At 42.5% G+C, this 72089-nt stretch overlaps 1 protein-coding gene across 2 annotated transcripts; it reads left to right on the top strand.

The window, feature by feature from the left end:
- Positions 1 to 33303: 33303 nt before the first annotated feature.
- Positions 33304 to 53861, top strand: TRIM35 (tripartite motif containing 35). Of its 2 annotated transcripts, XM_019715447.2 has the most exons (6): positions 33308 to 33848; positions 43475 to 43570; positions 46041 to 46271; positions 48432 to 48454; positions 49267 to 49385; positions 50771 to 53861. In XM_019715447.2, exons 1-6 carry the CDS (start codon positions 33396 to 33398, stop codon positions 51346 to 51348), a joined length of 1500 nt encoding a protein of 499 aa, XP_019571006.1. In that variant the 5' UTR covers positions 33308 to 33395; the 3' UTR covers positions 51349 to 53861. The 2 variants fall into 2 exon arrangements, with proteins under 2 accessions (XP_074193876.1, XP_019571006.1); XM_074337775.1 differs by lacking the exons at positions 48432 to 48454; positions 50771 to 53861 and having other exon boundaries at positions 33304 to 33848; positions 49267 to 50498.
- Positions 53862 to 72089: the final 18228 nt, after the last annotated feature.

Genomic DNA, 72089 nt, shown 5'->3' with positions numbered 1-72089 from the left:
GGAGGACTCTGACACATACAGATTACTTTTTGCTTTAATGAACTCAAAGGATACATTTTTTTCAATAAACCACCTTTGGGGACATTAGGCTGTGGAATGTTCAGTACTCTTCTAAATTTCTTCATTGGAGATGTCCCTGGTTGGTGTCAAGGATTGTCACTATCTGTCTGTAATAAGGGACTACCAGAACTTGTGACATACCAAGTAGGGGTTTACCAAGTTCAGATTCCCCAACCACAACAATCTTATATCCAGCAGAAGTAACTCTTATGGTTGCAAAAACCACCATTCACAAACTCTGGATATAGCATCTGCCTTCCAAGTATAATTCCTGAAAAAGCCACCAGCATATCCTGATAAATGGCCCACCAATCATATAATAATGATCAGGCATCACACAAGTGTGATCAGACCACAACCCCAAAGTAATGACCTATCTGTGCATCTGTGCAATAACTCATCTCCTGCTTTACCAGGCATGGGATGGTCTGAGCAGGACAGATTTGATGAAAGCCCACCACAAACCAGTCTGGGAGCTGGTGAAATGAGGGGGATCTCAACTCAGGAGGTCATAGTAAGAATAAAATTGGAGAAAGCTGACAGATTCAAGAGACACATGCGAAATAGAACTTAGCTAACGACTGGATATAGGTGGAGACAAATTTCTAGCAAGTATTTTGTTATTAACATATAACATTCTATAATCTTTACCTAAAGCTTACAACATAACGATTCAATATACTCGTATGTATGTATTGCAAAATGATCACAAGTCTGGTTAACATCCATCACCACACATAGTTTTAAATTTCTTTTTTCTTGTGATGAGAACTTTAAAGATCTTTTTAAAGAAATTTTATGAAGCACATTTTTAATCTAGCATCAATATAGCAGGAACCTCAGTGTCTTTTTGCATTTGTGAGAGACTTTTGTGCATTTCAATCTATCAACATCACCACCAGCACAATGTTTTCCCAGCAAAAATAATAAGCCCAACATGGCAGATAAGGAACAAAATAACGAAGGAAGAAATGTTTGTTTTCCTTCTCTTCTACGAGGTCTGCCAATTAAGTTTGTGAACTCATCCTAGAAAAAGTGCTACATACCTCACTGCTGAGTATCACTACAGTCACCTGGGAAGCACTCCCCTTGGGAAGTTATACACCGACGCCAGCACCTAGTCCACCCTTCGAAGCAATTTTGGAACTCTTTTTCTGGAACGGCCATCAGAGCTGTCATTGTATTACCCTTGATGTTCTGAATGTCATCAAAATGTCTTCCTTTCAGTATTTCCTTTATCTTTGGGTAAAGAAAGAAGTCATTGGGGGCCAGATCAGGTGAGTAGGGAGGGTGTTCCAATACAGTTATTTGCTTACTGGCTAAAAACTCCCTCACAGACAGTGCTGTGTGAGCTGGTGCATTGTCGTGATGCAAGAGCCATGAATTGTTGGCAAAAAGTTCAGGTCGTTTTCGTCTAACTTTTTCATGCAGCCTTTTCAGCACTTCCAAGTAGTAAACTTGGTTAACCGTTTGTCCTGTTCATACAAATGCATAATGAATAATCCCTCTGATATCGCAAAAGGTTAGGAACATCATTGCAACAAGATCGCGAACTTAATTGTCTGACCTCATATGTCTTTCAGCTCTTCCTTTGCCTTCTGGGACCTTCTACTCTCTAAGCTCTTAGGACCTGACACTGATCCTGGTGTCCACAAGCTGCTGTCCAGCCTACTGGACTTGGAAAATCCCAGACTCTTCTGTTCTGCTCACACTTATTCAAAGTTAACTCTCCCCTCAGCCAGCTGCCAGGTGGGAAGGAAAACTGGTATCAGTTCCATAGGTGATAATGCTTAATATAGTTACACCACATTTTAAGTCCATCACTCGCTAAGGGCAGTCCCTTTTATCTAAACCTCCATTTGCTTATCTGTAAAATTAAGTAATTGGAGGAGATTAGAGATCATAAATGCAAGTACTGACAGAGGCTGAGGGTGTAACATGATGCGTGAAGCAAACTAAAGTGAAAGGCATCAGGAGCAAGGATTTCCTTGGGGACTTAGGGAGCTCCTGCCCCATGTAAAAGGAGCAACCTCCATTCAGCTTCCATAAACTGTTGTCCTACAAGCTCAAGGTTGCCAGATCTTCCAACTTTTTTCAAGAGAATTTGGAAATGCAGCGTTTTACTATAATTATCCAATTTCAAAAATTCAATCATGTAACTAATTTGAATATTTAAAATGTATGAGCCAGTATTGTGTGGACCAAACAAAACTCATCTGCTGGCCTGCATACTCCCAGTTGGCACTCTCTGGATTAGACGATCTCTGAGGCTTTTTCTGGCTCTTTAACTGTGGAGAAAATCGAAGATGCCTTCACCTTTAGGACTTAATCTCTAAAGTTGTGAAATTCTAGACTCCAGGCCAGGCCAGAGGTAAATGTACTCGTAAGCTGGTACCAAGAGGTATTTAGAGTGTCCTTCAAATTTCAGCAAGTAAATACTTCTCTATAGTTGTTCCTTAGTATCTGTGGGAGAATCAGTTCCAGGATCCCTGAAGGTACCAAAATCCATGGATACACAAGTCCCTTGTATAAAATGGCATAGTATGTGCCTATAACCTAAGCACATCCTCCCATATACTTTAAATCATTTCTAGATTACTTATAGTACCTAATGTAATGTAAATGCTATGTAAATAGTTATATTGTTTAGGGAATAATGAGGAAAAAAGTCTGACCGTGTTCAGTATAGACATAAGCATCGTAGGCCTAACTACATTGTACACATCAGCCACAACATGACTCTTTTTTTTCAAATATTTTCTGTCTGTGGTTAGTTAGATATGGAGGCTGACTGTACATATGACTAACCTCATATGTGTTGATCTTATAACACAGTAAGGATCGAAGCTGTCCAATGTGGTGAAAGATGAAAGTAGTGATTTCTCAGAATAATGAACCATTGACCCAAATTTAAATGGAGCTGAGCCATATTAAAATTAATGTCATTAGGGTAATATTATATTAAAATGATATGCAAATATATTTTTTTCCAGTTATGAAACTTGAGAATAATAGTGAAGGGTTTTTTTTGTTTTGTTTTTAATTCCAATAATTTATTATTTCTGACCATTCTCTGGGTTAGCTGGGCAGCTTTTCTAGTCTAAGTTAGCGTGGCTAATCTCTGTGGTCAGCTGATAGCTTGGCTGAGGCTGGATGGTCCAAGATGGCCTCCCTCTCATGCCTTGTGTGGGCAGGCTGTTTGGTCAACAGAGCCTTAGTGGGAGGACTTGCCCCTGCTCCATATGCTCTCTCATCCTCCAGTAGTCTCAGCCAAGCTTTATCACATAGTAGTCTCAGGGTTCTAGAGGGAGAAAGAGAGGGAAAACCAATTGGCTCATCCATGTTATATATTCAGCCCTTATAAGTATTTGAGTTGATAACTTCTGATATCTTCCAACTTCTTTCTAAGTCTCTGATGATGTCATGTTAGATAATGTCCCATGGCCTATACCTTAGCCCTAGTCCTTCTCTACACCACACATCTGCCCCCCCACCCCCTTTCCCAATAGCAAGAATGGCCTCCCTGCACTGTCATATGGAGTGTGCAAGTCTGTGAGAGCGTCATTGCTTAAGAACAGCACTTTATACTTTTTTCTTCTCATGCTGCCAATGTGGTATGAGGCACTTGGGAAGGGTGTCTTTTCTCTGGACTTCAGGTGGGTGCAGAGCTCTACTTTGCCTGGATACCCCCACAGCTTATCTGAGGTTTCAACCATCTCAGGGATGGTCTGGTTTGAGACCCAAAGATCTATGGCCCTGGATCCCTTTTGAGATCATCAGGCCCCACCTAGTTCCACCTCTGCTGATCTTCCTCCTTTGACCTTCTCATGGTCCTTCCATTCATCAGTAGGAAATTTTTCTTAAACCATATTCTCTCTCTTCTTTTGCTCTAGGATTTAAGCTCTGTAATCAGTCCTCCAAGCATTGGCTCAATATTTTTCAATTCAAGTCCTGAAGGTCTAATTTGCCTTAGATCAGTATGAGGTCTAAAGGTCAAGCTCAGAGTTTCCATCTTTATGGCGATTCCTGAGGTCAGACAGGAAATCTTCACGAAGGCTCTTTCCTCAATAGAGATTATCCAATAATGGGAGAAAATAAAGAGGTAATTTTCAAAATAAGCCAATTGTTGCTTCCATCTTGGCATGCATTCAAATGGACTTTAAACACATTAAAAATTAAAGTCATCTGAGCACAACCATGTATAAATAGATTTTGTCCACTTACGAAATTTGGGAATGATAAGGTAATGCAAGGTGTTTTAATGCTTATAAAGTGACCTAATAACTTTTAATTGACATTTTATGCAACCGTAGTTCAGACTGTTTGCATATAATACTCTGAGTCCCTTAGAAAGAAAAAAGAAACATTAACTCAATTACCATTTTGCCTGCCATGCTGTTTAATTCTGTTTCCCGTCCTGTTCAAAACACTCTCTTGGGATAGCTGAGTAGTTTTTTAAATTGTACTCGTTAATTATTCCTAAGAAGACAATGGCTTTAGCATGTTATTTTTATAATCTATACATCTAAACTTATTTAAATATGAGTTTTTATAAAAGCATAGAGATAACTGGCCAGGAATTTAGTGCTGAATTCCTAAACTGTGAATGAACATAGCAACAACTTTATCACTTTAATCCATCCTAATGTGTTCACCATAATTTGCAAAGCACCGTTAGCACATGATGCAATAAGAAAAGTCAATTAACGTTGTTTTGGAAGTTGAATCCTGCCATTGTCTACCACTGAGCCTAATGTTTACTAAAACATGTTTGCTTTTGTTTACTAAAACATGCCATCACTAAGTTATTTTTCATCATGTCCTTGGGTGTTTTTTATCTGGTTATAAGGACCCAGCAAAAAAACATCATTTCTGGGAAGTGAAGAGAAAACACAAGAAGCAGGAGAAACAACAGCAATGAGTTTCTTAGGAAACAGGCATCATTAGAAACATAGTCTCTTCAAAACAGAGATGCCAGACCTGCTGCTGGCTGGCGTCCTTCCACTCTGGGCACCACCTGTGAAGAAGACCATGGACAAATGCCATTCATTCAGATGGAGGAAGAATTGAAAATGATACCACGTTTTAAAAATAAAATAAAGACCTCTGAGAGATGTTAATGCATTGAACATAGGGAAGATTGGAGTGTGATGGATAATTTTATGTGTCAGTTTGACTGGGGTAAGGGATGCCCACATTATTTCTGGGTGTGTCTGTGAAAGTGTTTCCAGGAGAGACGAACATTTGAATCAGTACATTGAGAAAAGATCACCCTCACCAATGCAAGTGCACATCATCTAATCTACTGAGGACCTGAATAGACCAAACAGGTAGAGGAAGGGCAAATCCCTCTCTCTGAGACATCCATCTTCTCCTGCCCTCAGACATCAGCCTTCAGACTCCAGGACTTACACCGTCAGCCCCTGATTCGTTAGCCTTTGGACTCAGGCTGAATTACACCACCAGTTTTCCTGGTTCTACACTTTGCAGATGGCAGCTCATAGAACTTCTCAGCCTCCTTAATCACACGAGCCAGTTCTTATAATAAATCTCCATGTATATGTATATATCTCATTGGTTCTGCTTCTGTGGAGAACCCCGAGTAATACATGGGAAATTCAGAATAACTCCCTTGAAATGCATGAAGTACTGTCATGGGAAGAGAAATCAATCTTCTTTTATTGACCCTCTGGGAGATGAGGGTTGTTTGTGTGTTCCCAACTGACTGTAAAGCAGAACCTTCTCACAGTCAGAGATGTCCAAAGACAAATGGACTTGAGTCACGGGTTCCCCCATCACAGTCATGTATAACCACAGCAAGGAAACCAGCTGGCAGTGCCACAGAAAACGTTTTAATGTTCTATTGCCTCCTCTGGCCTGAGATTTACAGTCAAACGGCCTGAGTGTTAAGAATATGGATCAGGCAAGCCTGGCCTCTGTTTTAACTCTCTGTGAAGATCTCTGTTCAGCCACGCGTAACACGGTGTCTACATGACAGGGCCCCTTGGAGGGTGATCAGACATACATATGTTCAGTGAGAGCTCAGGGCAGAGCATGACCCAGTACTTTCTCAATAATGTTGGCTGCTACCTTTATTACTAATCCATCCTGTTGAGGATCCTTTCAGAGAATGATTCAGGAATGCAAAGACAAAACATCAATGGGGACACACCTTTTCTTATAGCAGACATTGAAGAGAAAGGGAAGTATTGAGGAGCTGTAAGAAGAACGGAAGACTCATTATTAAAAGAGAGAAATAAAAAAGAAAGAAACCCAGGGATCTGAACTCTGTTTTAATGTTTTTAAAACGCATTGTACAAAAACCTCTGAAAGATAACGAACGGGTCAGGAACAGTTTTTAATGTTCCGTACTTGAACACCTCAGAGGAAGCCTGCCTGGAGGATGGGCTTTCTGCTCTGGGTCTCTGAAGTTAGATCAATAGCAGTTGAACCCAGCAGCGCGTTTCCTTCCCTTAGGTATCTGCTACTCTCACCTCTTCCAGCCCCACCTATCTCCATTCTTCTTCTTCGCGCCCCTCTAGGGAGAAGAGCTCCAGAATTGGCGCTGTGGTTCCCTCCCCCCCGCCTTTACCCAGCGAAAAACATCCTTTCTGAGAAGTAAATTGCTGCTTTTCGGTTTTGAGTTAGGATTATGAGAGTTCTGCGTGTGTCTCCGTAGGGCATCCTGATATCTCGTGTGGGAGCGTTTTGAGTTCTGCTCTTCAGCACCGAGGACGCGCTAGCCTCCTATTTGTTCTCTGGTTATTGGGTGACCCCTGCTGGTCACGAGGAGATGTTACAGCCTTTTCTAATTTTGTCCTGGCCTTCCGCATTTAATTGCAGTCATCAGACTGTAACTGCCTCTTTCCAAGATTCAATTCACCTTCACTTAGTTGTGATAGTGTCTATTAATACCTGTTGTGCATTAAATGTCATTTTTATTGCATTTAAACTCAGAAGTTTTGAAAATTGCTCCCCATAAAATGATTAAATCCATAGCAAAGGAAAACATCTTTGGCTGGCAGTCTGTGCTAGTGAGTCTTAATGATTCAGTGATCTCATGCTGACAGAGAAGATGACAATTTTTATATTTTCTTGAAAAATACTAGTCGGCAACAAACAGAGGGACTGCCATATTTCAAAGCCCAGCTGGCGCACAAAACAACATTTGCTTAACTCCTTGGCCCAGTGCTCTCATTGATTGAACAGACATAGCTGCCCAACCATAGCACAAGGTAATCTATGGCTCACACAGCCAGAAAAGACTTTAAATAAGGTTAAAAACTTCCCATCATTGTAGACATCGACCACCTATCCTCCCTGGACCACCCTATCAGCATTTATCTATTGAATAAATTTTTGTTTAGTGTACCTACTACGTCAAAGCCTTGACATTGGGTAGGGAAGAGAATGACTGGGTAATACACAGAAAATAGGAGAATACAGTCAATTAAGTTCACGAACTCATCCTAGAAAAAGTGCTACACATCATTGCTGAATATCACTACGGTCACCTTCGAAGTACTCCCCTTGGGAAGCTGTGCACTGATACCAGAGTCTAGTCCATCTTTCAAAGCAATTTTGGAACTCTTTTTCTGGAATGGCCATCAGAGCTGCCATTGTATTACCCTTGATGTCCTGAATGTCATCAAAATGTGTTCCTTTCAATATTCCCTTTATCTTCAGGTAAAGAAAGAAGTCATTGGGGGCCAGATCAGGTGAGTAGGGAGGGTGTTCCTATACAGTTATTTGTTTACTGGCTGAAAACTCCCTCACAGACAGTGCTGTGTGAGCTGGTGCATTGTCATGATGCAACAGCCATGAATTGTTGGCGAAAAGTTCAGTTCATCTAACTTTTTCACACAGCCTTTTCAGCACTTGCAAATAGTAAACTTGGTTAACTGTTCAGTTGGTACAAATTCATAATGAATAATCCCTCTGATATCAAAAAAGGTTAGCAACATCATAGTAACAAGTTTGTGAACTTAATTACAGATGCAACAATGTGTTATCTATATACTTGAGCCTCTTACCCATTCATATTAAATAATTGACTTAAGTGGATCCCAGCGTCTTCTACTGAGGATTGCGTCTCTTACAGTGAGAGTAAAATGATAGCATGTCCCTAATGCCTTTAGTGTTGTAAAGACCAGCAATCCCCACTCCCATCACTAATTCACTGTAAACAAAACTGAGCCTTTAAAAAGACAGTGGTGTGTACTCCAATGATAATAACAGTAGCTCCCTTTAGTCCGAACCAAGATGGGAAGTCTTCACTTCAGCCAGTCATGTGTGGCTTCTCAAATATCTTTAGAGACAATACAGGAATCGTCATTTCCAGGAGACTCAGAGGTTATTGACTCAAGAAGAAAGCACAGGAAAAAGGAAAAGAAGTTTGGGCACGTACTGGCTACATGAATTGTGTGTGTGCGTGTGTGTGTGTGTATGTGTGTACATACGTCTACAAAGGTTTCATACACACAACAAACGCTGATAAATAAATGACTATATTCTAACATGAATGTTAGACTCACATTAATAACTAAGTTCATAGGATTTAAATGAGCATTCCCTGTTACTTGTGATTTTGCTTTGTGGAATTGTAGGCACATACCGCAAATCACCTCCGTCTCTTTGAACTTTGCAAACTAAGCTATTATGTATTCTATTTATTCGTACTTTCTCTTGAAAAGTTAATCCTCCATAGACCCTGAAATACTTTTGTTATTTTTTTTTTCCTCTGAATTCCCATCTCTGTTTGCCTTTATCTTCCTGGCAGTGAAATGCCTCAAACTGAATACAATATCCCAGGCTTTTTAAAAGGTCTTCATGACTTCCTAACAGTAAAGACCTTGTCTAGGTTTTAAAAATCAGCCTGTTTAGAAAACAGTAAACTCACAGCATTATCTCTTGAAAGTCTTATCACAACTCTCCTTTTTATTTATGAGCATGCCTCTTCCTCTCTCAAAGGTCTTTCTACTTTATGTGGTTCTTATAACATCTTGACTCTTTCAGTAGACATTAATTTAAGTAAATATTTCTGCTTCTCCGTGTATTTTCTCCTTGAAGTTTTCATTTTTTGTTGATGCTCTTTTAACTGTTCCTTTTTCCCGTTTTCCAATACTTCAGTGACCCGCAGACTTTGAGAAAATATTTGAAAAGCTACACTGACTCCTTATTTATTCGTGGCTTTCTCAGCAATGTTCTTTTCTTTGCAAAGTGCTCAACGCCACTAACAAGCACTAAGGTCATAGTCAAAACACATCTCTGATTACAACTGAAAAATAAAGGTAGAGTGAAAAAACTTTTAAACTGTTTTAAGAATCCTAAACATACTCAGAGTTGATTTAAGTTAAACATTGTAAAGTAACTCATTCTTTTTTCAATGACTTGGTATGGTCTTTTCTCTATATCTCTTTCCACCCAAATTGAGAATTTAAACTTTCTCTAATTTCACAAGAAGTAAATTTTCCAAATATTGTGAAATACATCTTAACTAAAACTTTTTTTTTAAATCCTGCTCAGTGGATTTCACAGTTTCTATCCTGAAGGCGACAATGAAAGTTTACTTGACAACCCGCATCTCACCTACACACCAGACTCAGCCTGGATGGTGACTAAAGCATCCCTGCTCTTTTTAAATCCTTGGCTTTTTCTTCCTTCTGATAAAGGTAGAGATATTTCTTAATCTTGGCTCTAGCCAGGCTTTACACAGTCGGGATCATAAAGTTTTCATTTTTAATGGAAAAGTATCTTATGGCTCTTGAGAACTTGTCTGTTCCTTTTTATCTGGCAGGTGCCTGAATAGATAAGCTCGTGAATCCAAGACTATCCGCATGTCATCCACCCCATGCTTTCAAATACAGGGAAAATGGAAAGACATTTGGATCATCCGGATAATTCATCATAGACTCCGATTATGATTTCCATAGGATTCTTCTTATCTTTACTACCAATTCCAAACACAGTGACATAGAATCCTAGACTTGTACAAGTAGCTGAAGTTGAGTCCACTCTGTTTGCAGTATACATGAAGTACAGCTACAGAAGTTAAGGTACATGGCCAAGGTCACAAAAGTCGGTTAATGGCACAGTTAGAATAACGTCAAGTCTTTGTATATTTACACGTATGTGTGTGACAAATACTTATGCACAACTTACTACAGACCACAGACCCTCTGAGCCCATGACAGTGTTGACTCCTTCAAACCTTATAACAACCTTATGAAGTATATATGATTTCAAAGATGAGGAGATTGAAGCACAAAGAGCTGAAATAACTTGCCCAAGGTCACCTGCCTGGTTGGCAGCAGAGCAGGGATGGAAACCCAGGCGGTCTGGCTCCCAAGTCTGTGCTCTTAATGACTATGCACTCTCTTTCTCAAATGTCAAACAATCAGTTCCGTGTCATCAAACAGTAATCCTGTTCTAGCATGTGCATAAATTGCCTTAGTACTTGCTGAGCATAGCTCTCCATCATCAATCAACACATCTTGGTTTCCAAAATTATCCTCCCACTGGAAACAGAAACAATCTTTTCAAATTTTCACACATAGAGCCAAGGTATGCTTTATCCAGATGTGACCCTCTACATAAAGAAAAACATATACTCCGTTGCCCTCAGGGAAATAAAAGCTGAGCCAAAAGGTTACCGCAGATTTTTGAAAATTGCTATGGCCTGGCTGCTCCGCTCACATTCTGTGTCTATAAGCTCCCTTCCGTCCCTCTAGTGGGATTTGAGCCTCTCTAAGACTGGGATGCAGAGCTAATATCTTTGCATTTAACAGATTTGTTCTGCTGCTCCTGTTTGCCTATGCCTGCCTTTTGCTTTTCAAGAGCCTTAGGATTGAGATATCACGCCAGGCACCTGAGGCACGACATGCAGCAAATGTCAGTCGTGGCCTCCATCATTCAGGGCCTGCCCTCATCTGGATCTTCTTGGGCCTCACACAGTGGCTTCCCACACACAGCGCTCAGTGGCCCCTGGGACCACGAGCAAGATCGACCCCATCACCAGCCAGTAAGAACACAAGAAAGCTCAATGAGTCCACGGTACCAGGAGCGGTGCCACTAAGAAGCCCTTAGCACCCAGGATATAAACACCATCATCTACTTAGATTTTTATTACACCAGCAACTACACTGCCCGAGGTAGTTACTTCCGGGAACACAACAACAAAAGCACACTGGAGAAATATGTTTCTATGACTCACCTGTTGCCTTCATAAATTTTTGTTTGTAAGTTATGAGAAAAAAGACATTAGTATTGTCTTCCCCTAAGACACAGTCCAACAATTTGAAAGAAACCATTATTTCTGCTGGGGGAACATCTATTGACCCTCAAACGTCTGAAGGGGTTTGGTATGATTTTGAAGGAGTTTTGAGAGATAGTAGGCAAAGACCCTGTAGGGTGTTAAAGGAAGCAGCTGTCAGGTGTGGAATTGTACCTCCCTGCACACCCATCCATGAAGTGAGAAAAGGTTGCGGATGTTTTATCTCTAAGAGCTACCGAATACCCCATTTGTTTTTCAGAAAAAAGGGCATGTTTGAAAGCTGAAAAATCATCCAGCACATATGGTGTAGTGTTGAGAGTACTGTGGGAAATCTGAAGTTAAAGATGGATTTTATAACATAGTGCAGGGGTCGCAAAGAGAAGTAATAGGAGTAAAATTTCTTTTTCAGAAACATATCAAATGCCTCCCTTGTTATTATCAAATTATAGATTTGGATCTTTGTGTCAAATGTGGTGTGTTGTCTGTAAATGTGATTCAGGAATTTATTTTCTTTCCCTTTCAATTTATCATTTATATTTAAATTGGACATTCTAACCATGATGCCATTTCCATCCACCACGGTTCCTTGCTCACTCAAGGAAGCTGGCCCAGGCTTTTCTTTGCACAGGGAGAGGCACAGAGAGAATTACTGGCATACGCAAGGGCCAACTGTCCCCGCCCATAGGACTCTTTGTCCAATCAGAGGGCGGTGGTTTGCAAAGCCAGTCACATAGACCAGCTGTGTGACAGCACCTTCCGGTTATGGACGAGGGAACCTTATTGGCCTGGCCTATGGGTCATAGAGAAGTGGAGAAAGGCCTTGCGAGCCAAGGGAGGGGGCTGCTGACCTATGGGGTAACCTTGGTTCTTGGTTCTTTGTTCCAATGCGTGTGTATCCTTAAAGTGAGCTTTATTATTTTTTTAAAATCTAGTCCACATCTCAGTTCCCTGCAACCGAAACACTGAACTAAGCATAACATGAAATAAAATCAATGACAGATCTATTAATTGGAACAGTTCTGGATTTAATGCCCTAACTATTCTGATAAGATTTCTACTGTCCCTCATTTACACATTTCATCTTTCACCACATTTCACTCATTGTCTTCATTGTTTTCCTCTATTTGCCTCCTCCCTTTACATTATATTGATTTCAGGTATACAGATAACGATCCGATATACCTATGTTGCAAATGACCACTACAACAAGTCTAATTAACATACATCACCACACACAGTTACAAATATGTTTCTTGTGATAAGAACTTTTAAGATCTACTGTCTTGTCAACTTTCAAATATACAATACAGTATTGTCAACTCTAGTCTGTCTCTTACATATCTTCTCTCTTCTCTTCTTTTCTTGTTTATATCTCCTATAATTCTTGTCTCCAGGAATAATGTCATGGTTAGACCTATTCCTCCCCTTCTATGTCTCCTTCTTCTCACAATTCCATCCAATTTTCCTAACTAGGCTTCCCATATTCAATATTCCTCCCTTACCTCATGTACACTTGAGATCACGCCCATTAAGGCTTAAGACGCAATCAATGTATAGTTTAAGCAAGTATTAATTATTTCTAAAATCTTGTTCTTTGAATAAAGCCATATTGGTTCAATGCTATTCAACAAAATACTAAATTTGATTTTCCATGTTCAACATAATTCCACACATATTTATACCAATACAATACGTTCAGCAGGAAGGACCAAAATGGATAAGACAAGACCTCAACCACTAGTTGTCTTACAGTCTGGGACAAAGGAAGCACAGAAGGAGAAATAATTATCACACCAGGCAGAAGAGGACTGCACTGCTGTGAAGAGGGAGACACGGTGGGAACAAGGGTCAGCCAGGATGTGTGCCGCATCAGCTCGGCACCACTCCACCAATACGTGTGCACATACTTCATAAAATGTGACTCATCTATCATAGCTGAGGTGAACGCTTCTTTATACCTATACGGTAAGACAGGCATTGGACTTGACACTTTTCAGAATATGACAAAGAGGGCTCAAGAAGATTTTCAGTATTGTAAAAATAACCATGACAGACCCCAAGGACAAATTTCGGAATAGGAGATAATGATCTTGGCCCCAACCATTTTCCTATCTGTTCTCTTATCTGTTCTACATTCTTGTTGCATGTCTTTTGAAGTAAAAGTGTCTCAGCTCCTTTCACTTTCAAATTGCTTATCGGCTTCCCAAATCCACTCAGGGTCCTTCCCAGCCTATCTTCCCGAGTCTATCTTCCCCAAGAATCTTACTCCACCATCTTTTAACCATGTGCTGGGCAATGCAATTATCTATTCAAATAGTCTGCAGTGAAATGCAAATAACTGATGGACTTTACCCTCCCAAGGATAATTTTTTTATATTGAAAAATATTTGACAAATATAATTGTATATATTTAAATTGTACAACGTAATGATTTGATATACATATATATTGTGAAATGATTACCAAGGGTGTTGGGCTTTTTAACTGCAACTCACTTAAGTCAAAAACTTTCAAATTGATAGAATGGATATTTTAGATACAGACCTTCAAAATGATTTCCTATTTCTGCCTTACTTCAGTTCTCCCAGTTTACCATCACCACCACCACCCCACTACCACACACACACACAATACCTGTATCAGAGAGCTACAGGGAGAATCTCTGCTATCATTCGAGGAAACTGGCCTCCAAATTAAAGAAAAAAAAAAAGATAGTAAAAATCTAATTAAACATAACTAATGTAAGGTAAGCTCCCATGCTATTTCTAAGTAAAAGTTAAAATTACACATATCTAGACTCTTGTGACTTCCTCTTGCTGCATAACAAATTACCTTAAAACTTGATTTTTTAAAACAACAATATTTTATTATCTCACAGTTTCTGTGGGTCAGGAATTCAAGAGTGCCTTAGCAGGGCAGTTCTGGCTCAGGGTTTCTCATGAGGTTTTAGTCACGTTGTCAACTGGAGCTGCAGTCATCTGAAGTTATTTGAAAGCTTGACTGAGGTTCACTTATGTGGTTAGTAAATTTGTGCTAACTTTTGGCAGAAGGCTTTAGTCCCTCACCCAGGGGTTTCTTGGTAGGGTCTCTCGAGTGCCTTAATGTCATAGTGGCTGACTTCTCCTCGGGTGAGTGATCCAAGTCAATGTGAGGCAGCAGTAATGTCTTTTATGACTTGGCCTCAGAAGTCACTCATCATAGTTTCTGGTACATTTTCTTATTAAGAAGTAAGTCACTCAATCCATTTATATTCAAGGTTAGGGGGAGATTTCAACTTTGCCTTTTGATAGGAAGGACTATGAAAGAATATGTGGACATATTTTAAAAACCACCACACTTCTTCAGTATCTCCCTATCTCTGTTTATTTAGTAATATGCTCTGTGGAATAAATATTCTATTAAGCAAGTATTTTGAGACATTAAGTTCCTAGATTTTAAACATTCCCATAAGCAATATAGGGTTTTCAAATCTTTGTTGCTAATCCATTTCTCCGTATTTCCATAAATTTCCTCAATCCCTGGTTACATACTGCTATTCAAAATAAATCTGAGTAATTTGGAATTCAATTACATAGCTTTGCTTCTCCTGAATTGACACTCATAAAATCAATTTTAATTCTGTTATATATAGTTAAGTAAAATATGTTATGAGGTATTGGATCAAATGTATAGTCTTATTTCTTTTGACTACTACTTCAGTAATTGAATTATTTTTGGAAAAGGCAATCAAATTAGTTTCTCGTAATTATAGACTGTTGATTGTTCGTTTTTCATGTCCTGTATGACACTTAAGTGAGAGTGGTTGTTTTTCTACAAAGCATTTTCTGTTATTTTACTAGAAGCTAAAGCAATCTTATTTACCCAAGTGACCTGTTTCACAATCTGTTTTTAAGAACAATGACAAATAAAGACTGTTTATCTTATGGTTCTAAAACAGAAGCTATATTCTTTTCCTAGTTGATAGATTTATACTGCGGAGAAACAATGGCAGATATTCTTAAGAAATGTTAGTTTAAGTAAAGCAAGAGTCCACCAAGCAAAACCATGTGGATAAACAGAAATCTCTGCTTCTTCTCTCCTAGTCTACAAATTGAGTTAACAGAATAAAAGTCATAGAGCCCATGTATCTAATTAGGTCAAACAGCATTCCATTTCAATGAAAAAGTAATCAGACCAGCTATTTAATTCACTTACTCATTAAACGAACATTTATTGTATATCTGCTGTGTACCCATAGCTGACTAAGACTTAAATGCCCTAAGCTGTAAAAAGATTATGAGTTACCATACTTTTCTTTTTTTATTTTCCCCAAATAAAACTGGCACCCACTTCCAAAACATCGAAATAAACTCCTACTGGATCTGATCTACTAGATAACAGCTATTAACTATGGGCAAAATAAAGTAAAATAATGCCCTGATGGTACTGAAGGGTGAAGAAAAAGCAGGTAGAAGAATCCATCATAGAACATGTATAGATTTTTTTAATGGCTTTTAACTGGCAAGTAGGATGAAGGCAGCACCAAGTGAAGCACCTAAAACTTTGACATAAAAACCCACATATTTCTGGCCAGAAGAAAAAGAAGACAGAGTTCATAACTATCATAGATGGTAGAAAGCAAGGGAATGCATCTCAGGGAAAGAGAAGCACAGAGCATAGCTACCATGCTGTATGCATAATCTCTGCCAAAGTCTCCAGCTGCCCCATGAATGTATGTATAAAGCAGAATTAAAGCAATGCAGCTAAATTGAAAATTGAAAAATGATTTGAACTGCCACTAAAAAGAGAGTTTTAAGTTTGAATATCAGCAAGTAAATTATCTGATAAAACTCTCATACTAGGAATATAACAGAATCAAGAGTTTCCACAAAATAATATTCACAATGCCTAGGATAAAATCCAAAATTACTCAACATACAGACAGGAATAGAATATACAAATCATTCTTAAGAGAAAAGATAAGCAACCAAGACTATTGATGAAATAACCTAGATATTGCAATTAGCAGACAAGAATTTTAAAACAACTGTTATAACTATGCTCAGAGAAGTAGAGGGAAATATGCTTGCATATTTGAAAAGATAGGACACCTCAACAATGATATATAAACAATAAAAAAAGGACTAAATGGAAATTCCAAAACCAGATATGTAGAACACAGAAAAGAAAGAAAAACAAGATTGGGAACAAAATGAACAGACTTTCAAAAATCTGAGGACAATATTCAATGTCTAACAGACATGAATAAAATTCAATAATGAGAGGTCAGAGAGTATGAAACATACAACTTATTGGAAGAAACAGTGCCCTAAAACTTCTCAAATTTGATGAAAGACATATGAAATTGAACATTTAGGAAGCTTAGTAAAATCCAAGCAGGACATATACTAAGAAAACCATGGCATAGTCAAACTGCTGATAACTAGAATTAAAGGAAACCTTGAAAGCAGCCAAACAAAAATGACATATTACATACATTCAGAAGAACTGTGATTAAAAATGTATCAGTAGCTATGACAAACAGGAGTTCTGGCATACTTGTCTTTTCATTGTTCAAAAAAAATACTCTCAACTAAGGATTCCATATCTAGTGAAAATATTTTTCTTCAAACCTGAAGATGAAATAAGGACATTTTCATATTTTTAAATAATACTAAGAGAAGTCTTTGCCAGTATAACTCCTCTACAAGAATTGTTTTAAAATTTTATTCAGTTGGAGTGAAAGGACTCCAGGCTGAAACTTGAATCTTCAGAAAGAACTAAAGAGCATCAGAGATGGCAACTATCCAGGGGGTAAATATAAAAGACTATCCTTATAAATATATCTGTGCAACCCAAACCCCTATCAGGATATAGAATATAATCATTACCTCAGAAAGTTCCATCAGGCCCCTTCTGTATCAACTCTCTCTCCCAGGAGGAAATCCATGTTCCAGGGTTTTCGCCCCATAGATTTATTTTGCTGATTAGTTCTCCCCATCCTAGAATTCCAATAAATTCAGGATAAGATCCTGAAACACATTTAAGAGAAAATAGTTGTGAAAACCTTTTATTTTGCAAGGCTGGGGCATATCCAGTCTGTACTGTATAGTTAGTCCATTCTTCAATGGCCCAAGATTCTCTTTAAATATTAACCCCTAAACAGGGTTTCCCTGGGTACTCAGAACAGGCATTGGTTGTGTGGAAGACAAAGCTACCGTGCTCCTGAACTTGAGTGAAAGTGAAAAGAACAAAGTCTAGTCTTCCCATGGATAAAGTTTCACTATTTTATACTTCCAATACCAAGTTTATAGCCTAGAAAGGAAAGCACCATTAGAGGGGGTAAAGTTGAAGATATAGACAAAAAAAAAGAATGTTCTGAGCAAGTTCCTGGAGAAGATGGTGTCAAAGGACAGACTGGCCTTAAAAGTTAGAAAGGACATCTTATCTCCTGAGACTGGAAAAAAGAGGATAAGATTTATGATGAAATAAAACCCTTTAAAGTATAGTAGATTCAAGGAACTAAAACATAGCTACCTTGATGAATTGACAATCACTGCAGTAAAAAACGGCTGAACCAGGAGAATCAGGGGAGGCAGGCATTAATTACAGAAGGAGTAGCGATTTGAAGGTCAAAACAATTAAACCCTGTGCACCAAATAAACCACAGTGGCTCAAGCACAACAGAGCAACTACTAGAAAAGAACGCTGGATCCCAACTTCACTCCTTAAAGCACAATTTCAGTCTAGATTTCAATATAGAGAATAACACCATAGACGTACTAGAATAAAATAACCGTTATGATATAGTACAACCCATTGCACACTTTTAAGATTAAACAATGTGTCATGATGCCACACATCATTTTTTTAAGAAAACGTCCAGCATTTTATATCCTCTTTCTGCCTGGATACTCGCTCTGCTGTCTCAGCTCTGTTTTTACAGTTTGACTATGGTGGTGAACTTCGCTGAGACAGTCTGTAAACTGCAGAGATTAAAACCTGACCTGACCTATGAATTGAGATTGCAAGAATTGGCCAGAGTAGCCAGTTAGGGAGTGCTTCACTCTCACAGTCCTCACGGGGGGTGAGGGGGCTGGCTACACATTTTATCTGTTGAAGCATTTGGAGCCATAGTATATTGCAATTCAATTCAATTGCTCCAAAGTGTATTTTGTTTAATTCAAGCAATAACAAGAATCCACTGAGAAAAGAAACCATATTAGAGATAAAAACAAAAGGAATGGAGGCATTTTAGGCTCTGAAGACGCTTAGTTTCTGAGAGCTGATTTTGACTGCTGAGAACTTTCCATTCTGAACCTCTCCACCTTTCTCCTCCATGGATGTTTGGCTCTTTCTTTCCACATTTCTCATTCTGGAATATTCAAATCACTCATTGAAATCAGAAGAATATTCCAGATGGGCACCTGGCCTTTCTTCTTCTGACCAAATTAAGTATCATGTTATCCCTTTTATTCCTCCCAATTTGAGCATTTATAAAAACAATAAAATCAAACTTCTGCTTCAGTAAGTAGCTCACAAAACAATTGAATCAGCTTTATACATCTTGTCTTCATTCTATAAAACTGTTTTTGAAATTATTTTAAAATTAGGGGGATAAGGAACATCCACACCCTAGGTGGACTGCTTTTTACTTCAGAAAAAAATAAATTACAGCAAACATGACTCGTGGGTGGGATAGCAGATACAAGATATACTATCCTAGAAGGCCTTGGAATTAATTTTACCACTGTGTAACACACAATAAGATATTGCTGCCCGCCTGGCCTCCTGAAAGTTCTAGAGCAGGGCGCCGGCAGCACAGAACCATTGGGTCAACCCTTCTAGCTGCAGTTTTGTACGTGTTGGTTCTCTGCTCAACTTCAGGAACCTGTCTAAGAAACACCGGGGGGTGTGAGGAGTGAGGGGTGGGGTCCAACCTCTCTTGTGGACATGAGAGCAGGAGATTTCTCACCATCCACCCTTCATATCACCTTGATGGTTCCTCCCTCTTCCCTGGACTTTGGGCATCTCGAAGGTGCTTTGTTAGAGAAAGGATATAAAGCCTGTGCTTTAACTGCTTTAAAAGGCTGAGATAAGAATCCTGTTCAGTCTGTGTTGACTCACACTGAACACACTGTCTGCTGCCCCGGGACGGCCGCTGAGAGGCATCGCTAGGTCACAGGCTGCATTTATAACAACCAGTTCTTCAGCCCTGTCCTGACGTCCTCCCCCAGGGAACTCAGCTCAAACGTGAACTTCAACATCCCCTTCCATGCTTTAGGTGGATAAGAGTCTGAGCAGACCTTCACCTGAAGTCTGTGCTGTCATTTTCGCTGTTACTTCCTGAGGCTCTTTTTCCAGCTGACGGTGTTAAGTTTGGAGAGGAGCTATGATGCTACAGATGAACATTCTGCCCTAAAGGCCCTAGAGGCTGCGATTCAAGCACAGTGACCAAAGCAGCCCGGAGTCCCCCTAGTTTACCAAGGTCAAGGTAAATGAGGTGGGGAGCAGAACAGTCTGGCTGGATGTCACTCACAAATTAGAAATGGGAAGTTTACCTTAAATCTTTGGCCCAGACGCTACTGGCACACATGGTCACAGGTTATGACTGTCACCCAGGGCAGGCTGGCTTCAGGGCCATGCGTCCTGTGCAGTTGCATAAGGTCCCATGTTCAGAAGTGCCCTGTGCTTGGTTTAATGCTCTTCTGTCACTGTCTTAAATGACTGATGATTTTTAAATAAAGGCTTTGGATTTCCATTGTGCACAGGGTCCTGCAAATTACTCTGCCAGTCCTGTGGTCACTTCTGTGTCTATGTCACGAGGCAAGCAAGGGCGGGGAGAGGAAGAGTCCATTGAAGCCAAAGTGGCTGATAATCAATTATGGCTGTGAGGGCGCAATGATTCTTTTCTCCAGCACATTTTAAAATTATGCCCTGTGACGCCTCAATTACTACCTGCTCTAGTTCAAAGAATAAGCTGAACAACAGTAAAACACATGCTCGTGCCTTTTTTTCATGCTCACTGGAAAGATCCATTTTATGTGATGAAGCTCCAGGAGAGGAATATGGTTTTACATCAGGTCCTTGGAGAGAGGCTGGGAAAGAGTGACTCTAAAAGAAGTGAAGGTGACTCTAGGAAAGAATAAAATGAGATCTTTCACATTCAGGAAGATGTAAAAGCAAAAATAGGATGACATCCCCAGGAAATGACCCAGTTCCCCTCCTACTGGCAGAATCAGCCTAGTTCCATGATGCAGAATCGTGACAGGAAAGGGGTACAGGATTGCAAAGCCCACATGACACCTCAGAAAAGAGTCAAGATTCCAGCCTGAACAAATAAGAGGTTTGTTGTCAACAGAGACAGAAGACAGCAATTCAGCAAATGCAGCTGCTCCACCCCGCCCGCCACTACCCCTCCACCCCATCAAAAAAAATCAGCACTTGTTGCATGCAAGGGTGAGCCGAGGAGAAAGAAAGCAAGCTACTGACTCCTGGGAAGCATGTTCAGCGTGTATGTTGCGTATGTGTGGGGGGCGGCGAGAAGAAATGGAAGTCACATCTGCGGGGGAATATTGAGAAAGTTGGGAGGATAAATACAGAAGCAAGCAGGCCCCGATGTGCCCGTGCTGGGAAAGGAACAGACTTTAATATCTGCAGGTGATGGGAATGAGCAGCACAGTCTCCGGTGATCCAGGAATTCTCATGACTTCCATTGGTGAACTCCTTCAAGTTTGATGTATGCTATGTAGTATTTTCTCTTAATTAAACTTCTTAATTAAACTTTATAGCAGAAACACTTGTCTTTTATTTCAGAGAGCCCCAGGAGTGCTGGAAAAGGGAAATGTACCACCAGGAATTGTTCCATAAAAGCAATTACCTGAAGGAATTTATAAAACAAATGTACTGATTCAGGTGTTACACATGCCGTTAGTCACATTCGAAAAATCTTAATAGAAACAAAACATTTTTATCCTCTGTGGATGATATCAGCTCGAAAGAGAAAGTTGTTTCAATGCTGAAATGATGACTGTAGATGCTATAACAGTGGAAAGAGCGTCCGACTGTTGATTCTGAATATAATTTCCCTTCTGCTACAACCTAACTACAGGACATTAGCCTGTGTGGCCCTCAACTGAAAAGGGACATGTTTAGTCCAGTGGTTCTCAAACCAGCAACATCAGCATCACTTAGGAACTTACCAGAAATACCAATTCTGAAGCTCCATCCAAGACCTACCGAGTCAGAAATTCTGGGGGCACAGCCTTGCAGCCTGTTTTAACAAGTTCTCCAAGATATTCCAATACACCCTGAAATTCAAACACTATTTAATTTGATGGACTCCAGCTCTCTTGACAGCTCGGAAATCTTATAGCACTGCCACTGTCTTCATCATCGTCATCAGTAATACATATCAAGAGCAAACTCCATGTGCCCCCACCTTCTGTTCTAAGCAATTTATGTATAATGACCCATTTAATCATTCTGGGAAGTAAACTCTAGTCACCACTTGGCAAATGAGGTATGAAGGGGTTTGGTAGCCATGGCCAAAATGCACCACCAAGATCCTTCTTCAAGGAAGGGTTTGTTCCTCCAGCTGTCGGCAACTTTAGGGTTTTCTTCAGCTTCAGAGAGCGCCTTACCCAAGGATACATCCTTCTAGGGAAGTACTAAATCAAATACTAAATCACAAAAGGGCATAGAATCTTGACCCCACTGTGGGACAACTCTGACAAGCATATATGCTAAGAGATCCCCATGGGGTTGGCCAAGCCTTTGTCAGGCATGTATTACAGTTTGATTTCTCCCTGTCTTCTTGCCTTGCTTGCTTCCCCTTCCTTTCATGTGTGGATCCCTGAATACCTTGCACACCAAACTTCTCAGTGTCTGCTTCTGGAAAACCCATTTTACAATAAGAGCTGATAGAAAGTGTGAAGCCAGGAATTGGTAAAGCCAGGTTTCAAATCCAGGCAGGTGGACTCTAAGCCTTAGACTCTTAACTATTTATTATCTTGCCCAATAATTTGTCCCCCACTTGGGTTTATAAGTTAACTATCCAAATATTTGAACATGAGATTTTAGATACAATTTTACAAATGAGGAAACTCAGGCTAGAAGGGATTGCCCCAGGTGACCCCTGGTTGGTAGTGAACAAGCACTGATTGGTCGGAGATGTCCTGACTCCCACTGATCCACTGTCATGTCACCTCCCACCTTAAGGAAATGTTCACATATCATACCAGTGAGATAAGGTCTTCTTTTATCATTGTCTTGGGGAACACTTGACACAACACCGAGGAGACATTACAAATGATAACAAGAAATACAAAGGATGATAAAAGACTACTATCAACTATGATATACCAACAAAGTACATAACGTAGCAGAAATGCACAAATTACTAGAAACATACAACCTACCAAAACTAAACCATAAAGGCACAGAAAACCTGAACAGATTGATAATAAGCAATGAGACTGAATCAAAACGAAAAATCTTCCAACAAAGAAAGCCAAGGACCAGATGGCTTCACTGGTAAATTCTACCAAACGTTTAAAGAAGAACGAACACCAATCCTTCTCAAACTCTTTCAAAAAATAGATGAGGACGGAACACATCCAAACTCATTATGTGAGGCCAGAATAAACCTAATACAAAAGCCAAACAAAGATACTGTAAGAAAACTACAGGCCAACATTCATTCAGATGAATATACAAGGTCTGACAATTTGATAAGCGAACTCCTAGAAAAAGCGCCACACACCTCACTGCTGAATATCACTACGGTCACCTTCAAAGTACTCCCCTTGGGAAGCTATACACCGATCGATGCCAGTGCTAGTCCACCCTTCAAAGCAATTTTGGAACTCTTTTTCTGGAATGGCCATCAGAGCTGTCCTCGTGTTACCCTTGATGTCCTAAATGTCATCAAAATATCTTCCTTTCAATATTTCCTTTACTTTCAGGTAAAGAAAGAGTCATTGGGGGCCAGATCAGGGGAGTAGGGAGGGTGTTCCAATACGGTTATTTGTTTCCTGGCTAAAAACTCCCTCACAGACAGTGCCGTGTGAGCTGGTGCATTGTCGTGATGCAAAAGCCACAATTTGTTGGTGAAAAGTTCAGGTCGTCTAACTTTTTCACGCAGCCTTTTCAGCACCTGCAAATAGTAAACTTGGTTAACTGTCCAGTTGGTACAAATTCATAATGAATAATCCCTCTGATATCAAAAAAGGTTAACAACATCATTGCAACAAGTTTGTGAACTTAATTGTCACACCTCATATAGTGTCAGATGGGTACTAGATTTATCAGGTTGGTAGATGGGAGGCAGGTAGGGGACAGGGTGAAAAATGTGAAGGCATTAAGGAATATAAAAATGATAGTTACAAAGTACTCACAGGGATGTAAAGTACAGTATAGGGAACGTAGTCAATAATATGGTAATAACTATGTATAGTGCCAGTTGGGCACTATACTAGTCGGGGTATCACTTCTTAAATTATATAAATGTTTAAACACTATGCTGCACACCTGAAATCAATATAAAGTAGTATTGAATATCAACTGTAATTGAAAAACTCAAACAGAGGGGAAAAATGTGAAGTGAAATAATTTCCAGGTATAAAACAAATAAGTCATGGGGATGTAGTACAGCATAGGAAATATAGTCAGTAATATTGTGATAGCATTGTACAGTGTTAGATGGTTGCTGGACTTATCATGGTGATCACTTCTTTAGATATGTAAATGCTGAATAACTGTTGTATAAATCTGAGACTAATACTGTATGTTAGCTATATTAGCTATATTTCAATAAAAATCTTTTTGAGAAATGAAATCCTGCTATATGCAACAACATGGATGAAGCTTGAGGGCATTTTGCTAAGTGAAACAAGCCAGTCACAAACGGACAAACACTGCGTGATTCCACTTAGATGAGGTGTTTATAATAGTCAAAGTCATTAATGAGAGAAGGGAACAGTGATTACCAAGAACTGGGGAAAGAGGGAAATAGGGAGTTGTTTTCAATGGGTATAATGCTTCAGTTACACAAAATGAATAAGTTTTAGTGATCAACAGGGTGCCTCTAGTTAACAATACTGTGTTGTGCACTAAAAATATTTGCTACAAGGGTAGCTCTCACGCTAGGTGTTCTTACTTTCAAAAACCAAAAACAAAAGAGGGTGAAGGAAACTTTTGGAGATAATGGTTATGCTTATTATCTTGATTGTGGTGATGGTTTCACAGGTGAGTGTATATGTCAGAACACATCAAATTACACATATTACATAAGTGCAATATTTTGTGTACCCATTATACTTTAATAAAGCTGTTTTTGAAACCTGAAGTATAATTTCTGATTATACATGAAACAAAGAAATCAAAGTTTTTAAAGCAAGTAGTCATCACCAAAAAAGAATCCTCACTGCAAAGAAATGCCCAAAAACGTCACGAGCAGCATAAGTGTTTTCATGCAATGATGCTCAATATTGGCTGCTCATCAGAATTATTGTAGATTCTAGTAACTGGTGCAGTTTAACAGACTCAGGGTGTAGTCTGGGTATCAGGAATGATTTTTTAAAGCTCGCCAGGTGATGCTAATATTCAGTGAAGATCGGGAACTACTGCCTCGGGGTAAACTCAATTTTCATTACACAGCAAGCAGTTCCTTACAGGAGAAAGCACTTTTGTATCATAAATGTGGAAACCATTTAAATATATCATTTCCTACAGTGAGTTACTTCATAGATGTAATAAATGAATACAAGAGATTCATCCCAATAGTGATGAGACACAAAACTAAACACGTATTTCTGTTGTAAAACGGTTGCGCACACATTTTACCCACTACTTTCTCTCTTCCTTCCATGACAAATTCAGCCTCATTGGGATCTCAACAACCAAAGCTACCGTTGGTCATCCTGAGAATCATACGAATATTCTAGGCTAGTGGCTCTATCCTAATAGTAAAACAGAGAACTGTATAGAACTTAACACCTCACACAGGATTTCAAGGACATTATCACACTTCATATCTGTGGATGAAACTCCATGAGGTTGCTGTGAGCAGTTGTGACTTTATTATATAGAACTAGAGAGGTTTAGCAATCTGCCCAATGTCACTGTTCTTTTCCCTTTCTCTGAAATTCCTCAGAAAATGCTCTGGTAGCATCAAGGACTATGAAAAAGAAAACTGCTGAGTCAGCATAGAAATGACACACACACACACACACACACACACACACACACACACACCCTTTTTTTTTTGGTCGTGAATACAGGCAGGACACAACTGGGTAGGGGAGAAATGGGATTCCACCACAGAAGAGAAGCAGTGTTGGCGAGTCTGTATCTCAGTCCTGGAAGCAGAACTCCTAAGATGCAACCCCAGTGAGACACACAATGTCGTGACAAACAAGACACAAGTCAAACAGTTCTTGACTCGCTGGATTCTTTTCCTTGTCCCTGAACGAGGACATGAGCTCAGAACTATCTCATGATGTACTCTTCAGGCACGTGGCCTAGGTAAGTGACAAAATATTTGAGAACCCATTACTCATTCAAAACCTTTATACAACAAGTATTTACTGAATATCACCTATGTGCAAAGCACTAGACACTCAATGGGAAGAGACAGAAATATGAATTAAATACTGATCCTTAAATAAATCTACATTCACATAGAGACCATAAGACAAACGTGCAGCTATGACATAGGAGAAGCACAGAGAAAATGCAATGAGATTTTCAGATTAGATAAATTACATCTGGATGTATAGATGATAGATTCAGGCTTGGTGGGAAAATATGAGGAAACAGACCAGTTCACCAAAAAGCCAACCTGCTAAAAGATCAACTTTCCAAAAGCCCTACATGAGCTGATCATTGTAGAGGACGAGGTCCTGGATGTGAAAAAGACACTGAAGAGTAGATAGAGAGGGGTAGACTAGGACTTCCCGACCTTGGGAATCAATGAGAAAGGGAATCCATATTTTAGAATGTCACATAGGGCATGCATGACAAACAGAGAATCATTTTTGCTTGGCTAGGCTAGAGCAAAGAGTGTTTAAAAGGGAATAAGAGAAAAATAAAAAGAGAATAGTTGCGAGATGAGATCATGAAGAACCAATGTATCTGGCTAAGGAGGTCTGAGATTTAGACAATGCCCACTTTTTCCAGCAAGGAAGTGATATGGCCAGAGCTCTGTTTCCAGAAGTTTACAATGGTCTCAAGGAAAGATTGGAAAGGGAGTCCAAACAGGAAGTTACAGCAGATATAACAAAGGCCTCACCCATCAGCAGTCACATGTATGCTGGAATAAATATTTCACTCAAGAAACCAGACTGGGGCCAGCTCAGTGGCTCAGGCGGTTAGAGCTCCATGCTCCTAACTCCGAAGGCTGCTGGTTCAATTCTCACATGGGCCAGTGGGCTCTCAACCACAAGGTTGCCAATTCAATTCCTCGACTCCTGCAAGGGATGGTGGGCAGCGCCACCTGCAACTAAAAAAATGAACACTGGCACCTTGAGCTGAGCTGCCACTGAGCTCCCGGATGGCTCAGTTGGTTGGAGCGCATCCTCTCAACCATAAGGTTGCCGGTTCGACTCCCGCAGGGGATGGTGGGCTGTGCCCCCTGCAACTAGAAAACGGCAACTGGACCTGGAGTTGAGCTGCGCCCTCCACAACTAAGACTGAAAGGACAACAACTTGAAGCTGAACAGAACCCTCCACAACTAAGATTGAAAGGACAACAACTTGACTTGGAAAAAAAAGTCCTGAAGTACACACTGTTCCCCAATAAAGTCCTGTTCCCCTTCCCCAATTAAAAAAAAATTAATAAATAATAAATTTAAAAAAAGAAAAAGAAACCAGAATGGCCAGTGCATAGGGGGCGGGTTGAAAAATAAGATTAGGCTGAAGAGCGGGATGAGAGTGTGGAGTACCTGAGAAGGTAAGCAGAGACGAGGTTGCCAGGCTTCTCCGCTTTGCAGCTGTGGCTTTAGATAAACCAGTGGACCTCTCTGCATCTCAGACCCCTCACTTACTACAAGAAGGAAGTGAAGCCGCCGGGAGGTTTACCCAGTCTCCCATTTTGCAATCTCATGATTTAATACAATTTCCCCAGAGAAAGCCACTGTATGTTCCTGAGCAGGAAAACAAGATGAAAGGGACTGTTTAAAAGCAGGAGGCTATCAGCAAATACCTATTGTAGGTATTACTGTGCTGATAACACTCTCAGCATAATGCCTTCCATCCCGATGTCATATTTCAGTTTCTTAGGAAAGCTTTTGATATACACCGACCATGTAGCATGTATCACTGCTGAAGACAGGCAGTATGTTTCTCTGGTAGAAAGTATAATGGTATCATTGCAAAATGGATTCAGATGAGCATTTCAAAAGGGGCGCCTAAGGTGGTAAAATATGTAACCTCACTCATGAACTGTTCAGCAGCCAGAGATACAGCTACTCTTCATTTAGTCACCATATTATCGAGCATTGCTATTGTGCCAGGCATAGAGCGCTAGGTGAGGAAATGAGCGGTAAATCAAAAGAATGTGGGCTCTTCCTTCATGAAGCTTACGATCTAGGAGACAGATAAACATACATATTCAAACTGCCAGCAATACTATGAAAAAAATAATAATACTGGGACGATGAGCAGTCTAAGCACCTGATTTAGACTGGAAAGTAGGAAAGACTGACAAATCTCCCATGAGAGAGAAATGTTTAAGCTGAGACCTGAGGGTGAGAAGTCAGCTAGGCCAAAATAGGGAGAACATCGGGGACGGCGGGATCACATTTCCTTTTTCTTGCTGTTAGACGATAGTGAAGACTGAGGCCAGCCCACTGTGACAGCTGGCCCACCAGAGGTCTCTCCATGAGCTTCTCTAACACCACCCCCAGCTCTTTCTGGATCTGATGGTCCCCACATAACTCTTCCCTGACCTCTTCCCTCCGATATTAATGAGGAAGGTACCTGGACCTTGGAATATTGCTTTTATTCCTTTCTTTTCTTCAACATCATTTTGAAAATCATTAAAAAGTGTTTGTTTGTTTTTAAGCCAAAAGTAAAAACTACCCAAAATATTTGTAGATCAACTGTTTCGATATTATATCATACAGATATTGGAAGTCTCCCTTTTTCACAATCCTCTTCCCCTGACATGCAATCTTATTTGCACAACCTTCTTACTCTTGTTAATATTATACATTAGGCATTTCCTTCTCAACCTTTTCCTGTTTACTCAGACCTGATTTTTTTTTTTTACATTACATTTCAAATGTCAAAATTCCCGGTATGTATATTCCCGAGACGTATATATAATACCACCTAGTTTCGGAAAGAGAGAAGTTACCACTATTTAAAAAAAATTCTATTATCAACCCAATGTTTTCCTCACAAGGGCTTTAAGTCTGAAAAACTTCTGAAGATTCTGAACTGATAAAAGACTTACTTGGACTGACAGCAAGATTACTGTCAATCGGCAGGGAGACCAGGAACCAGACCTCTGGAACAGATCAACTTCTTCTGGGATTAACTGTCCTTAGGATATGTATGTATAATATTTACACACCAAATTGTATCCAGGATAGTAAAGTTTAAATTTTAAAATGCAACAGTGCTATATTATGATAATTTGTTTGGAAAAGAAAGAAAAATGAGGACTATCTTAGTGTAATAAATAGCTGAGTAGGTAGCCTTTACTTCATAAAAATCAACATACTTTTAAGAGTTAAGAGCAATGAATGAATGAGATAAAAGCACCGGAAGTACATCCTATGATCAATATACTTAATAAGAATTCTCAAAGATGTAAGAAATAGAAACATTTAATAAGCAGTATCAGCATGTGAAAGAACAATATACAAATAGTAACAGGCGTTTGTTGTCTAGTATCACAAGGAAAAATGAGACATAAGAACAGGCCTGAATGTCATTAGAAAAAGTTAGGTTAAGAAACGCAAGCAAAGTAAATTGATTAATGTCAGAAAAATAATGTTAATGCAAATAAGCACGTAAGTGCACAATGTTTCACATGCTCTTTCAAATATGTCTCCAAATTAGTCTCCTCTTAAATTCTCGTTGTCCAAAAAAAACAAACTGTGTTGCAACTTCCCTCATCCCACATGCTCACTTGTTTCAGTAACCAAGCAAAGCCACTTTCATTGTTCAGTTCCCCAGGAAGATGGAAGGTCTTAAATGTTTTTCTGTGATATACGTACCATTGTACTTTGAAAGTACAGGTCTTGGAGTGGAAAGTTTACATTACAAAGAGCACAAGGGTGGAGATGCAAGTCTGCAGCAGGTTGGTTCATTACTGCAATAAAGACCTCACAAGGGAATAATCTGCGGTTGCAGGAAGCTACCACCAGAGGGGGAGTGTGAGCCAGAAAGAAGGAGCAGAGCCATAGACAACCCTTTGTTAAAAGAGCAGTTTGAAAGAGAAACGTTTAGCTTATTTATGTATGAGTTTTGTGACATGTAGATGTTTATTTATAATTCAATAGTTAATATGTACAAATAAAGGTATAAAGAATAAAAGGTAACACCTATGTACCCTACTTAGTTTAAGAAATAGGACATAGGGTCAAGATGGAGGAGCAGGTAAACGCTGTGCTTACCTCCTCTCAGGACCACATCAATTACAACTAAACTGTAGAACAACCACCATTGAGAATTGCTTAAAATCTTGTTGAATCGAAGCACTACAACTACAGACATACAAAAGAAGCCACCTCAAGACTGATAAGAGGGGCAGAGACGCAGAATGAGCTGGTCCCACACCTGCGTGTGACCATTAAAAACTGGGATATCTCAGCTGCGGACGTCCCCTCCTAAGAGCGAGGTGTCCCAGGCCTTCCCCAGACCAGGATTTCAGTGCTGGGAAGAGACATCCCCATAATTTCTGGCTGTGAAAACCTGTGGAGATTGTGGCTGAGTGAGAAGGGCAGCTGCAATTCCAAAAGCTCCTTTTAAAGGGCCCCACGCATGGACTTACTCATTGATAGACTCAATCACTCTGAGCTCCAGCGCTGGGGCAGCAGCTTGGAAGGCACCAGGGACATGCTGGGAAGAACCGAATTGACTAGCTTCAGGGTGAGGGGTAGAGGGGCAGCTTTCTCCCAGACAGAGGAGCTGGCAGAAGCTGTTGTCTTTGTTAAGCCATCCCCATCCCTGCAGGCAGACGCCATATCAGAGTCTCCATCTAACTGGCTAACACCTTTCATCTGCCCCACACTACTGATTCCGTGAGACCACCTCCCACCCAACTTTCAGGCACCACCAAGCCGCTTCCAGTGGCTTTTGTGTATAAACGGCCTACCTTACCTCATGCTTCAGACATTCCTAAAATCTCTCAAAGGTTCACAAAACCCAAACAAGCAGCACCTGGCTTCAGCAGGTCCCATACCTCTGGCTGGGCAGCCTTAAGCCCGGCCATAGGGACAGCTGGCCTTGGTTCACAGCTTGGCCTAAAAAGGCACCTCCAAGCACAGCGTGGGCAGTGGCCATCTCTGGATTGCTTTGTGGCTCATGCCAGGTGGTGCCAGGCAGGGCACAGACTGTAGCTGAACTTGGCCGGCGGCAGGGCCCCTCCCAGAAGGCCCCTGGACTGGCAAGCCCAGTGGCCAGCTTCGGAATGGGCTGGAACATTACACAGCCACCTCCAACAATGGCACATCCACAGGGCAAAATGGGTAGGCACCAGAGCCCCCTAAAGTGACCTCTGCTCTGTAGGGTCAGCCCCTGTACAACAGCTCCTCCACCGTGGTCACAGCCAGTCCTCACAACCCATCAGCCTGAGGGTCAATCCCTCCCGTTGATGTACAAACACCAGTCAAGTATCAACTACAACAGGAGGGCACACACATCCCACACAAAGGATACACCTAAAGCATGTAGCTCTGGTGACCAGGGAGACTGCACCACTGGGTCCCACAGGACGCCTACTACATAAGGCTACTCTGCTAAGACTGGGAGGCATAGCATCCCCACATGGAAACAAACACAGGGAGGCAGCCAAAATGGGGAGACAGAGAAACAAGTCCCAAATAAAAGAATAGAACATAGCTCCAGAAAAAAACTAAACAAAATGGAGAAAAGCAATCTACAAAATGCAGAGTTCCAAACACTGGTTATACGGGTGCTCAATGATCTCAGTGAGAACTTGAACTTCACCCTTGGTTTGATTTGTGGCCCCACTGAGAGAGTCTGAGAAATAACAACAACAAAACAAACAAGGAAAATCCTATAAGAACAGAATGAAACACATAGCAAAACAGATTCACAGAGCAACTGGGACACATAAATAAGAGAATACAATGGAAAGAAAATGAGACAAGAAACAAGATTTTCCAGGAAGATTCCATGAGTGTAGGGTTATTAGCCCCATCTTGTGGCCTTTTCAGAGATTGCCTCTAAGGTAATTTTTGAACCAGTAACCATAATTTGAGACCTAGTTGTTGAGAAGATATAGAAAAATGGGTCTCAAACTTTGGTGTTCCTGAGAATCATCTGGGGAGCGTGTGAAAATGCAGATTCCTGGGCCTGTCTCCCAGATAGATGAGATTGACGTGGGCCCAGGAATCTGTGCTTTCAAAAAGTTCCCCAGCTGACTGTAGGAGGATCATGCACCATATATAAGAAACACTTCAGAAGCCAATAAGAATTAGTGGTATTCATCCCCTTGGCACTGTGGGGAAAGGACTATTCTGAGGAAACGGTTGGAAGGAAATTGTCAAGAACTAGAAAGGGTCAGAGATTTTAGCCTCCTTGCAAACTGACAAGTTAGCCTGCCACAGTTTCATGAATACGGTAGATGAGACTCCTAGGCCAGAGACAAAGGGCAGTTTACTAACAGTAATAGCACTAGTCAGATTATCATTATTTGGGTCAGTTTTCTGAGACTTACGTCCCTCAAGCCCACGGGAAGGCCACGGGAGGTTCCATTATAGTAGAGCTTAAAGACCTGAAGCTGAAACACGAATCTTTTATAATGGAGAGTAAGACTGTCAGAACTTTTTCTGGAGGGAGACATTATTTCTGCCTTCCAAGACTATTTACCATAGAAACATCCTTGGAAAGATATTCCAAAAAAGGCAGTCAATGCCTCAGTTCCATACAGAAACATGACACGTGGGAATTGTCTTCCAATAGAAACTAGGAATGGAAGTGTGTCAGAGGAAAGGAATCCGATAAGTGAATGCTGTAAAGTGATCAAACTGAGGCAGGAATCGGGCGTTGGAGAGATGCAGGCCTGTTATTCTAGGCAGGAATTCAGCCAGGATTCCAGTCCCATTAGCTCAATTTTGCAGAACTCCCTAATCTCTGTTTTAATGAGGACCTGCCTAATGTCAAGAGCACTTCCCATATTTATTTCACTTTAATCCTCACACCTCATGGAGTCAAGAGATATTATCGTCATTTTATTGACAAGGAAATAAGAGTTTGAAAAAATGTGACTTGCCCACTTATTTAACTACGGGACCAGAATTGGGGCTTCCCTCACCTGTTTCCTTCCTACTCCACGGGGCAGGAATAAGACTGGCCAAAATTAAGTAAACAACTAATGCAAGAGTGGGCACAGATCTGTGAGAAAACACTATAAACTCTAAGTGGTGAAAACACTACCGGCACTGTGAGACCCAGATTCTACTTCGGAACCAGGAAGTGGGGAGCTCTCCAGTCTCCTACTTCGCGGGTGTGACATTTCCGGGGCTTGGTTAAGGAAAAGCTTCCTAGTCTCCATTTCCCATTTCAAATCGGAAGTAGGATTCCTGTGACACGGAAGCCCTACAGCATGGCTGGGGAGCTTCTTCCTCGCTAAGCCTCGCTGCCCAGCCTGGGACTGGAGGGGACCACTGAGCAGAGGGACCCGCCCGGCACTTTCGGGTTTTCCAGCGCAGACCGGAAGTGGGGCGGAGCCTCCCGAGCGCGGCCCTGCGATTGGCCCGCGCCGCTGTCCTTCCGCGCGCGGAGAGGAAGGGGCTGGGTCCTGCTCTGCCCCGGGTCCCGTGAGCCGCCAGGCGGGTAGGAGGGGCCGGAGCGAAAGTTGCGAGCGCTAGAGCTGGCGGCCGGTATTATGGAGCCAGGCCCCGCTCTGTCCCCCGGCCCTGCTCTGTCCCCCGGCCCGTCCGGCTCCTTCAAGGAGGAGCTGCTCTGCGCCGTCTGCTACGACCCCTTCCGCGACGCCGTGACTCTGCGCTGCGGCCACAACTTCTGCCGCGGGTGTGTGACTCGCTGCTGGGAGATGCAGGTGGCGCCCACCTGCCCGGTGTGCAAGGACCGCGCGACCCCCGCCGACCTGCGCACCAACCACACCCTGAACAACCTGGTGGAGAAGCTGCTGCGCGAGGAGGCCGAAGGCGCGCGCTGGACCGGCCACCGCTCCCCGCGCCTCTGCCGCCTGCACCGCGGCCAGTTCAACCTTTTCTGCCTCGACGACAAGGAGCTGCTGTGCTGCTCGTGCCAGGCCGACCCCCGGCACCAGGGGCACCGCGTGCAGCCAGTGAAGGACACTGCCCACGACTTTCGGGTAAGTGCGGCAGTGTGAGGGAGGTGGCCCAGCGCGCACGTGGTGGCCGGGTCAGGATTGGACCCCAGCACCCCTGACCCCGCTGTTCCCGCCACTCCAGCCTGCTAGAGCTGAGTGTGCTCAGACCCACCCCTCTTCCTGCCGCCAGCTTGCTGGTGTCACTTCAGGACCCCAGCTCTATGACTCTGGTAACCTATAGAGGCTGCCGTCTTCATCGAGGCCGGCCCAGGAGGCCTGAGATGGGAAAAGAGCGAATGTAAACAGTAAACAGGAAGTGTGTGAACTGGGGTTACAGGATGTTGTCAAGACAGCCCCACCCCCTTCTGAAGAGCTGAGGCCATGCACCCTTTCTGCCAGCAGTGTGTGGCCCATAGGTCTTTGAGCGCAGGTATGGGTAACGCCCAGGAACCCTGGAGCTGGGCACATTCAGGTTAGAGGAGCGGGAGCCCAAGGCCTGGCCATGGATGTGGAGCCTTGCCGTCCCCCCAAACTGGTCACCTGCTTCCCCAGCTGGCCCATGTATTGTGTAGCTGTGGGAACACCTCTGGCCCTGGCCAACTGGCTTATTCTGGATCACTCTCTCAGCATCCCAATACCTAGAGTTCCAGTGGCAGTAAATAAAGTAAGGAGCAACTTACAGGGCAAAACTAACATGGGGAATTTTGGGTATAAGAAGGAAAAATGATCAGAAAATAAGAATTAACCAACTCAGGAGTTTTAAAATTTTTTGACCTTAGCCATTGTGATCCAGCACACTGATGTATGTATCAGTTAAAACAAAAGTTCTGTGTCTGTTATACTCTGGAATTTTCTTTGTTGTATTTTTGTTTGTTTTGTTTTTTAAATTGTGCAGGGTGTGAAACATTAATTTATTTCATCACCTACTACTAATACATGAGTTAGATCCACAGTTTGGAGAACACCTGTTAGGCAGTAGAAAGCTGCATATATTGAAAGGAGATGCTATAAGAACTCCCCCAATGTCTGGTCTTCAGACACTGCTTTAGTTTGTTTTAATGCCTTTCTTAAGAAGTATCAGAAGTTGATTACAGTTCCATAAACATTTTGAAAAATTCAAGTGCGTAATGTCATCATGCACATTTGAACACCAGTGTAGCTTGCCAAAGGGATAACCCTTAACTCCTGTCACCTTATTTAACAGTGGTCCTCAACAATGCTTTTTCCCATTTCCACTGGCAGAAGTGCCAGGTCCTGATTTGGGGCAACTAAAGTAAGCGCTGGGCATTCTGGGGACTGGGGTCGAGGCAGAGGGGCACCATAGATCAAGCCATGACTAGTCACCATGGGACTGGCAGAGGTACAGATCAGGAAGAGGGTCAGGGGTGAAGGCAACGACACAAAGGCAGATCCCCAAGGTCTGGGCGAAGCCAGGGTTCAAGATCAGTGAGCCAGGTGCCAGGAAGTACATATGACAACTTTCTGTTTATTCAGCAGATGCTTTATACTAAGCCCTGGGCAAACTGCAGGACATGAGATAAACAATAATTTATACCTTCAAGTTGCTTCAAGCAGAGCCCACAGGGATGAGGAGATGTTAGCCAGGTGAAGGGGGGGTGAGGGAGGGTATTTCAGGCTGGGGCAGTGTCATCTATGAGTGTTGGGAAGCGGGGAGGCCTGACTTTCTGGGCCCAAAGAGAATTTCAGGGTAGTCAGAATGAGGCTTGAGACACACAAGGAGCCAGGAGGATTCGAGGCTTGGCTTTTATCCTAAATAGTATAGGAAGCAGTGAGAGGGTTTTCATCACAGGCATGATTCCGTCAAATGGGCGCTCAGGGCAACGTCTGAGCACTTAGGGAGTCTAGGCCTGAGATCTCAGGTGAATGCAAGCCGAGGGTGCTCAGTCTGATACGGGGTGGAGATCATGTGTGTGTTGGAGGGTCCATTGTGTTCCAGGGCCTCTTCCGGGGGCTGAGGCCAGTGAGACAGAGCCCTCGCCCCATGGAGTCACACTGCAGTGGGGCAAGTCAGACAGTAAGTAGAAAAGTTGTAGTTCTAGATGACTGGAGTAGGTGGTGGTTGTGGGGGACGATATCGGGAGGCAGGAGAGGTGAGAAGGCGCCGAAGGGCCTTTGTGTGACATGGGGAGCCCTGAAAGCGTTTAAATAGGGATTTTGTGATAAAATGTGCGCTTTAGAAAGATCACTTTGGCAGCCATATGGAGAATTCAGCAAAACGAATAATCATAGCAACCAACACTTTTTGAGCACTTAACTATGTGTCAGGTACTCTTAAGTATTTATGTCAACAAACTTAACCCTCACAGAAACTCTATGAGGTTACGTATCAGTTTCCTGTTGCTGTAATACATTCCACAAACATTGTGTTTAACACAGCCCAGATTTATTGTAAGTCTGGAGGTCAGAAGTCCTAACACCAAGGTGTTGGCAGAGCTACATGCCTTTTGGAGGCTTATTTCCTTGCTTTGTCCAGCTTTTCGAGGCCTCTTCCTCCATATTTAAAGCACATCATTCCAACTTCTGATTCTGTCATCCCACTGCCTTCTCTGACTAACTCTACTACCTCCCTCTTAAAAGGACCCTTGTGTTTACATGGGGCCCACCCAGACAATCCAGGGTAATCGCCCCATCTTAAAACCTGTAATTGACTCACAGCTACAGAGTCCCTTTTGCCGTAAGGTAACATACTCATAGGTTTAGGAATTAGGGCATGGACATCTTTGGGGGACCATTCTTCAGCTTGCTATAGGTAGGTGTCTTCTCCCCATATTATAGACAGTGACACTGAGTCTCAGAGAAGTTAGGTGATCCATTCAGAGTCACAGAGCAGGTACTATAGAGTTCACCTGAGGCCTTGTTCAGCTCCTGCTCTGGTCATGGACTTTGAGGTTCTTCTCTGGCCCCAGGGTAAAACGTTCCCTGCTGGTCCCATGTTCCAGGAGCTGTGCTGGCAATTGATTGTGTGTGTGGAGGGGGCGGGGGGTTACTTAGAGGCTTCAGTGTCTGCTGGGCACAGGGAGTCGTTTCTGGGAAAGGGATTTTGCAGCAACCCAGAGACGCGCTGGATGAGGGATGAGGTCATCCAGGACAGATCCTGAAGGGCCCTAAAGGGCATGTTAAAGATTTGGAATTTTGTCCTATGTGCCGTGGGGCACGGAGGCAAGGACTGATGAGATTTCAGAACCTGGTCTAAGTGTTTAAACCAGAGCTTTCAAGTGCATCTTGGCTCTTGAAGGGATATTAGGAAATCCTCTAGTGTAGTGTTTCTCAAACTTGAACACTGTACACATTCTTCTTAAAGGGAAAAATATTCCAACAGTATGTCTTAAACTGTCTTATCACGTTCCTTACATACAAGCGCAAAAATTAATGTAAATTCCTCTTGCTTACGCCACAGATAGGCAATAAAACGAAAAGAAGTTTCCAGATTAAGTACAAATTAAATTCAAATCAGTATAGTTCTAGTGAAAATAGTATGTCATTACGGGATCTCATTTTGCTGGAACAGAAGCATTGTTCCTGGGTGGCTGTGAGCTTCTCACAGTGCTTGTGAGACCCTTTCACCCTGTTCCAAGTGATGGCTTGATTCGCCAGCCAAAATTTCCCTGTTTGATGAACTGTGACACTTTTCCTGGGCTGTGACTCGCCTTCGTTTGGGTCTAGCACATCCCTCACCTGTGAAGTGTATTTCTGTTCTTTCCTTATTAAGCCAGGACAATGAACGTAGTGTAGCCTGATGTCAGACACGCTGTTAGGAAAATACAAATAGTGGTACTGACGTTGTGGGGACCGCAAACATGTGTCAGCACTGTTTATAAGGTGACTCACAATAGCCTTATTTTGGGGGGGGTTGGGGGGGTTCTGTTTGCTTGGTTTTTTTGGTTATCACTGAATGAAAACACTAGTTAAAAACACTCCTGGGGAACTTGGCAAATCCCCCAAATACACAGACCCAGAGCTGTAGGGGACTGCAAGGAGATGATTACATTTGACTAATGAGAAAATCGGAAACTTGGAGAAATACAGCCACTCGCGCCAGTCACAGGGAATGAAAGGAGAACACCTGGGATTAGAACTCGGGTCTCCTGACTCCCAGTCTAGCGGCTGCTCTGGCTTCTATCTCCAAAGGAACCCTGCCCTGAACCCGCACCAAGCACCAGGCCTCTGAATTGCCTTGTGGAGACCCCTTTCTTACATGGGACTGACGTGAGGGCCGTCTTCTGCCCTCCAGCCTCTTCTGCCCCTTCCAGGCACCTCTTACATCCTTCCCCCTTCCAGTTCTTCCCCCCTGTGTGCTAACTACTCACCCCCATCCCAGGTGCCCCCTTATGGGTCAGGCCCTACCAGATCCAGGTGGCTGGAGGATGTTCATTGTCTGCTTGGCAAAGCATGTGCCCAGGACGGGATAGGGTTTACTGAACGCTCCTCCTGAAGGCTCCTAAGTTATGGGGCGCAGCAGTAGGCAGTAGACACCTGCTTCTTAAGGAGGGCTGAGCACCAAGGGGAAAGGAAGCACGGGGACACTGGATTGGAGTTAGATAAGAAAGGGATCTGGACGAGATCAAGTTGTCTCAGATGCGTTTATGCTGCCCGTTTAGGATAAGCCTTTGGGGAAGGGAGGTGGTCAGTGAAATGGGTGAAGGTGGCCAAAAGGTACAAACTCCCAGTTATAAAATAAATAAGTCATGGAGATGGAATGTACAGCATGGCGACTGTGGTTAATAATCCTGCGTTGCATATTTGAAAGTTGCTAAGAAAATAAACTTTAAAAATTCTTATCACAAGAAAAAAAGTTTGTAACTTTATGGTGATGAACATGAACTAGAGTTATTGTGGTGATCATTTCATAATATAAGCAAATATTGAATCATTATGTTCTACACCTGAAATTAATATAGTGTTATGTGTCAGTTACATCTCAGTTAAAAAAAGGAACCTGGAAAGTAACCAGTAGGAGAGGTAAGCTACCTGGCACTAACAAGAGTCAACACAGGCCTGGTACCCTGTCACGAACACTTGACATGGGTTGACTTGTATCCTCACTGCTGTGCTCGGTGGTGTTCTCATCCCCGAAGAGCAAAGAAGTCGAGGAACTTGGTCAAGATCACCAGCTACTAAGTGGGAGTGCGGGGATTTGAACCTGGGCGGCCAGGCACCAAACTTCTTAGCTGCGCAAAATCTGCCTGAAATTAAATGTTTGACGTCTATAGGGAGAAAAGATACGCACTAGAGACAGATGTGAGGAAACCCTGGTGATGGTCCAGGTTAGCACGGACACAGAAAACCACACTCTTCATTTCCATGGTGAGATCTGAGACACCGTAGGAACTTTCATGCCTTCATCTGAAGGTGAGGAGCCTGGCAGCCACAGAGAGAGAAGGGGCTTTTTACAAAGGTCTCACCAGTGGTTAGTGACAAAAACAAGGGTCCAAATCAGTCTCCTAACGATGTGGCGTAGTGGAGACAACATGGACTTTCAGTGCATTCATTGACTGGGAAAGTAGTGAGCTGAGCATCTACTTTGTGCTAAGACCTGGGGATATGCAGTGGGCAAAACAGTCTCTACCCCTGCACAGCAAGCCTTCACTCCTGCAAAGGTTTATTGAGCTTGACTGTGGTAGGTGAGAGGACCCGGGTGTTCGGACCTGCCCCCAGGAAGCCTTCAGCCTTTCCAGGAAAGTGAGGCAATTATCCAGGGTCGTAAGTGGGGGGGCAGAGGTGTACTGGGGGGCTGTGAGAGAGTGCTGGGAGGTGCACCTGACCTCTCCTGGGAGATAAGCTGGCTTCCTGGAAGAAATGAAGGGGCTGGAGCTGAGTTTTCAAGGCCATGTTGGGATAGTTTGGTAACACAGGCAGGGATCAGTCAGAGGCAGCATATGTAAGGCCGGAGAAGAGGGAAAACCCAAGAAGCCGGCATCCCTGGCTTCAGACACGGCTAGTACTTGCAAGGGTGCTATGACTATTTTGGAAAAGGACATGTATTCTTTCTCTTACCCACACCCTTCCCGCTTTGTGTTATGCCACATAGCACCTGTGTGAACGGATATTTTGGGTAAAATAATTTTGTAAAATCCTTAGGGTATTAAATATGCTATAGAAATTTGCTGTGTCAGGAATCAAATTGTAATTTTAAAGAAACTGTAGATTATATAATCACATTCTGACTCCTTCAGTGTAAATAAAAGCTTCATATTTTATGTGTGTGCCTAATAAATAATCTCAGATGTTACAATTTGATGCCAAAATCAGAGCTCATTTGCTCCTTTGGGCTTGGGGCCTGGGTGATATTCCAGATGTGTCATGGGCCACGTAGCTCCACCCAGGGCAGTGATGTCCCGTATTAGTTAGTCCTGACTGAGCTTCATACTATGGTCCAGACCTCACTAGTGACCCTGCAGCCTCTGCTCATTCAGGCACTCCTTGGGCTACCTGCTGGCATTATGTCCCTGAATGGTGGGTCCGATTGGGATACAAATACGCTTAGTGTTAAAATTAGAATATCAGAAGCCAACATAAAAAGTATGTTGTTTAGATTCATTTGAATTCACACTTTTTAATGTAGTATTTTCTAGGTTAACCACTAAATGCAGAAAGAAAACAAGTGAAATAAAAAATGCATAGTAAATTTAAAAAAGACACAAAAGGACAGAAAAAGATATTGACCAAGCCGGACAAATAGCACAGAACAAGAATGTAAGTTTAAATGCAAATATACTGGTAATTATGTTAAATATTCCAGTCCAGTGACAAAAGTTGTCAGATGGGATAAGAAAGAAAAACCAATGCTGTGCCACTTAAATATGATCATGTCCATAGGTAAAAAAAAAAAAAAAAAATACGTTTGATAAAATTCAAGATCCTTTTGGGATGAAGTGAAAAAAAACCCAGCAAACTAGGAATGGAAGGAACTTCCTTAATCTGATTAAGGGCATCGAAAAAACTTCACAAGCAAATAACCATATTTAATGGTGACACATTGAAAGCTTTCTTATCGAGATGAGGAAAAAGACAGGAATGCACATTATGACCTATTCAGTCTTGTACTGGAAAGCCTAGCTAATAAAGCAAGTCAGGAATCATAAATAAAAGGTATAAGATTTGGAAAGAGGGAAACAACGCTGTGGTTAAGAGTATGACCTTTAGAATTGGACAGTTCTGAGTACAAATCCTGGTTCAGTGACTGTCTGTAATTCTGACGAGTTACTTAACTCCTCGGAGCCTTATTTTCTCCTCTGTATGATAGAAACACGTTCCTTGCAGGAATGTAAGACTTACATAGAACAATGTTTGTAAAGTGCTTAATTAGTGCCTTGTTCAGAGTACATGCTCAGTAATAACTGCTTGCTAGTAGTAATATAGTCATTGGTTGATCACACCAGCTGACATCTCAGAGAATGGCCATTTTAGGATGGTCTTTGCTGAATTAAACCAGAACTCTCTAAGTGATTGAAAAGTTTGGGAAGGACAAGGGACCGTCACCCCCCACCTATTTATCTTCATAACTCCCTAACTGTCAAGGTGGAAGGGCAGAGGGTCTGGTCTGGCTGTGTTGTGTTGGGGCCAGCACACCCCTGGGTAATGCATGTAGGCAGTTGCTTCACTATCATTCACACTTACTTGGCAAATCAAAGGATTGTCCTTTTGGACTTTATTAAATAACTTTGTAACAAAATACCTCATCCCACAAAATAAAACGCTAGGATGATATTTCAGGAGTCTTGTGGGACGCTCATACTGATGTTGTTTTGCTATTTAGGAGACACACCTTAAAGATGACACACTACAGAAAACAATGTTTTTTTAAAAATCTGTTAAATATTCTCAAGAAGAACATAAAAATGACCAGAATGAGTAGAAAACAAAACCTGCAGAAAATGAAATCAGTCGTGATGTTCTTTTCTGTGATATATCGGTTAAAAGAAAGGGCTATGGGAGCAGGACACGTGGGCTAGTAGTTAATCTGTCGCAACAAATTACCCTGACACGTAGTAGCTTAAAACCAAAAACGTCTATTATCTCATGGTTTCTGTGCATCAGGAATCTGGGCATGACTTAGCTGAGTGCCTCTGCCCCAGGGTCTCTCCCTGCTGCCATCACGGTGTCACTGGGCTGCAGTCTCAGCTGAAGGCTCAGGTAGGCCACATCCTCATTTGGGCTTGCTCAGGTGGCTGCTGGCAGGGTTCAGGTCCTCGCGGACTGGTGGTGGGATGCCACCCTCAGTTCTGAGCCCCACAGGCTACATCAAATAAGAGGCCAAGAAATGGTATGTGCACAGGCTTTCTGTCACCTCATCTCAGAAGTGACATCCCATCACTTTTGCCATATTCAACTGGTTAGAAGCAAGTCACGAGGTGCAGTTCCCAAGGCAGGGCATTTCACCGAGGCGTGACTACTAGGAGGTGGGGGTCACGGGGACCTTTGGAGAGGCTGCCTTTTTCATTCTGCCCTCTGGCCCCCCCGTGATCCGTGTCCCTCCCACATGCAGAATACACTCATCCTCTGTTATGATGCACATGCATCTCACAACAGCATCAGCTCAAAATCCAGAATCTCATCATCTAAATCAGGTCCAGGTGGGGATAAGGCTTTTGAGGACAAGTCTCTATTGTCTATTGGTGCATAACAGATCATCCCCCCAAATTTGGCAGCTTAAAACAACAAACTTACCTCACAGGGGAGAGGGATCACTGGGGGCCATCCTAGAGGCTGCCTGCCACCACTGTCTAGGTTCACATTGTTCCTCCACCAGGTACTAGCTGTGTGCCCTAGTCAGTCCCCTTTCTGTGCTTCAGTGTTTTTCATGTGTAATATGGGGCTAATGATATTACTTACCTAATAGGGCTCATGTGATGATTAAGGGACATAATTTGTAAAGTAAGGCAGTCCCTGGCCAATAGTGAATGCTCAGAATGTAGAGAGGACAGGATAACGATGGAGAGAAAATGCTAGGCCTTGGATACAAAAGGCGGGAATTCAACCTAAAACTACTCCCGGTTCTTCAAGGAGACCAAGGAGATCAGAGCCGTGGTTAAAGTTTAGAAAATAACAACCACTAAAGAAAAGGTATTTGGATCTGCTGATTAATGTGTTTCACATAATCCAAGCGCTGTTAGAATACTGGGATACCGTCAGGCTGTGGGGAGACACGTAGTTTAGATAAGGCCCCATGGGAATAACGGGATGAACCCCGTAATCATGCCCGTTGGTTAGTGACTTCAGGCGAGTCCAGTATAGAAAGTTGCAAAAAGGAGGCTGGGAGCACATCGGCTTTGCAGGTATATGCAGCTCAGGATTCATGGACCGCCTTAGGCCTGAGCAGGATGTCCCTCTATGCTGTACTGTGACAAACTTGAAAGGGAACAGGTCCCTCAAACTCCTGAGCCCTGTCTCCCCATCTGTAGCAGGTATAAAACGGAGTTGCTGGGTTGTGATATCTGAGGGCCCTTTATGCTGTAAATGTCAGGTTCAAAGTCAGGGCTGTACTTACCTTCTAGCTGTGCCCTGCAGTGTATGGCAGATCTGGTTCAATAATTGTGATTGAGTTACACCCTTGTAGAAGTGGCATTCCAGTTGTAAATGTGTCATCCTCCCTGCCTGACCTCTAGCCCTAACCTGCCTCCTTGCCTCCCTTTCCTTCCTCCTATCAGGCCAAGTGCAGGAACATGGAGCACGCACTGCGGGAGAAAGCCAAGGCCTTCTGGGCCATGAGGCGCTCCTACGAGGCCATCGCCAAGCACAATCAGGTGAGTGAGTGCTCAGACTGAGTGGGAGACCGGGGGCACCCAGCGCCCTGGGGTAGGAGAGGGCCAGCCGGCTTTGGCTGTGGCTGTTGACACAGCATCGGCCTTCCTTAGCCCTGATAGCACAGCCATGCCCTTGGACATTGATTGTGGCTGCGCTGCCATGGCCTATTTAAGTACCTGGGCATGGCCACGCCAGCAGCCATGGGCCACCTGCGCCACCGGCACCAAGATTTCAGACTAACTTCAGCATGTGTGGCACTTCTCCATCTTCCTGGGTGCTCACGCCAGTGATGACCTGGGGCTCATTAAATTGTTCCTCTTTCCACTTCATCGCCACATCCACTCTGTCAGAATCCCGTCCCCTCTATCTCCAAAATACATCATGTCCACCCAACACTCCATTTCCACTGCCACCGTCCTGGTCCAGGACCCCACTGCTTCTCACCTGGCCTCCTACCAGGGCCCCACTCTTGTTCTGGACTCCACTCTTTATGGAGTGGACTGATCTTTTAGAAAAATACATCGATCGTGTCACTCCTCTGTTTAAAACTGTCCAGTGGCTTCCATGACACACACAATGCAACCCAGACTCCTTACCGTGGCCTCTGAGGCCCTCATCTCACACCTACTGGTACCTGCCCCTCACTTCACCTCCTCCCAGGCTGTGCCCCTCTGCTCCAGCCACACTGGCCTTCTTTCTGCCCCTTAAATGAGCTAAGTCTTCCCTCCAGATCCTCCCATGCTCAGTGTCTTGTTATTAAAATCTCAGCTCAAATTAAGAGAAAGGTCCCTGATCACCATACCCAAAGTAGGCCTCCCCTTTTACTTATAGCTCCATTTTATTTTCTCCATAATACTCCATTACCTATAATTAACTTTTTTGTTTTCTTTTTTTTTCATCTTCTTCCATTGGAATATAATGGAAGCAGGGCACACTAGTAATTAAAAGAATTCTTGACACAATAGGTGACCGATAAATGTTTGCTAGTTGAATGAATGAATTGGCTCCCCTCTTTCCCCAATGTCTGTTATCTTATGACTTGGCACCCTCTTTTCATCTGAGTCCTGTGTGGAGTGGCAGCCTGGTTTCTGACTGGTGTTCCTGGCCTTGCTCCATCACTTCCTGCCTCAGCTAAGACACACCTGACTCTGCTGCCTGGCCCTCCAGTGCCGTGTCCAAGGGAGAGGGTGAGGCTTGGGAAAGAGTCTCATTAACATCTGAGCAAGCACAGAGCTGGTCGAACAGGGAAGAGGGAAGGATTGTAGAGTGTTGGTGGCCAGTGCAGTGACCGTAAAGGAGCCCTGTTTATTTTTTTTAAGGAGGGCACAGCTCACAGTGGCCCATGCGGTGATTGAACCGGCAACCTTGGTGCTACAAGCACCGCGCTCTAACCAACTGAGCTATCTGGCCACCCCGAAGCAGCCCTATTTTCAGATCAAAGCTTGTTCTCCAGGCAGATCCCTCACCACTCCAAGCTAATCCCTCATCTGTGAAAAGAGGTCACTTGCCTCTTACTGGGATTTTTTTTTTTTTTACATGTTCAGATGAGATAATGCATGGGAAGTGTCCAAGAGAGAACTCTTTCAGCATTTCTCATGTCTTACAGATCAGCAAAAAGAGATATTTTTCATTTTTTCAGTGAATCATTTTATATTGTCAGAGCCATACACATTTATTGAATTTTCAATCTGAAGAGATGGGTTCCTAACCTGCCGTTGCTCGAGCACGCATTTCGAGGTGTTTTTCCAGTAGTCATTGTGGACTTGTATTTATGTATGTAATTATTAGTGGTCTCTTTCTTGCCATACAAAAGTTCTTATTTTTATATTAATATGTATTTGGTTATCACTTTCTTTGAGGCCTCTCAGTTTCGTATCTTGGTAAGAAAGGTCTTTCTCACGCCCAAGGTGTGGAATATTTTTCTGCTCTTTGAGTACACTTATAGTTTTGTTTTAACTTTTATAAGGTTTTTGTAGTTATGATTAGGAGTATGCATATTATGAATGGTTCCATTTTAAAATAAATTCTTCCTACTACTCTTTTGGTAAGCCTCTCAATCAGACAAATATGAAATCCTAAGATTGGATGGCATCATTTTTAAGAGTTGTTGCTGTTGGCCCCAATTCATTTCTGTGATTCAGGATGTGTGCTCTTATGCAGCCTACACAAGATACAGAATATAGTATGTTGAGGAGGTTACAGGACTACAGATGCCATGTGTAAGCAGCAATTTCAGTTTTTTAAAAATTAATCAAAACAACATCATTTTGCTGTTTGACTAATGTTCAGCTTGTAAATGTGTGGTAAGGAAGCAGCATCTATATTTTATCCACTTGGGTTCTACACAGTTTCTTTGTAAAGCAGAGTTCCTTTGCTAAAAATCTGAGAATCACTGGGCTAGGTGATGGCTTGAGGTTTCCTCCACGTCTGGTCTGATCCTCTGGGGCTCCCTCCTGCTCTCTCCTGCAGGTGGAGGCTGCCTGGCTGGAAGGGCGAATCCGCCAGGAGTTTGATAAGCTTCGCGAGTTCTTGAGAGTGGAAGAGCAGGCCCTCCTGGATGTCATGGCCGAGGACAGGAGGCAGAAGCAGCTGCAGGCCGAGGAGAAGATGAAACAGCTTGCGGAAGACACGGAGGCTCTAGCCCATGAGATCGAGCGGCTGCAGAAGGAGATGAAGGAAGATGATGTTTCTTTTCTCATGGTGAGGAGCTCACCGTCATTCAGTGCCAGGGACCAGGTAGTCAGGAAACGGTGGGGAGGCGGAGACCAGCGGGACTGGCCAACCCAGTCTTCCCATAGCTTCCAGGCGCTGCGCTAGACTCGCTTACAGACCACAACCTCTGCTTGGGTCAAGAGGCCAAAAAGATTTTAACCAGAGCAGAGTTCCCTGAGGGCCTCTTCATTTCTCTCTGCCTCTCCTTTTCTTCTCCTTCTCCCTCTCCCTTTCTCTTGTACTCAGTCTTGCTCTCTTTTTTTGTTTCTTCTCTCTGTTCCTTCCAAATATAAGGGAGTACATTTTTCATAAACTTTTTATTTTGGATTAATTTTAGATTTGTTTAAAGTTGCAGATCCGTGCAGTGTGCTCCTGTATACCTCTCCATGTAGTTCCTCCCATTGTTAATACCTTACACTGTATTTCCCCCAAAATAAGACCAGGCCTTATATTAATTTTTGCTCCAAAAGACACATTAGAGCTGATTATCTGGCTAGGTCTTATTTTTGGGGAAACACGGTATATATGAAATTCATTAAGATATAATTCACCCATTTAAAATGTACAATTCAGTGTTTTTAGTATATCACAGTCATCACAGTCAATTTTAGAACATTTTCATCTTTACAAACAGAAACCTTTTAGCTCTTATACACTCAACCGCACCAGCCCTCAGGAATCACTAATCTGCTTTCTGTCTCTATAGATTTGCCTATTCAGGACATTTCATATAATGGAATTATACAATATGTAGCCTCTTGTGACTTACCATAATGTTTTGAAACTTCATGTCGTAGTGTATATCAGTACATGGCTTAATAATATTCCGTTGTATTCCGTTGAATGTATGCAGACTACATTTTCCTTATCCACTCATCAATTAATGAACATTTGGGTTGTTTACACATTTTAGCTATTACGAATAATATTGCCATAAACATTTGTGTACATATTTTTGTGTGGACACATGTTCTCAGTTCTCCTGGGTATGTACCGAGGAGTAGATATGATGGATCACATGGTAATTCTAGGTTTAACCATTTGAGGAACTGCCAGGCTGTTTTCCAAGAGACTGCACCATTTTACATTTCCACTAGTAGTGTATGAGGATTGTAGTTTCTCTATAGCCTCGCCTTGTCTTTTTTTTTATTATTATTATTATAGCCATATTAATGGGTGTGAAGTGGTATCTCATTGTGGTTTTGATTTGCATTTCCCTCATAGCTAATGATGTTGAGCATCTTTTCATGTGCTTGTTGGCCATTTGTATATCTTTGAGGGAATGTACATTCAAGTCCTTTGGCCATTTTAAAAATTGGGTTGCTTGTCTTGTTGAATTGTAAGATTTTTTATGTATTTTGGATACTAGACCTTTATCAGCAACATGATTTATAAATTTTTTTCCTATATTCTGTGAGTTATCTTTTCACTTTCTTGATGACATCCTTTGATGGACAAAAGTTTTTCATTTTAATGAAATCCTGTTTATCTGTGTTTTCTTTTGCTGCTTGTGCTTTTGGTGTCATACCTAAGAAACCATAGACTAATCCAAGGTCATGAGTTTTATAGTTTTATCTCTACATTTAAGTCTTTGATCCTTTTTTAGTTCCTTTTTGTATATGGTGCAAGGTAGGAATCCAGTGTCATTCTTTTCATGTGGATATCCAGTTGTCCCAGCACCATTTGTTGAAGACCAGTCTTTTCCCATTGAATGTCCTTGGCACCCTTGTTGATAACCAGTTGACAGTAAATATGAGGGTTTATTTCTAGACCTTCAATGTTCATTGATCCATATGTTTGTCCCTATATTAGTACCACACTGTCGTATTTACTGTTGCTTGTAATAAGTTTGGAAATGGGGAAACGTGAGCCACCAACTTTGTTCTTTTCCAAGGTTGTTTTGGCTATTCTGGATCCCTTGAATTTCCATATGAATTATAGGATCAGCTCATCAGTTTTTGCAAAGAAAGCAGCTGGAATTTTGATAGGAATTGCATTGAGTCTGTAGATCACTTAAGGGGGTATGGCCATCTCAACACTATTAGGTCTTCTGATCCATGAACATGGGATACATGGCTCCTTTTAAGGTCAGAAATGTGTTTTGTCTGTGTCTATGTTTGTGTCTCTGATTTTTTTTTTCTCTTTCAGAAACATAAGAGCCGAAAGCGCCGGTAAGTTGCCAAGGCTGATGGAGGGGAGGGAAAGAGCAGGCAGAAATACCAGGGGTGCAAACTCCAGTGGCTCCAGGGCCAGGCAGGTAATGAAGCCAGCTGGGTATAATACAGAGGGAGCGATGGGGACTGGCCAGGTGGAGAGAGCCCTCTTTCAAGGCATCCCATTGATGCAATGTTGTTTTCCTGAGTCTGGAGAGAGAGTGTGCCATCCTGCATATGGCTGATAGTTCTCGGTGGGTTACCCCAACATTTTGGCTTGTTTTTGACTCATCCCGCTCCTTCTGAGAGCCTCGGGATATATACTGGTTTGTGTTGATGGTTGTTGGGTTTTTCAGGGATGGATAAGAAGAACTGTGTCCCAGTCAGAGCTGCACAAAGACGGAAGAGAGTGCTTTGGGCAGTAGCGAGTTCCCTGTCACTGGAGGTGTTCAAACAAAGGCCAGTGACACCTTCAGGCTGTTGGACTGGAGGACCCTTAAGGTTCCTTCCGACTCAGATATCCCGTGTGCAGATGTGTAAGTGTGGTTTCTGCCCACAAGGATGGGAAGCATGTCTGAGAACCTCCTGTTTATATTATCCCCACTAGGGGAGGGTGAGCCCGAGTACTGAATCCCGAAGGGGTAGGAGGGGTATTGATTCCTGCCTCTTCTCCCATGAGAGCCCAGTCTGGGTTTGTCTTGGGTAAGGGGCCAGGGAATTTAGGTCTGAGGCAAGGGAACAAGTCCCGTTGTCCGTTAAACCCAGCTGACCCAGTAAGGCCCAGGACGCGTGGCCCTGGTCCTGCCCCCAGGCCAATTCTTCTTCCCTAGCCTCTTCTGCACCATGGAGCCAGAGCCCGTGCAGCCCGGCATGCTCATCGACGTCTGCAAGTACCTGGACTCCCTGCAGTACCGCGTCTGGCGGAAGATGGTCATGTCTGTTGAATCGGGTTAGTGGGGGCACAGGCAGGTGACACAGGCAGGGGGGAGTACTGTATGCGAGGCAGAGCGCCAGCTGAACTCACTTCTCCCAGCCTCCCACCCCACGGGACCTTGTCATCCTTCAACTCATCCCTTTTCCAGCTTCATTCAGACCAGGTCCCCAGAGCCCAGTTCATCCTCCATTCCTTGCTCCACTGATCGAACCCCTCCTGGCAGAACGCCTTCCTCTTTGGGTCCTGACACTTGGTCTCCTTTTCAGAAAGAGAAACTGACTTCCCTCCCTATTCAGAACCATGTTGTGTATATAATGAAAGACCTCTTTAGTCCAGGATCACCTCTCCCAGGGGGATTCCAGCCCATGGGAGTCACTCTGTCATTGTGCTATGGACTGAATGTCTGTGTCCCTCCAAATTCTTATGTGGAAGCCCTAACCCCTAACGACGGTATTTGGAAGCAGGGCCTTTGGGAGGTGATTAGGGTCAGATAAAGTCAAGAGGGTGGGGCCCTATGGTGGGATGAGTGCCCTTAGAAGAGACACAAGGGATCTGGGTTCCTCTCTAGCTCCCTCTTGTGAGGACACAGCAAGAAGGTGGCCATCTGTAAACCAAAAAGGGGGCCATCACCAGAACTGAACCATATTGGTACCCTGACTTCAGACTTCCAGACCCCTGAACTGTGAGAAATAAATTTCTGTGGTTTAAGCCACTCAGTCTATGGTACTTTTCTTATAACTGCCCAAACTGACGGAGACATTGTGATTTTACAGGGAGAAATATCAGTGACCCAGGGAATGTTCCGAGCTTTTCTAAGACAGCCTGGGAATTGTGTGGGCATCAGGCTCGATGTGTATTGGCTTCCTGTGGCTGTCATAACAAAGGACCACAATCTGGATGCCTTAAAATGACAGACATTTATTCTCACAGCTCTGGAGGCTAGAAGTCCAAAATCAAGGTGTCAGCAGGCCACAGACCCTCTGAACCCTATCGGGGAAAACCTGTTTTGCCTCTTCCTAATTTCTGGTGTTTGCCCACAGGCCTTGGCTGGGCTGTGGCACTTTGATTTCCGCCTTTGTGGTCACATGGCCTCCTCTCCCCCCCACCCCCTGTGTCTGTGTGCTCCTTTTGTAGGGACAACAGTCAGTGGATAGAGGGCCCACTCTACTCTTGAGTAGTTACATCTGAAACAAATAAGGTCACCTTCTGAGGTACTGGGGGTTAGGCCTTCCACATAGCTTTTCTCGCTGGCCACATTTCAACCTGTAACACTGCCCCTCAGCCCTTCCCGCACCGGGGTCAGCTGAGATACCTTTGGTCATTGGGGGACTGGGCCATCAGCTGGTGGGGCAGAGGGCAGTATGTGAGAGGGTCGCTGATTTTCCCCCCTCTGCTCTTAGTGCCCTTCAGCTTTGATCCCAATACTGCAGCCGGCTGGCTTTCCGTGTCAGATGACCTCACCAGTGTCACCAACCACGGCTACCGCGTGCTGGTGGAGAACCCAGAGCGCTTCTCCTCGGCGCCCTGCCTGCTAGGCTCGCGCGCCTTCTCCCACGGCTCCCACGCCTGGGAGGTAGACGTGGGGTCCCTGCCCAGCTGGCGCGTGGGCGTGGTGCGCACGCACCAGGACACCAGCGCCGAGGGCCACTCGCACAGCTGCTACCACGACACTCGCTCGGGCTTTTGGTACGTGTGCCGCACACAGGGGGTGGAGGGAGACCACTGCGTGACCTCAGACCCCGCCACGTCGCCCCTGGTCCCCGCCATCCCGCGCCGTCTGCGCGTGGAGCTGGAGTGCGAGGAGGGTGAGCTGTCTTTCTATGACGCCGAGCGCCACTGCCACCTCTACACCTTCCACGCCCGCTTTGGGGAGGTGCGGCCCTACTTCTACCTGGGGGGCACACGAGGGGACGGCCCCCCCGAACCTCTGCGCATCTGCCCCCTGCGCATCACCGTCAAGGAGGAGTTAGATGGCTGAGGCTGGCCCAGGAGCATGCCGGACGCTGTCTGGGTCTTGTGCCGTGTGTTTGCTTTCTTTCTGCCCCGCTTCCTGAAGCCCACGCTGGCTTGGGCACCTCTACCGCCTGCTTTCTTGCCAGGATCTTGCTACTGAACTGTCTGGTCCTTCTCCATGGCTCCAGGCCCCAAGCCTCCCTCTTGATTTTTGGTTCCTTCTCTACCCACAGTTGAAAGTCCTTCAGGAGGCATGTTGTGGCCCCGGCTCTCCCCAGAGATGTGAATTTTCTGAATCCTAATTCCAGTATTTTGGGGGATAATGTTTGCCTCTAGAATACGCCTGTTTTAAAATGTAGGTTTTATTTCTATCCAGATATGGTGAGGCCAACAGACCAGGAGACAACTGCCATTGAAAAGAGTTTGTTACTTACAGGTCCCAAGAGGAGGGGCCCTGCTATGGGGGTGGGCACACAGGGAAGCACCAGGTCCCATAGGAGGCAGAGGGAGTGAGGGGAGAGCATGGGTGAGAAACTGTTGTGGTTTTCACAGGAAGGGACAGATGAGACGTGTATGGGGTGGAAAGGTTTACGAATGGCTAGTTTCGCCCTGGGAGGCACAGTTCCCCATGGTCAGTGAGCTCCAGATGCCAGAGTATCAAGAAGACAGAAAACAGTAAGATATCCAGGGCCATGGCCGTGGCTTTGGGACACAACCAAGGCTCAGTGTATCTGTCACTTTAAACCAATATTTTCAAACTGCCTCACAGAGCCTCCCTGGGGCCCCCCAGGGCTAGAGACAAGGCTGCCAGCAGATCAACTCTGATTTATCTATTTACACGTCTGGGATGATTTCCTCTGAAGAGAGGGTTCCAAAGCACTTAAAAAACACAATTTTAAAACCATGGTTTTAGACCCATTCCCTCTCTGGTCCTTAGTTTCCTCATCTGTAAATGAGACAGCAGGACTGGAAGATGTGCTTCTGCTGTGGAGGGAATTCCTCTGGTCACTGTTACAAAGATGCAAGAAGGGAAGGAAGAGGATGCAGTCTGGGGGGGCGGAGAGGGGACACCCAGAGTGAGAAGGGAGGGAGATCCCTGTCTCCTCACCTCATTCTTCCTCTGCTGCCTTTTGTGTTCTCATCCAGATTTCTTCTCCCTCTGCCATGCCTACAGACTAGTACCTCCCCATCTTTTCTTTCTCACGCATGCCTACAGGTAGTTTTTAATGGTCAACTCACCATGTCCCGGGGACAGCGTCGTAAAAGGAAATATTTTCCTGTCGGAGCCATTTCTCATTGGAGGGGGGCACGTTCCTGACCAAGGGCTCACATCCTTTCTCCTGCCTGTGCCCCCTCAGTTCACAGAAACGGACATTTCCAACAGAAATGATCGTCCAAAACTATATATTGATTATAAAGGTGATGTGTATATTGGTAGGGGCCACAGAAGGGTTGTGGTAGGAAGTGCCACTGAGTCAAGGCAACCAGGGTGGGTATGTGAGGATGTCGGCAAACTCACGAGCGGTCGTCTAAAGACAGATTCAGAAAAGCCCAAGGCACTTTGAAACCAAACGTATCTGAGGTCAGTGTGTATGCTCTACAATAAAGTATTTAGCCATCTAATATAATTTCTATAGAATTATCTTGACCTGAAGTTATTTTGTTAGTTACAATAAACTTTTAAAAAGGTTTTTTATTTCCAATTTAGATGTTGGAAGAGTTTCTTTTTTTTTTTTTTTTCTTTAATAGGATAATTTGGATAGCCTGGGCCCCTTTTCACAAAAATGAAAATAGTATTTGAGCTAAAGCCCTCTTTGGCTTGTGACATTTTCCTTTTAGTGTTCTTGAAAGCAAAAGTTCATCCATGTTGTAGCATATATTCGACTTTATTCCTTTTTATTAACAGATAGTATTCTGCTGTATGCATAGACTATGTTTTATTTATCCATTCTTTAGTTGGTGGATATTTAGATCGTTTCCACTTTTTTGGCCATTATGAATAATGCTGCTGTGAACATTGGTGTATAAGTTTTTGTGTGGACATACATTTTCCATTCTGTTGGGTAAATACCTAGGAGTAGATTGGCTGGATTTAACCTTTTGAGGGATTGCCAGGCTGTTTTCCAATATGGGTGTACCATTTTATATTCTTACCAGCAGTGTATGAGGGTTCCAATTGCTCCATATCCTTGTCAGCACTTGTTATTGTCTGTCTTTTAACTTAGCCATGCTCGTTGAGGTAAAGTGGTATCTCTTTATGGTTTCAATTTTTATTTCCCTGATACCTAATGACATTGAGCACCTTTTCATGTGCTTATTTGCCATTTCTATGTCTTTTTAGGAAAACCGACTTCAGATCCTTTACTCATTTTTAATTAGGTTATTTGTATTTTTCATTACTGAGTTTTAAGAGTTCTTTATACTTTGGAGATACAAGTCCCATATCACATTGTATGATTTATAAAAATTTGCTCCTTGTTTGTGAGTTGTCTTTTCACTTTCTTGAGGATGTCCTTTGAAACACAAAAGTTTAATTTTGATGATGTCCAGTTTGTTTATTTTGTCTTTTGTTGCTTGTGTATCCCAGACCTGTCACCTTTGCCACTGCTTTTAAGCCCATATATTCCAAGTTCTGGATTTTGGCTTGGTCAGCCGGTGGTTGTCCCGGGGACAGGGAGCCCTAGTCCAAGTGTTCTTTCTTCCATCGAGCCCTGTCCTGCCCTTGTCATCCACTCGCTCATCCCTATTTCACGCTCTGGCTCGTTACTATATCGAGGCTGAAGACAGCAGCCCACCGGGCAGCCTCCCCTTCTCCAGCTTCTCCCATGTTCAGTCCATCCCATGTGCAGCTGCCAGACGCACCAGCCTTCAGTCTCACCTGTCAACCTGAGTGACTCCCACCCCTACCTGCCCAGGTACAGTTAGTTCTCCAGGGCAGTTCAGAGCTCATCTTTCTCCAGCTCTGCCGCTGGACCCAGAGTTCTCTGACTTCTGTCACACACATGCCCCCACCAGCCTTGGCTTCTCATTACCCTTCAGACAGCTGGCTGTTTGAATTGGAATGTTCTGATATCTGTTACTTGGTCGATTCTGGTTATATTGGCCCCACCACTTACGTGCTGTCTCCTTGGGCATACTCTTTACTTTCCTGAGCTCATGGCCCCATCTGTAAAAATTGGGATAAGTCCCACCTCATAAAGGTCTGATGCAGCGTGCCTGCACAGTGCTTGCTGTCCCACGTGAGGACTTCACAATGGCAGCCATTGGAGGCGGGTTGCAGGCACCGAAGCAGATCACGTAAGGTTCCCTCGTTGACCTCCCTGGCTCCCCGTCACTTCCACGTCTGCCACCAGTTATTTTTTGGTCAAAAGTAAGTGTGCATTGGCTCCTGCTGCTTTGCTTCCTCCTGCTTGTGGAGGATGAAGTTGCTCTCAACCGACTTTGAGGATCTGTTCGTTGATCAGAAGAGTGAAAGTCTGATAACCCCATGGGTAGTGGCAGTGTCAGGATCCTCGGCAGAGAGTGACTGTGCCATCCTGGAATTTCCCCAGCTTCTTAGAGTGACATGCAAGAGCCCTGTCCTGCACCCCTACCCACCTGTGCCACCATTCTGTGCAGAGCGCCCAGCCTTCCTGAGCCCCAGGCACACGCACTTCTCAGGAGCTGCCTCTGGTGGCCTCTCTGGCCTGCAGGGTCTGTTGCCTTCCCTTGGTTGCCTTCGGTTGTCCTTGGCTTGGTGGTGCCTTCTGAGACCTGTCCAGGCTGCCTTGGCTGCCACTGCACTTGGGTGGCAGAGCTACCTTTGCTGTCCTCTCTGCACAGAGACTTTCGAGAGCAGGAACCACATCGTCTTCATCTCTGTGCTCCGAGACCCAGCTGTGCTGCTGGGGAGTAACATGATTAGTGATGTGTGCACTGGAGTTCAGAGAAGCTATTCCAGACAGTTCCACAAGAGTGGCAGCATCTTTAGCTAGGAGAAGGAACTCGAAATCCAGTTTCCTGGGTCCAGACACCAACCTTCTCATTTATGAGCTGCCTGGACCTTTCGAACCTCTGCTCGCTCATCTAAAATGAGAATTACAATATCTACCTCAGGCTGTTGTGGGGATTTAAATGAGGTAATTTTGGGGGACAAATGCCATCTATTATACCCTACACGTAGTATAGACTTAATCCATGTTGGCTAATTCTTCAGAAAGTGGGAGGTTGTGAATGCTGACGTTGATTCACATTAATGAAGAATCCCAAAGGCAAGTGAGAAATGTAAGTTATCCATATTGGGAGTGCCCAGATTTCTTGAGATTTTTTAACAAGGATGTATATATAAAACTTTATGAAGAATTTCAATAACATGGGAAAATGGTTATGTAACAATAACAGAAAAACAGGATTCAGAGTTATACATACAGACAACACACACAAAAAGACAAGTGGGATCTTGTCTCTAATGTGTGTGTATTGTTTGATTAGGTCATCCATTTCCAAAGATACAAAGTACTAGGAGAGTCTCCCACTTTTGCCCAAACACTCAGCTCACCTCCTTGTGAACAATTACATTACCGTTTATAAAAAACAAAATCCTTCCAGAGATGTTGTGTACACAGCAATATTCTGTTTATGAGTGTATCTGGTTCTGCCAACACACTATCATTTAAGAGGACATACTCTCAATCTGTGTCCCTGAGCAACCCAAGAAGAGGAGAAAAAAATAAAGGACGTTATTGACATAATTTCCTCTTCTCGAGGGGGAGGTTTGTCATGGATGTTTTCATGCAATCCTACTGATGGATTTAGCTTTTTGTTGTTGAAATATTTCACCCTAGGGTTTTAGAATGGGGAAGAAAACTAAGTGGAAATTTTGTTGCTCCTGACATTAGAAGATAAACCTGAGACCTCAACATAGATTCTTAAAACCTCAGTCCTCACAAAGATACCTAGTGACTAAATAGCCTAGTTGTTAAGAGGTTGGGATATGGGATTGGACAAGCTGGGTTCAAACTCTGACTCAAGCACTGTGTGACCTTCGGAGAGTTACTGAACCTCTCGGTGCCTTGGTTTCATCATGTGAAAAATAGAGATACTAAGATACCTTACGATTAATGGAAATAACCCACCTCCTAAGGTGGTTATGAGGCTAAATGAACACATATGTGAAACACTTAGGATCGGATCTGGCACATACTTAGCAGTTGAGAGTCTACTATTGTTTTACCTGGCTCTACTACTAAATAGCTGGGTGGCTTTAAATAAAGCCATTCAACTTCTCTGCTGTACACAAGCTAGGACACTTGCGTGTTTTTTTCGAGGTCTTTTCCAATTCTAACAACCTGTGATCCTAGCAAAAGCCTAGTGTCTTGCACACAGCAGTGACTTCTGCTGGGGCATTTGCCAACCAACATTCAAGAACCTGGGTGTGGTACCAGGAGCTTTGCCTTATGTTTTGAGTCTAGAGAAAAAAGACTAAAGAGTCATACTGTCTGAAGTATAGAAAAGATGATTCTAGAGAAGAGCGTGTCCTGAAAAATTCCTAAAATTAGTAACCAGTCATGCCTAAGAAAATTGTACTGCACGTTCCAGTGATGGCTCATGCTTGTATGTGCCAGGTTACAGATGCTGTCGAATAGTGACTCACGCCCACCACGAATGTGATCTCAACGGCAGCAGAGCTATTTGGATTGGGCAAAAGAGGACCCTTCTAGTGGGGGTTGTAGCATCTCCCTTCAAGCTTTCAAAAAGAAAATGCAGCTTTATGCACTGGCCTGTGCCACTCACTCCTTTCCCCAGCCGCAGCTGGAGGACAGCGCAGGATGGACTGAATGACTGTTAAAACCTGATGTCCCAGGACAGAAGGAAGCACCCCCTGCTCTGGATGTTCTTTGTCCTTGTTTGTGGGTGTCACTTGGGTGGGATTCTTTTGCTAGGGAACAGGCTGAGGAAGGTGGGAGATTTTGGTTTCTATGGATACAGGGCTAGCTGGGATTTGCATAATGTATTTCTGAGAACAGACAGTCTGGGAACAATGTGGACCCAGGAGGAACATAAAGGCACATGGAGAGGAGTTGGAGAGTCTGGGTAGTCAGGCTCCATTTCAGCCCTCCTCCAGGGACAGGAGTCTGGGCTCCTCCCCCACTCTTTGGAGAGGTGGTAAGATGGAGCCCTGAGGATTGAGGGGGGCTGTGCATGAACAGTGCGCCCCACAGGGCATGGCCTCCCCCTTTATGTCAGCTGTGGGCTATACAGGTCCTTCAAAATCTATATTAGCCTGTGAAACTCCTTTGTTTACTTACAAAACATTCCACAACATGCCCTCATTTTAATCCCCTCTACCACCTGACCACCATGTGAGATAGGCTCAAGAGAGACTTGTCCAAGGTCACGTGAAAAATCTAGCAGAGCCAGACCTCCATCCCAGGTCTGAAGTTACCATCCCCCATTTGGGAATTGCCAAATGTCTTCTGGGGGTTGCAGCAGTAAATGAGGCCTAATTGAGGCAGTTCAGCTTATGAGGGCCTGAACTAAGGCAGTAAGGATAATGAGGAAAAATGGGCGTTAGAAATACTAGAGATAGTAAGATGGCCAGGAAGCCTCGTGAAGGAATGTTCTAGGTGAGGGAAGTCAGGAGTCCAATGGCAGCCAGGTGACTGGCTTGAGTGGTGTGTTAGTCACTGAGGTGTGGACTGGACCCCAGGTGGGTTTAATGTCGTGGGGTGGGGGGAGGGCATTGCAGTGAAAGTGTGGAGAGGACCATTAGGTACAGCTCTGCGGCTCACCATATGAATGAGAGATACAGAGACAGGAGGCATTGACAGGGTTGTCTTATCGAGGGCTCTGGAGTCTGCACTCCCACATGGAGATTGTATAGAATAAAGGAAGGAGGCAGGGACGGGGTCCTGTTGAGCACCGACACGGTTTAGAGGGGGGCCAAGGATTCCGGATTAAAGACGTGAGGTGTGAATAGAGAAGCAGAACCAAGGGAAGGTGCTGTGACAAAATAAAAATAAAAAACATGCTGAAGGTAGAAGGGAATGAGCAACCGTGTCAAAAGACCCAGAACATCAGGTAAAATGAGGATGAAAAATAATTCACTGACTCCAATTGCAACCCTTGGCACAGCTTCTCCCACTATCATTGAAGACAGAAGTAAAGGTGAAAACTCACATCATCAAGAAGTGATGGCTGACCAACCTGGGAGCAGAAGTTAGGAGGAATACCCCCTAATTCTAGAGCCTGGAGAGCTGGATTTTTAGCACCCTCTCAGACTCTGCCTCTTGAAACACCTACCCAAGAGACATCACAAGCCATTGTATCCCTCCTTCTGTCTCTCTAACTGTACTCGGTGGACCAGATGCTGCAGACGTTCTGATGTTGGACTTCTGGGTCCCAATGCGGCAGTCTTGGTGCCGCAAAGTTGTGCTCCTTGGTTACTCCTTGCTTTATTTCTGTTTGCTCTCTTGAACCTGGTCTTGGCTGTGGGAATTAAAGGAGGAATCCACCCTGTGAGCCCATGGATGACAGCACAGTGGTGACAGAGTTGCTGACTGAGATGAATACTGGTTGAGTGAATGCATAAAGGAATGAATCAGTCCCCAAGGAGAAAGTGAATTTGTGAGACAAAAATTGAGGATGTGAGACCCAACCATTCTCCTTACCTAGAAATGATCTCTTCAAGGTAGAGACTGCAAGTCAGAGTATTATTATAACTAAGGGACTTTCCTTCCCTGTCCTAACCCTCACCTGGACTTAAGTGGCCAGGCATACTGTTTTCTTCTCTCCATCCTGCCATACCCATTCAGTTACTGCATGTCCCAAAAGACAGCCAGGCAGAAGAGGAGGGGGAGTGGTGCCGACCCCGGGTGTGAGTCCCAGGGGATGTAGTCCCTACAAAATGAGGCTGATATAGGAATGCCCCTCACTGTGGTGCATGCGAGTTTGTTCTTGTTTTTGTTTCTGTTTTTATTAGTCCACATTTCCATAGTTTTGGGAGAGCTGTAGGCATAGATCCCACTCCCACCCCATTTTGTATATAAAATTTATTAACACTGGTTAATAACAAATTTCCAGTGTACAATATTATAATTCAATATCTCTATACTCTATTGCATGCTCACTACCCAAAGTCAAGTTTCCTTCCATTACTGTGCATTTGACTCCATTTACCCAATTTGACCTCCTCTCCCCCAAATAAACGAATGGAACTACATCAAACTGAAAAGTTTCTGCACACAAAAAAACACACCAAAACCCTCAACAAAGCAAAAAGGCAACCAAATGGGAGAAGACATTTGCAAATGATATCTCCAATAAGGGGCTAATATACAAAATATGTAAAGAATTAATACAATTCAACAACAAACAAAAAAAAACTCCAAACAATCCAATTTAAAAATAGGCAGAGGATCTGAATAGACATTTTTCCAAGGAAGAGATACAGATGGCCAGTAGATATATAAAAAGATGTTCAACATCACTAGTTATTAGGGAAATGCAAGTCAACACCCCACTTTTGTCTGAGAGAAGCTAGGAGGTACTGAGAGCTTGGGCACCCCAAGAACTGCCCTCAGTTGTACACATCGTCACCTGAGTGGATCTTGTATGGGGCTGATGGAATCCACGTGTCTAGTTGGAAATCACCTGCTTTGAGGATGTGTCCATTGGTTAAAAAACAGCATGGGGGCATGACAAAATACCACAGAACAAAGAAGAATCATTTGAAGACTCAGTGGGAACATAAATTTCTTTCAAAGGCCATCTGCAACATCCAGAAGAAAACTTTTGTACCCTCAATAAGGAGTCATCTCAGTTTCAGCAGGAGCAGAGAACAAGAGGAGAGGAAGCTACAATGGGATGAGCGGGATAAAGCAGAACTGCAGAAAAACTGAAAATGTGAAACCCATAGAAGCAGTAAAGAGCAGAGTTGTATTAGCCTGAGAACAAATGAACAAGAAATGTGGAAGATGAGAAACTTGGCAAGAAGACAGAAGTGAGGGACTTTTTTTTTAAGAAAGAAAAAAAGATAATGGAGGACAGAAAGTGAAAATCCAACTTAAGGAATGTGGGGGGGGAGGGGAATGAGAACAAATTAGAACCAAAATGACCGACGCCCCTGGAGATTGAAAGTTGCATTCTGGACAAACTCATAGCAAATACTTCAAATGACAGGATATTAAAGTCTACTGACATTCAGGACTCCAAAGGAAAACAACACAACAAACCCCTAGTTACATACAAAGGAATAAGCATCAGTCTGGGTTACCAGAAAACAAATAATGGGGAAATATATAGAATCTTAAGCAATTTTTCCTGAATTGTCCGAGAATTTTATACCCAGACAAGTATAGGAAACTAAGAAATGACACTTCCAAAACTGTAAAGATTCAGAAAATATACCATCCATAAGCCCTACTCAAAATAATTTTGTTGACAATGTGTTGCAAATGTCAAAAATTCTTGGAAGGGATAATGTATATTGTTAAATGTAATATAATAACAATAACCTGATTATAAAACTCCAGGTTATATTAACCAAGCCCAGAAAAGTTAAAGGCAAGGGGAGTAAAATTTCTTAAATCCCTCACATGAGGAAAAAGGGTGGAAAGGAAGAGAATTTTTAAAACATTGTTTCATTCTGTACTTTTGATACTGAGATAAGAATATATTCAGTTTGCTAAAACACTAGGAGACTTTTAAAACAGCATATATGTCTTCCAAAACATGAAAAAGTAGAAAAGAAAAATGAAACAAGCAATAAAATTAAATGGAATAGTTGTTATGTTAACAAATATATCCCTATTAAAAATTAACATTTGCAAATAAGATTTGAAAAACAAACAAAAAAGATTTAAAAAACTGTAATCAACTGCTTATAAAAAACATCTCAGACAAAAATGAAAAAAGGAACCACAGTAGCAAGGAGTCTGGTTTCTAACAATACACATCCAAATAGGAAACAAGATTTGCAACAATAATTTTGCATAGGAATTCAAGGAAAAGGACAAAACAGGATTTAAAGGGATATTTCCTACTGACAAAAGCATCCAAGTATATAAGGCAAGTTGCTGGACATACATACACTGCAAATTTGTTGCTGTAATAATTGCCTACAAACCCAAGAGAATCAACTGAAAAGAGAACCAACAAGAGATTTGATAAAGTAAATCCAAGTGCCATTAGTTTATAAAAATTAACACTTTTTATTACAGTAATACCCAGTTAGAAAATGTAATAGAAATAAGATTCCATTCGCAAAAACAACCAAAACATAAAACTATTTTGGATTAAATTTTAAAACAGAACTACAAAACTACTGGGGAAAAAAAATCACTAGAGTAAGCAGTTAACATTCCTAGCTCTTTGTTTTTTAAATTAGTGATTTCAATTTCATTTGGAATAACAAGAAAGGAGGATTAACTCAAATATTTGGGGGGGAATGATATCCCTAAGATATATTCAAGGGAATATTCAGATATTGGGACAATACACGTGCAAAGGATCCTTGTTCCTTACAGAATTATTTAAAATGGGAATAGTTGGGAATAATCTAGATATACAAGAGAAGGGGAATAAATTATTCCCTATACTGTAATATTATGAAGCCACTAACATTTTTTTTAAATAAATGAATATTCAAGACATGAGGAAATGCTCACTTGACAAAAACCAAATTAGAACAACAAACTGTAACCAGAGCAACTCCAAATCTATCATATTTTGGAATGCAAATACCCAACATTGTTAACCATCGATATCTTTGGATGAGGCGTTTACACATGACTTGTTTTCTCCCTCCTCCCCATTCCTTTTCGTTTTCTTAAGAGAAAGCATTACATTTAAAATCAGGAAAAGGTAACACTAAGAAAACGAGAGTGTTAGATGTGGCTATTAGGTGGTTACTGGTACCCTTGAGGCAGGGTTTTATCTTCAGAACTGAGGCTAGGAGGGGAAGCCTAAACAGACAAGGGAGACAGGATGTAACCGCTGGGCTGGGCATCTGAGAGAGGAGGGGTGACAACAAAGGGACAAACAGAAGCATTCGCATTGTCTTTGTGAATCCTTGAGAATTTTCAGCAGGATGCAGGGCCACCTGCTGAAAAACCAGCGGCAGGGATGTCTGAAAAGAAAGTGGTGACGTTCAGGAACAGAGGGGCTGGGAGAGTGAGTCAGAGCCCTTCAAAGGCCTGTCCCACAAGGGCCACAACCCACAGACTCAGAAAAGACCCCATGGTGGCGCGTGCCAGGAGGCAAGGGCTGCAGGGCGTGGCTGGCGGCTCAGCTAGCTACCTCTAGGTTGGAAGTGTCTACCAAACTGGTCCAAACACCTCATTAACACATCCGGGTCTTACAGGAACTTTTTAGCAGGGACGCTACTATTGGCTCCTGCTATGGCATGATGTCACCATCATCCAATCTGAAGTCAGAAGCTCCTCCCAGGTTAAATAGTTACTAATTAGGAGTTAATTAACTCTTCCTAAGCCACGGTGAAGGGCCTAGTAAAAACAGTGTCCCTCATCTTTTTTTATTTTACTTTACCAGGGTAGTCGAGTGAGGAGGTGGAGATGGAAATAACTGAGTAGGAGCAGATAGTGCCAGGTTTTGTAGATATAGGTATAGATATAATTTTTTTATGGTATAAAGTAATCAGTGTTCATTCAGAAAATTGTAAAAAGAATCACAGAATTCCACCAGCCAGAGAAAATACTATTAAACTTTTTTACAGAGTTTCTTCCTGTATTTTTAAACTCAAAAGTGAGATTTTTACAGAAATTAACTCACACTATATTTTTTGCAGCATTTCAAAATTCACTTACTGTGAGCATTTTCCTTTGTTATTAATCTTTAAATGAATAGTATTTAATTTTTCAAGTAAATAGATATTCCATAAGTGCACCATTTTCCAGTGTATAAACCTATGCTATCATTTTTAGCTATAAGGAATTGTATGGATATATCATGATTTATTTTTAAAGTGCCCAGGTCACTGCTACAATGAACATTATTGTATATACGTTGTATTGTAGGACCCTTGAGCAATTCATTCCTTAGGATAAATTTCTAGGAGCAAAATTCCTGTGTCAAAGATTAAAATACGTGTTGCCAGATTGCTCTCCAGAAATGTTGTAAACAGTCTATGAGTGTCCAATTCTTCATACCCTAAACAAACTTGGGTGTTTCCAGTCTTTTACACCTTTGATAATCTAGAACAAAACAATAGCTCTTAAGTCTTTTTGTCCCCCATTTCCTTAATTACTAGTAATGTTGACCATGCTTTTATGTATCAAATGCCTCATATTTCTTTTCTTAATTATGTCTTCTCTGCCCATTTTTATATCAGGATGTTTGTCATTTTCTAATCCATTTGCAAGATCTTTAATGTCAACTTGACAGTATTTTCTTGAATCTATTTCCATAGGTACATAAGTGGGTGTATAGTTATTTTTTAATGCTATTTTGTCAGGTTTTTGTTTCAGTGTTCTGTTACTTTTGTAGTGCATCTGGGCTGCTTTCCTATTTTTTCTGTGCTGTAGATTCATTTTTATGTAGTATGTTCCTGGAAAGTTTAAAGAACCAGAGCCATTACTGGAGGTAATTTTTTGACCATTTAAAAAATATCTTACATAATTATTAGTCAATTCAATTCAATTAGTCTATTCTTTGCTTTATTAAATTTTAAAATGTTAATTATTTTAGTTAAAATAATTAAAGTTTTAATTAAAACTTTATTAAAATTATTTTAATAAAAATTTTAAATTGGTAATATTCACTTGGATACAAATTCACTTGGATAAAAATTCCAAAGGAAGACAGACAGTACAAGGCAAGTTTCTCTCTCCTCTCTGCCTCCAACCGTCTTCCTCCTGTTCCTATAAGCAAGCAGTATTGCTTGTTTATTATGGATCTTTCCAGAATCATACTAAAAATACGCATGTTATTTTTCTTTTCCAAACCACCATATTATCACAGACTATAAATATCTTTATCTTGTTTTTTAAAAATATGATGCTCTTTGAAGATTATATCTTATTTAATATGTAGAGAGTTACCTCATTCTTTTTAAGAGCTGTATGTTGTCACAATGTATGGAACTTGCAATTTACTTAACCATCTCATTTGTGAGAGAAACTAAGGCTACCTTTAATATTTGCCATTACAAATAATGGTATAATCCTTACACATAACTTACACATAGCTGATTCCTTTTATCAAGCAAGTTTAGTCCTCTTGCAATAATTAGCATGACAGATAAGCTTAAACTTAATTCTGTCATCAAATTTATATTATGAATTCTGTTTTTATTGTTTCTTCTGGAGTTTTAGTGTTTTACTATGTGTCTGTGTTTGTGTGCCTGCATGTGTTTCTTCTGATAATTAGGAAGGTTTGTATTTTTGGTCTAGTGGTTATCTTTATAATATAAACTTTAGTTAAGCTGTTTTTATTTACTGAAGTCAAAGAACACAGCCTGTATAACTTCTGTTTGTAATTATTGATGCTTTCTTTGTGGTTTTCTATATAATCATCTTTTTTGAGTGTTCTGTGCTTCATGTGATGGTTTTAAAAATATGTTCATAAATTAATTGATGTTCCGCCTTTGACAAGAAGGATCTAATTCCTCTCTAAGTGTAGGCTAGATTCAGCAAGTCAATTCTAAGGACTAGAATGAAGCAGAAGTGATGGGGTGCAACTTTGGAAAGCAGGTCATATAAAGAGGCTTCCACATCCATTGTGGCTGCTCTTCCCCTCTTGTTTCACTTGCTCTGCTGTGTCTTGAGAACATTCTGGAAGCAGATCCTCCAGCCCATCAAACCTTCATATGACCACAGCCCTGGCCAACATCTTGGCTACAACCCCGTGAGAGACCCAGAGCCAGAACCACACAGCCAAGCCACTGCTGGGTACTGACCTCCAGAAACTGTGTCTGATAATGTTTGTCATCTTCAGCTTTGAAGTAATATTTTTTACAGCAATAAATAACCAATGCACTGTTTCCCCTTAAATTATATTTTATCTGACATAATATTGCTACTCATTATTTTTGTATCTATTTGTCTACTATATATTGTTCTATCCTTTTAGTTTTAACTTTCTGAGTAATTTTTTAGATATGCTTATAGTAAAACAGTGACGTGAGATTTTTCAGATGTTGTTTTTAATAGAAAAATCTAAAACGTACTTCTACTCTCACCCTGTTTTATGTGATTTACACTTCTTTGTTTCACACATACCCCATATTTTGCTCTGTAAAATGTGTTTTCTTTGCATTTCTTCCCTCTAGAAACTTGGTAAGTACTTATGTTATTTTTAGTTTCAGTAGTTGTTATCTTTAGTTTTATTAGAAAACATAACTAACACTCCCCAACTCATTTTATGAAATTGGCATTACAGATCAAAACCTCAGAGGGACTGTAAGAAAGATAATTATAGACCAATGTTTTTGAAAACCAAAGATCCTACACAAAAATCCTAAAACAAATAGTGATTCAAATTTCAAAGCATTTAAAACATTATATAACCAAGTTAAGCTTATTTCAAGAATTTATTTCAGGCGTTGTTTTTAAAGTTCAAACATCAGTCAATTATTTCATCACATTATCAAGAGAAGAAAGTATGTCATCATCTCAGTAGATGCAGAAAAGTCATCTGACAAAATTCAAGAACAATTCATTAAAAAATTGAAAACTAGAAATAGAAGAAAACTTTCTGAATCGGAATGGGTGCATACAAAAAACTTAGAGAAAACAATATACATAATAGTGAAATGTTGAAGTATTTTCCTTGAAATCAGGAAGACAAAGATATCCACAATCACCTTTGTTCACCATCTTTTTGGAGACCCTAGCCAATGCATTAAGGCAAAATAAAGAAACAAAAGGCATAAGGATTGAAAAAAGAAAGTATCATAATTTGCAGATGATACGATTATTTGTGTAGGCAAATCAAAACAATCTACATGTAAATTGTTAAGAAATGAGTCTAGTATCATGCTACCTGATATCAAATTCTACTACAAGGCCATAGTGATCAAAACAGCATGATATTGGCATAAAAGCAGACACATAGATCAATGGAACAGAAGAGAGAGCCCAGAAATAAATCCATGCCTATACGGTCATTTCATCTATGACAAAGGAAGCAAGAACTTATACTGGGGTAATGACAGTCTATTTAATAAATAAACTGGACCACCTTCTTATGCCATATATAATAAACTCAAAATAGATTAAAGACTTAAATGTAAGACCCGAAACCATAAAATTCCTAGAAGAAAATATACAAAGTAAACTCTCAGACATTACCCGTAGTAATATTTTTACTGATATATCGCCTCAGGCAAGGGAAACAAAAGAAAAAATAAACAAATGGGACTACATCAAACTAAAAAGTTTATTCACAGCAAATGAAACCATCAACAAAACAAAAACACATCCTACTGAATGGGAGAAAATATTTGCCAATGATACATCTGATAAGGGGTTAATATCCAAAATTTATAAAAAACTCATACAATCAACACCAACCGCCTCCCCCCCAAAATCCAATTAAAAAATGGATGGAGGACCTGAACAGACATTTCTCCAAAGAGGACCTACAGATGGCCAATAGACATATGAAAAGTTGCTCAATGTCACGAATTCTCAGAGAATTGCAAATAAAAACCACAATGAGATACCACCTCCCTCCTGTCAGAAAGGCTAGCATCAAAAAATCAACAAATGACAAGTTTTGGCGAGGACATGGAGAAAAGGGAACCCTCATGCACTGTTGGTGGGATTGCAAATTGGTGCAGCCACTATGGAATTCCTCAAAAATTTTAAAATAAAACTACCTTATGACCCAGCAATTCCACTCCTGGGTATTTATCCAAAGAAATCCAAAACACTGATTCGAAAAAATATATGCACCCCTGTGTTTATTGCAACGTTATTCACAATAGTGAAGATATGGAAACAATCAAAATGCCCATCAATAGATGATTGGATACATCATCTAAATGTACCACCTTTGGATACCAAAAAGGTGGTACACTTATACAATGGAATATTACTCTGCCATAAAAAAGAATGAAATCTTACCATTTGCAACAACATGGATGGACCCAGAGAATATTATGCTAAGTAAAATAAGTCAGATTGAGAAAGACAAATACCATATGATCTCACTTATATGTGAAATTTAAAGAACACAATAAATGAACAGATAAAACAGAAATAGGCTCATAAATACAGACAACAAACTGATGGTTGCTAGATGGGAGGAACGTTGAGGGATGGGTGAAAAAGGTGAAGGGATTAGGAAGTACAAGCTGGTGGTCACAAAACAGTCACAGGGATGTGAAATACAGTGTGGGGAATATAGTCAGTAATGTTGTAAAGACTATGTATGGTGTCAGATGGGTACTAGACTTATTGGGGGATCACCTCATAGATTGTATAAATGCCTAACCACTGCAGTGTACGCCTGAAATGAATATAAAATAATATTGAATGTCAACTATATAATGTCAACATAATTATATATATATACATATATATATATATATATATATATATATATATATATATGTATATATATATGGTCATGGGATGTAAAGTACAGTATAGGGAATATAGTCAATGGTGTTGTAATAGCTATGTACAGTGTCAGATGGGTAGTAGACTTGGTGGGGTTATCACTTTGTGAGGGTGTAAATGTGTAATCATTATGTTGTTTTGTACACCTGAAACTAATAAAAATGAATACATAAGTAATAAAAAAGAAATAAAAAATGGATCAACAATACATTCATTAAAAATGGACAAACTGAAATCATCAGTGAGTAAAAATTAAATCAATAAATATTCAAAAAGTACTTATATGAACAAAACTTGAAAAAATAAATGAGTCTAGCCAGAAACTAGAATATAAAATTCAAAAAAAGGTATTTTCAATAAAATATTTTTCAATAACATTGAAAAATTAAATGGGAATAAATAGAACAATGTTTGCAAGACTATGCAGAAAATTATCAAAAAAGTAAAGAAGGCCTAAATAAATGAGAGATATACCATGTCTGTGGATTATAATATTCAATATTGCTAAAATGTCAGTTCTTTCCCAATTGGTTTATAGATGCAGCACAATCCCAGTCAAAATTCCATATGGTTCACAAAAATAATATTGGGTAGATTATAGATCCGAATATGAAAGAAATAACAATTCTAGAAGATAAAATATGTAAATATTTTCATGACATGGTTTAGGGAAATAAAGCATGTGAAGAAATTGATAAACCTGACTACATCCAGAATTAGAAGTTCTGCTCATCAAAAGAAGCCATTAAGAAAGCAATGAGGACCCGCAAGGGATGGTGGGCTGTGCCCCCTGCGACTAAGATTGAACACAGCACCTTGAGTTGAGCTGCCGCTGAGCTCCCAGATGGCCCAGTTGGTTGGAGCGCATCCTCTCAACCACAAGGTTGCTGGTTTGACTCCCACAAGGGATAGTGGGCTGCGCCCCCTGCAACTAGCAACGGCAACTGGACCTGGAGCTGAGCTAAGATTAAAAGGACAACAACTTGACTTGGAAAAGTCCCAGAAGTACACACTGTTCCCCAATAAAGTCTTGTTGCCCTTCCCCAATAAAAAAAAATCAAAAAAAAAAAAAAAGTAAGGAGGAGAGAGATCCAAGATGACGGAGTAAATAAACACTGCCTACATCCTTCTATGAATACATTAAAATTAAATTACAGAGAAATCAACTTGGAGAACCATCTGAAATCTAGCTGGACAGAAGTCCTGTAACTAAATATATAAAGGAAAAGCCATGTCGAGACTAGTAGGTGGAGCAGAGACATGAAACGGGACGCAAACCTCCCTGTGGTGGTTGAGAATCAGGAGGGATACGTCGGCCGCGAAGTTTCCCCCAGAGGAACGAAAGACACCAGCCCCCCACACCGGGCTCCTCACCCCAGAGTACTGGTTCCAGGAAGAAGAGCCCCAGCATCTAGCTGTGAAAAACAGTGGGGATCCCATCTGTTTGGGGTCGGAAGGCTGTGGGAAAGCCAGACGTCCTCTTAAACAGCCCACGCACAGACTCACTCGCTTGCAGGCACTCACCTTGAGCTCCAGTGGAGGGATGGTTACTCAGGGGGGCCTCAAAGACATACGGGGCAGACTGAGGAATGTGGCTTCAGGAGGAGGAATGGAGGACAGTCGGCATTTTCCCAGTGAGGTGTCCTCTTCCCAAGCAGCAGGCAGGCAGGCACCATCTTTCCTATGTTGAGCCCACCCTTCAGGCCAAATCTGAATCTGATTGACCTGATGAGCTCCACTACTCTGCCCTGTTGACTCAGGTGGGACCCCACCCCACCCAACTCTCACACCACCTGAGGCACTTTCTCCGTGAGCAGCCAGCCCTGCATTGCACTTTCCTTGAAAACTATCGGAGTCCATGGGCCCCCGGCAGGCAGTGACTGGCTCGGTGTGCTCTGAGACTTTTGCTGAGTAGCTCCAGGCTCAGCACTGGCACCAAACCAGAGTCTACATTAACCTGGTGACCACAACTCTTCCCACTCCAATGACTCCCTGAGACCCTGACTCACTTAACTCGCAGACTGAACAATTAGTGGCTGAAACTTAAGGGGGCCGGCAGGTGGCAGCAGGCCTCTGCATGTCCTTGCTTTTTGTGGAGTTACCCCAGGCCTGGTACTTGTGGCAGCCATCCTTGGTTCACAGAGTGACCTCTCCCACTTGCCTCCAGGTTTTAGCACAGGCAGCAAATAACCACAATCACTTTGTAGATCCTATGGGGGCTACACTTTTTAGCCCCTGGCCAGTCACAGGCAGTGGGTGACCTGAGCCTGTACTGGAACCTCTCCCAAGAGGTCCCAGAAACAACATACTTGGAGGTTGGTTTCAGACCACAGCAGAGCACCCCCCACAAGTGGCAAACACAAAGGGTGGGCTCAACAGGCTACAAATGCTAGATTCGTGTGCAGCTCTTATGTTAGCTGTTCTTAATCATTGTCGCTGTGACGTGCTGTGGGAAACACGGGGGTGAGAATGACTGTTTCCTGAGTCGGGGAAAGCCTCCCAGAGTACATGACACGTGCGCTGGACTTAAAAGATGAGCATGAAGTAGCCAGAGAGGTGATGGGAAGTCAGTCCAGCCCTGAGGAAGGACACTGTATTATTCAAAGGTGGATGGCTGGACATGATGTGGCTTCTTTGGGTCACCAGTTGTATTTTGTTGCAGCTTGAAAAGGAGTAACGTGTAGGGTGGGTCTGTGTGTGTGTGTGTGTGTGTGTGTGTGTGTGTGTGTGGCAGGGGTGGGGCACAGGAAGGGAGAGTGGTGTCCATGGTGGGCCTCCGGGACACAGTGAGATTCCAACTTTTTCCTGTGGGTGCTGGGGAGCCATTGAAGGTTTTAAAGGCGGGTCAAGGTATGATTAGAAGCAGGTATCCCCCTCTTTCTCTTCCCCCGAGTCCCAGCGCAGTGAGGTCATTCTCTGTATGAGACAAGGATGCCAATGGCGGCCTCACTTCCGCAGCTGTGGTACTCATTACATAAAGAGCTGCAGCCACCTGTGGTCCCGGAAGGACAAGCCCAGGTGTCCCTGGGGAGCTGAGGGCATCATTGGAGTCCTCAGAGCCTCAGCCACCAGGATAATGTCATGCTCAGTGTGACCTGAGTCCTCCTTCCCCTGGGGACGGCATTCACTGTACCTGTTACCAGTAACTCTCTCCCCAGGCAGAGATCGTGCCCACAGGCAAAGGAAGGCCCAGGCTGGAGAGCTGAGATTCTGGCTGAGACAAAGGCCCCGAGAGGGCTGTGTTGTTTTCTGAACATTAACATGAGGTTGGCAGTGCTTTCCATTCTCTCCATTTCTAGATTAGCTGTTAGAGAAGTGGCAAAGTGACACAATGACAAGCCCTCTGTGCAAGAGCTGTGAGACGGGTCCTATTCCCTTTTGGCCCATTGGGCTCCCCCTTCTATTTCTGTACAGCCTTCCTCAGAGTCCACGAAGGCCGACCTTAAATTACAACAGGTTGGGTTCTATCGACTCATCTGGGGGATAGTTATTCCAAACTTGAAACACATAACCCATAAAGTAATAACAATTTGCTTCCATTACTTTGGAATGCATCCATTTACTGTCTCTGTCCCCAAAAGTTCCCATATTTGTTTCTCTCTTCCTGGGATGTTTCTGGTATATTCTGGGCTCACAGCCTGCGAGGTTAATCCCCAACACCTGCATATGTGTTGCTGTTGAAATGCACCACCCAGTCCAAGGAAAAGAGGGAGCAGATGGAGACTTCTGACTTCTTTCTTCTCTCCGGACACCTTAAGAAGCACGGTGATGCCCCATGAAGGGGCCTTAGATATGACCCAGCTCAACCCTCTCGTCTTACAGGCTGGGAGCGTGAATCCCCACTTCCTCTCTCTACCCTGGAGAACATCTAGGCCCCCTTCTGCATCGAGTTCAAGGACCAAATTCTTGTGCAACGATTGGGGTTTGCAAGGCCAGTTCATTCCCTGTCATTTATTCATGGCTTTTTCATGCCTTTCCTTAATTCCAGTTTTTGAGACTCGTCCAGGTGCTGAGATCCTTGTAGAAAATAAAAGGCTAATAAGTACTTGTCTGTAAGAAGCTCACAGTCTAGTGGAGAGACAGGTAAGTAAAATATACTGTGAACATTGAGTGTCAACATTCTGCCTGAGGCCAGAGAGGAGTGGGGTGGGATGGGGAAGGCAGGCAGTGTCCCACACTGAGGAAGGAGGGAGCAGCAGGAGAG

This window comes from Rhinolophus sinicus, linkage group LG07 (genome assembly GCF_036562045.2).
Source record: "Rhinolophus sinicus isolate RSC01 linkage group LG07, ASM3656204v1, whole genome shotgun sequence".
NCBI lineage: Eukaryota > Metazoa > Chordata > Mammalia > Chiroptera > Rhinolophidae > Rhinolophus > Rhinolophus sinicus.
Note: the sequence above shows the minus strand (reverse complement) of the source record. Positions and strands in the feature narration are given on the sequence as shown.

Coding starts and splice junctions, on each gene's coding strand:
- TRIM35 (XM_019715447.2), top strand. CDS start 33,396: ATGGAGCCAGGCCCCGCTCTGTCCCCCGGCCCTGCTCTGTCCCCCGGC. Junction 43,571..46,040: donor CCATCGCCAAGCACAATCAG/GTGAGTGAGTGC, acceptor TCTCTCCTGCAG/GTGGAGGCTGCCTGGCTGGA. Junction 48,455..49,266: donor CATAAGAGCCGAAAGCGCCG/GTAAGTTGCCAA, acceptor CTTCTTCCCTAG/CCTCTTCTGCACCATGGAGC.